Source organism: Gopherus evgoodei, chromosome 22 (assembly GCF_007399415.2).
Source record: "Gopherus evgoodei ecotype Sinaloan lineage chromosome 22, rGopEvg1_v1.p, whole genome shotgun sequence".
Classification (NCBI taxonomy): domain Eukaryota; kingdom Metazoa; phylum Chordata; order Testudines; family Testudinidae; genus Gopherus; species Gopherus evgoodei.
Window position 1 is genome coordinate 4,554,523 of NC_044343.1, and position 70,256 is coordinate 4,624,778.

The following is a 70,256-nucleotide window of genomic DNA, read 5'->3' on the forward strand; positions in this document are numbered from 1 at the left end:
GGACTCGGAAAACGTACTTCGGCCAGAGTGCTGGTGTGACTTTGGGCTTGTCACTTAATCTACCCTGTGCCCCAGTCCCCTACATTTAATGGGGATATGCTTCCATACTTCTTGGAGTGATGCATGGACAAAATCCATGTGTGATTGGGAGGTGCTATGTCATGCTATGGAGATGACAACTAGTAGCTAGACAAACAGCAGCGCTCTCCCCTGCTTTAACACATGGCCACTCACTCTTACACCAACATCCCTGGCCCTTCTTGCTTGCAAGACATCTTTTAACATTAGAGTACCCAAGCAGAGAGTTTGAGAACAGAGCCCCTGGTGGATCAGCACAGCACTGGGCCCGGTGTACTGGGCAGTGTTTCAGAATAACCAAGGTCACAGTCACCATCGCTACAAGGGAGGAATCTGTTGAGATGGAATGTTTTATTTTATTTGTTTTACGATACGATGGGTGGAGAACAGTAGTGACCAAAAGGAAACTGAACGATCAATTCAGGATTGGCTGCTGTTTAAAAATAAACACAATCCAAGCGGGAGGGAAAACACTGTGCACTAGAGTGCTTTTTTATTGACTGCTTAGCAATCTGTGCAGACCACAGGTCCATCTCTCAGCACTTCGATGCTACAGATCACATTCAAATCATGTGCAAATGAAATAAAACAGGAGTACAGCATTAAAAGGAGTACGCTCCAGCCCTGTATCACTTTGAATCAATCTTATTAACCGCAGCAGAAGCCCCAGACGATTTGTCCATTAGTTCAGCGGTGAGTAGTTCGATGCCAGTACTGGATAACTCAATACAAATCCTCAAACAGATCAGAGAGAATTATGTAAACTTTGTTAAATAGCCTTTGGCTTAAACAACCCTAAAAGTTTCAAGCAGACTCCACAGTGGTTAGCTGGAGCACACGGTGGTCAATGTCTGCGTGAACATTATGGAGGATCACACAATCTCGGTCCTGATCATCCTCAACTCACATTGACATCCGTAGTGCTCGGTGTCCTGAGAACTGGGCCCTTTGTCAACAACCAAGTTAGGATCTGAAGCTCAAGGGTCTGGAGGGACCAGAATGGGCAGGCCAATGGCAAGAGGCAGCAGCCAGAGCGAGTGGTCTCTCACATTCACACCCAGAATGGGAAGTAGGACACACATCAGATCAATTTTTCAGAAAAGGAGGTGTTACCACCAGTGGCACTCTAGGAGGGCCCCAAAAGCTTTGCCTGGGGCATACTGAAGAGTAATCTACCAGGGTGTCCGCACGAAACCAAAAACATGCTTTAAAAAAAAAATCAAACAACCGTTGAAGGCGCCTCCCAGCGTGAGCTCCTCTCTTTGGGGGAAATAAAAGCCAGGATTTAAAAGTCACCATTATTAGCAATAGCCCTACCAGGGCTGCACTGGCCTCGCTCCAACTGTCCATTGCCAAGACGGTTCCACCACTCTCAGAAGAGGCTCTCACCACAGTGCTGACTCTCCCATGCTTCTTACGAGTAGGCTGGGGGAGGCACAATGCCACATGGAGCAATAGATCTGCACTGAAAGGAGTCTTACTTTTTTTTATCATCAATTTTACTTCCTCCTGCAAGGTACATGAACAATAATTTAGAGCAACCAAAAGCCAAAGAGCAGGAATGTGAGGACAAAATCTTGGCTTGTGATGTGCAAAGCCAGACTGATGTACTAACTCCAAGACACAGAATGTAAGGTGCATTCCCCATGCTTAAGGGGAAAAATAGCCTACACAAGTCAGCTTTTAATACGGAATCGGCCAGAGGTCAAATCTGTCTCCAGTCAGAACAGACTCAAATCAAAAAATGCTAGAAGGATTTTCCTAGCTAGCAAGCATCCCCTTTACACCCACAGAAATATTGCTTCTATTCTCCAGGGGGCAAAATTAACCCTTGCACAGCTTATTTTGAGAGTTTAAAGTGGGGCACAGGCATCATGCCAGCCCTCTACAATGGGGTAAATTTAGGCACCTACTTCATCTACTTAATTTACTCCACCTACTTAATACCAGCAGAATTGGTACATCACAGCTTACATGCTACAGTGCTATTCCCATGTAGATTTTTAATAATTACTAAGGGGACATCAAACTCCACTTAGAACATTTTAATAATAAGCCTCTAGTATGTACCTGAATAAATTGAAAAAATATATATGTACACACATATACACACAAAAATAAAATAGGTCCCATTTTCTTTCACCAGAATTATTAAACTGTTAACACATTAAAATCAATACTGTCTTAGAACTGTTCATTCCAACAGACCCAAGAAAATCAAAGATTCCAAACTCACTCCGTCCAACAGAGAAGCAGAACTTGAGGGATGAAAAAATAAGTTGCCTCAGCTAATGCAAAGCCGATGAACATTACAGTCGAAGAGCTGAACCAAACAGTTAACTAACTGGACCGCAATGCAGCATTTGACTTAAGTGACCTGTGAATGATGCTTTACAGGAAAAGAGGTGTGATGGGAGCTGAAGGGTTAACGCAAACATTACCAAGTATGTTTATGGAGTACCACCCTAGAAGGGTGGAAGGCAACACCATTCTAATGAATCAAAACGAGCTAACTGTCTGCACCACCCAAGGCCAGGAGTGGCCAAACTCAGCCATTACATCTGTGCTCAGGTAACAGAAAGCACACTGTCATCTCTCCATCAGTTAAACATACAAAGGTGCTAAAATGGACATGAACAGACACAAATTAGATGAAATCCGTGACTATCAAGGTGGTGTTTGATCATACGGAAGTCGTCCTTTCAAAAATATTTCGTTTTTCAATCTTAAACAAGTATGCACCTCTTTCAGCAGGCTGGGGAGCCTATGGCTAAGAGCTAAGGTATCTGGGGTGGTAGAGGAAATCAACACTTCTAATCAGGACACCTTGGTATCGAGAAATACTGCCAGTTGCGTAGATGGCCCCAAGGGACATGATGCTCTCTACGCTGGCTTGGTTCAGGACTTCAAAGCATGGCTCAACTCGCAGAGATCACTTCTACTGCCTGGCTGGTAGCAAACGCATTTAAGCATTGTCAATTTTTATCATTCTCCTTCCTGCTCTTTTTGTAATGGGTCAGTTTCTCCCTCATTAACAAGACAGAATTCATTTCCGAAAGAAAGGAGCTGCTATCCCTTATTTCCCTCCCAAAGATGCTTCACATAGTGTCCAATCTGCATCGAGAACAATACAGTCCCGTAGCCTTAAAGCTGCACCTCTCCAGTAGGGGATTTTCTAGCTTACAGGATGAGTGTGCTGGGATTCTTGTAGCAATGGCACCCTCTCCCTGAAGGAGAGGTGGGATCTTCAGGATTGCAGGGCTGTATGGCCCTTAATTAGCAAATAAACTGCACCCCGCATCTGCACTGTGGCTGAAGCCACATTCTTGCAAGAAGTATGCTTTAATCAGGATTGTTGCTAGCACAGTTTCCACCAGAATACAAGTGGGGTCTGCACCTGATGAGGGTGCAGGGAAGCAGATATTTGCTGCACACTTCTAGTACATTCACACATGGCCCCTTCACCACAGATCACTGACCATCAACACAACCAGGCTACAACAGGACATTTCTGCAGCTCACTGGGCTTATTCCATGGCACAGCCCAGAGCACTAATGCATAGACTGAAACTGCTCTCCCCAAATAAGAAGAGTTATTTTTGAACCAGCACTGCCTCAGCTTAAGATCTGCAGTCGATAGGGATCCGGCTTCAACTCCTCTTCAAGGTTATTCCGCTTTTTCCAGCCAACAGTTGTTCTTGGATGCATTGCACTGGGGACAAGTACTTCCAACTTTTTATGCCTGGCGACCTTGGACAGCAGTGCCATCTGTACTGAATCGAATAGCTTGGTAGATTAATATTAAACACCTCTGTGGCGAAGGGGTCTTTTGCAGATACTTTGGTTTGCAACTATACAACAGAGTAAAATCTGAACATGTGTTGATCCCCCAGTCTAGCCAAACAAGTTGTTACTACTTCAGACTCTCCTCCTGGCCCAGTGACATCTCTTAGCTGTAAACACATTTCTTCATTCTCTAAGTCAGGTAATGACTTGTATTGTCACTGCGTCACTTCCATCTTTAGGTTGCAGCATTAGCACTAATAGCAACTGCAAGAACACTGATGCACTTAACCCGCTCCCTCCCTGCCCCACAGCCGTTCTCCAGCTGGCTGAAGTAATGTAATACAGTACAGATCCATTACCTAACACAAAGGATAGCTCCAGACCTCAGAGACTTGATGTGGAGTCAGTTATAAAGGCAATTAGTAAAAAATAATCCTATACCATCATTGCAAGAGCATTGTGTGGGCTACAAGAGAATCCAACTGCCTGATACCACTTCAGTTTCACTGCAATAGTTGCTAGAGGGTGTGACATACACGTATACAGGGTACTGACTAGATTTCGTAGGGCGACTGACATGGCTGCAATTCTTCAGTCCATCACCAGGAATGTTAGAAACCAAAAGCCCACCTTAGGTAGTCTCATTTTCATTATCAAGAGAGTTACAAAGCTTCCTGCGTGAGCAATACCACCTAGTGCAGTAGGACTTGTCATTTCATCACTCCTCCATCTCCTACATAAGGGAAACAGGTTTAGATCCCTCCCCTATACACCTGTAAAATTGTGTGCTGTTAACTAGCAGTCAGTCTTAAGCAGTTAGAAAAAATAAACCCAAGAACTGGTGAGGCAATTCTGCTGGTGGACTTGCACCTTCTCGGTCAGTCTGTGCAGTTGGAGCCATTGGTCCCACATCACCTGGAAAATAGAAGACATCCAAGCACCAGAATGAGCCTTTATGGTTTGACAGATCTTTAGCATGCCTTGAAATAGGCTGGGGGGAGAGGGAGATCGAGTGAAGGGAAGATGAAGGAGGACCACGTGCATGTGCATGCGATTCTCCTCCTCTTTGAAAATACTTTGAAGGAATCAAACCCACTAAAATTAACATGTGTCCTAATGGGATAAAGACAGCTTTGACTTAGGATACCATTGGTTCCTCCACATAATATTGAGAAAGCTTTTAGAATCTCTAGGGGAAGCAAATATACTGTACACATTTCTGACTCCCCGAAGGAAGTGTGCGTTTGGGCTACCGGACTACTAACTGCTTCCACTCTGTAAGGAGGGAGCATAGTCTAGTGCATGGAGCACTAGACTGGGAACTCAGGAGACCTGGCTTATTCCCGGCTCTGCCACTGCTCTGTTGGGAAAGTCACTTCACCTCTGCGTCCTTATTTCCCCACCTGTAAAATGGGGTTGATGCTGGCTTTCCTTGTAAAGTGCTTAGAGCTACTGATAACAAGCTAGGTATTATTACTGCCCTGTATGGGATCAGAAGAAAACATAGCAAAGAGAAAGCGATATCTGAATGAAGACAGAGCCACTCATGTGCCTCCAAATGTAGAGCTGTGCAGAGCTGAGTTCAGTGTTAAAAGCCAAGTTTGCTTTATTAGCTGTTCAGTCAGCCATATTTTACCCGGCAAAATTCCAAGTACCAGAATAACACTTAACTTCAAAGTGCTTTACAGACATTAGCTGATTAAATGCAAAGGAGTCTGAAATGTTTAATTTAGATGCAGCAAAAAGATTGCTTGGTTCTCAGAACAGGGAAGGTAGGAGCCGAAACGAGGAGCAGATTCTTTGATATGGAAGGAGATTAGAAGACAATGCAGAGCCGCCAGGAGGATACAAAAGATGATTTTAGGACATGCAATGCCAGAGCTGGCAGGGAGAAGCTCACATGCAGTCCGCCCACAATGCTGTTCTCAATCTCCCACTTTCAGGAGCTATAACATTAAACCAGAGAGAGAAAGAACATGCAGCACTCTTTGCCCTCTTACATATTCTTGTACAAGAAACAATACCTGCACTCCAGACACTTCTTACATACCGCCCAAACTTCCGGGAAATCAGTCTCTTCATCTCCTTTACTCTGTGTCTTTCACTGTGTTCCATATGCTTGGAACTGAATCTGAGAAATATGCACACACCAAACTCTCTCCCTTTTCCTTCTTTATAAAGGACGATTCTATGATAAATTCCAGTTCTAAGTGACTTTGGGTCATTGTGTTTGTTCTGAATTGCAACCTCTCTAGGAGAGTGACATAACTATCTGACACAGACCATCTAATGTACTGCACTGTGTCCATTGCAGAAATAACCATAATAAAAATGATTAGAGATGCGACAATTCAGTATTGCAGAGAGGAAGGAGGCAGAATTAGAATAATTATGAGATGCAGAGTAAAGGGAATTACCACGTCAAAAATAATTTGAAAAAGAGTCTTATAAAAAGCCTTTAGTAGAGTCATAAAAGAAAGGATTTAAAATCTGTTTACTATTTGTGTTTCACTCCGTCCCAGGAAGAAAATATCCTAGACATTTTCATTTAGGGAAGGTGTTAGTACGCTTCTATTCAGTTTCACTTGCTGGTTTTCATGCACTAGCACCATGCTACAAAGCTGAGGCAAACAAGAGGATAAACCTTGTTACAAAAACGCATCCCCCTCTCCTCTCCAAATTAAACAAATATTTCTGTTGATTTCAGGTTTTGTAAGAGCTAATTTCTAATACATGTCTCCAATAAATTCACATTTATAAAGGCTCTTTAGTATCCCAAGCAACAACATCTATGCAAGGTTGTTCTCTTGAGACTGTTAGCATTAATGGAACCCAAAGGCCTGACACTGCAATCGGATCCACACAGTTGGACACTTGCACCTGCACAGTTTCACCTGAGTGGATCCAACTGCAGGATCTGTGCCCAAGCACCAAGCATCTTTTGCAAGAGACATTTAGCTACTTGTAAACATCCACATACCGTCTCAGATTTCTTGTTTCAAACACTGTGTCTTCATCACTGTCGAGAGAACCCAACTCCATATTTTCATCATAGTTTGAAAGGAGACCATATTTCTTCCGCTGAGGTTTCTTCAACCTGAAATAAGTTTTGAACTCATTCACAGCTCATCAACCCTCAGTCTCCTCTCAGTTTTTATAGCAGAAATACAGAGTTACTACCTTTACTGCAGGGCCGCCCAGAGGATTCAGGGGACCTGGGGTCTTCGGCAGCGGGTCCCGGAGCGGAAGGACCCCCCCCCCGCTACCGAATTTCCGTGGAAGATGCTCCAGGGGCTTGAGCCTGGGAGAGTTCTCCAGGGCCCCCGGAGCAAGTGAAGGACCTAACTACAGGGGCCCCGAAAAACTCTCATGGGGACCCCTGCGGGGCCCAGGGCAAATTGCCCCACTTGCCCCCCCCCGAGCGGCCCTGCTTCACTGAGCCCACACTCATCAGAAGACAGTGGGGTTTTCGAGAAGCCACTTTCTCATGAATTACAGGATTTCTTAAGCAACAGGAGAAAGATTTCAGAGTTCCCAAGAGAAACAGAAGAACGTAGGCATGTTTAAGGGCATGGCGTAATCTTTCCAGAGACTGCAAAAGCTCCAGCATTTCTGACTAAAGCGTCCAATGGATAACATGACATCCTTTGCGGATTCTCTATGCGTGGGAGACCTATGGCTCTCCCACAAACCTTCCTATGGGTGTGTGTGTTTATTCCAGGGAAAAGTGAGTCTAGGATGTTCCCATGTTTGTTTCCCAGGAACACGGGGTAGGGAGAGGAGCCACAGTTGTTCCCAAGCCCACCTCCTGGGGAGATGGGGGTAACGATCCCACCCCTGTTCACATCCCCCCATAGAGGATCCCTTGGAATATAAGGGGAAAGAAGGGAGGGTCTTGTGACCAGCTTCCGTCCATGGGGATGGGCCCCTAATCTGGGGAGCTCCATGTCTGTCCCCCTCCCCCTGGGTGCGCGCCCCAACTCCCCCGCCTGCCCCGCCCCGCGGGTGCGCGCCCCAGTCCCCCGCCAGCCCCGCCCCGCGGGTGCGCGCCCCAGTCCCCCGGCCAGCCCCGCCCCGCGGGTGCGCGCCCCAACTCCCCCGCCTGCCCCGCCCCGCGGGTGCGCGCCCCACTCACCGCAGCGCCCGCACCAGGAAGTAGAGCGCGGCCAGCGCGCAGAGGCCGGTGAGCACGTAGAAGCCCCGTTGGACCGCAGGGAACCGCCCGCCCAGCAGGTCCAGGCCCCGGATCCCGCTGTCGCTGTGGTTCCCGGCCGGCCCCGTCCCGTTGGCGGCGGTGCCCGGGGGCGGCGAGGTCCCCCCCGGCCCGGGGGAGCTGGACACCGCGCAGGCGCCGAGCAGGAAGAGCAGGAGGAGGAGGCAACCGAGCTCCCGCGGGACCATGGCGGGCGCACGGCAACTACCGGGACACGCGCACCTCAGGCTCAGAGAGAGGCCAACCCACCGGAAATGGCCCGGCCGGCGCAGCGCTGGCTGGGGTCCGGCCGGGGACTACGGAGCCCGCACACGGAGTTCCGGGAACGCAGGGTTCCGGGTAGGGATGTCGGAGCAATGGGGACCCCAAAGGGACTCTGGGGTGCAGAGGGGAGAAGGGTGTGGGGCCATGGGGGAGCAGGGAGTATCAAGAAGCAGAAGGGAGGTGCAGAGTGGAGAAGGGTGTGGGGCCATGGGGGAGCAGGGAGTATCAAGAAGCAGAAGGGAGGTGCAGAGTGGAGAAGGGTGTGGGGCCATCGGGGAGCAGGGAGTATCAAGAAGCAGAAAGGAGGTGCAGAGTGGAGAAAGGTGTGGGGCCATGGGGGAGCAGGGAGTATCAGGAAGCAGAAGGGAGTTGCAAAGGGACTCTGGGGTGCAGAGGGGAGAAGGGTGTGGGGCCATGGGGGAGCAGGGAGTATCAAGAAGCAGAAGGGAGGTGCAAAGGGACTCTGGGGTGCAGAGTGGAGAAGGGTGTGGGGCCATGGGGGAGCAGGGAGTATCAAGAAGCAGAAGGGAGGTGCAGAGTGGAGAAGGGTGTGGGGCCATGGGGGAGCAGGGAGTATCAAGAAGCAGAAGGGAGGTGCAGAGTGGAGAAGGGTGTGGGGCCATGGGGGAGCAGGGAGTATCAAGAAGCAGAAGGGAGGTGCAGAGTGGAGAAGGGTGTGGGGCCATGGGGGAGCAGGGAGTATCAGGAAGCAGAAGGGAGGTGCAAAGGGACTCTGGGGTGCAGAGGGGAGAAGGGTGTGGGGCCATGGGGGAGCAGGGAGTATCAAGAAGCAGAAGGGAGGTGCAAAGGGACTCTGGGGTGCAGAGTGGAGAAGGGTGTGGGGCCATGGGGGAGCAGGGAGTATCAAGAAGCAGAAGGGAGGTGCAAAGGGACTGCAGGGTGGAGAAGGGTGTGGGGCCATGGGGGAGCAGTAGGGTTGCCAGGCGTCCGGTTTTTGACTGAAACGCCCTGTCGGAAAGGGACCCTAGCGGCTCAGGGGGCCGGGGCTAAGGCAGGCTCCCTGCCTTAGCTCTGCTCCCAGAAGCTGCTGCCAGACCCCACGGCTTCCACTGGTCGTGGTTCCTGGCCAATGGGAGCTGTGGAGCTGGCACTTGGAGCAAGGGCAGCACACAGAGCCTCCCTGACCACCCATATGCCTAGGGGCTGCAGGGCGTTTGACAGGATGGACCACGGGTATCTCCTGGGCACTCTGCAGGCGTTCGGCTTGGGGCCCCAATTTGCGGGTTTTCCTCAGGTGCTGTACACCTCCGCGGACTGTTTGGCCAGGCTCAACAGGGCCCTGACCGAGCCTCTCAGCTTTGGGTGATGAGTGCGTCAGGGGTGTCCACCATCAGGCCAGCTGTATACTCTGGCAATCGAGCCCTTCTTCTGTCTTCTCCATCGGAGGTTGACAGGGTTGGTGCTCCGTGAGCTGGAGTTGCAGCTGGTCCTGTCGGTGCATGCCGATGACGTACTTCTCATGGTCCAGGACCTGGGCGATCTGGTGCAGGTGGAGGCCTGCCAGGCAATCTACTCAATGGCCTCCTGGCCCCAGATCAACTACGTCAAGACCTCTGGCCTGATGGTTGGGGATGGGTGGCAGATGAGCTCCCTCCCACCTGTGTTTCAAGCCATTCAGTGGAGTGCGGGTGCACTGCTCTATCTCAGCATTTACCTTTCTGCCACACACCCTTCTCCACTGGAGAACTGGCAGGATTTGGAGGCCAGTGTGGGTGAGCGGCTGCGGAGATCAACTGGGTTCCTCCAGTGTCTCTCCCTGTGGGGGAGAGCGTTGGTGCTGAACCAATTAGTCCTGTCCATGCTCTGGCACCAGCTCAACAGCCTGAGCCCAGCCCCAGGGCTTCCTGCCTGGGTCCAGAGTGTAGCTCTGGAGTTCTGGCCAGGACTGAACTAGGGGTCCTGAGTCTTTCCCCAGACAAGAGAGGACAGGGCTTGGTCTGCGTCCACAGCCAAGTCCATGTCTTCTGCCTCCAGGCCCTGCAGACACTCCTTTATGTTGCAGGTAGTCTGGCATGGAGCATGTTGGCGTACAATTTCCTCCACCACCTCCAAGGGCTCCAATATGCCTGACAGCTTTTTTCATCACCTGAGGGGTCTTCCGCGAGACCTCTCCAAGCTGCCGATCTTCTACCAGGACTTCATCCAGACCTGGAAGCAGTTCTTGGCGACCAGGTCCATTGTAGCCACGGAGGGGACAGAGCTCCTTGTGGAGCCTCTGCTACACAACCCTTACTTTCGTGTGCAGGTGGCGGAGTCCCCCGCAGTGCGCTGGAGGTTATCCTGGCAGAAACAACCAGAATTGGAGACCTCCTAGACTACATGACATTGGAACTTCTCTAGGCTACTGGTCTGAATTTGACCAGGATCGGACTAATTAAAAGTTGTTACCAATGACAATTTAAAGTAGTCAGCAGGCTCAGCTCAGTTTCTGCTGAACAAGCAACCACATCACAAAAGCCACCACTTCAATCTACATGAAGCACCAGCAGATCCCAAGATGGCATGAACTGTTCTAGGTCCATTGTGCGGCTATGTCAGTTTACACTGTCATAGTTCCATTGTGTGACTAGGTCAGTTTACACAAGCTGAGGATCTGCCAGTTGGTTTTCAAAATAGCTCAGCACATGCTGTCAGTGCTAAATTTTGAAAAAGCTCATCAGGTTAAGATGCAGGTGTCTTTTGGACATCTGGGTTTGTCTTGATGGGGAGCTGTTTAGTGCTGAGCTCTTCTGGAAAATCTGGCCCTAATTGTTTTATTGGAAATCTCAGTAAAGTCCATTGAATGAAAAAATATTTCACTTTAGCAGTGTTTTCCCCCAGCAATATTTAAAAGAATTTGCAGGCTGGGGAAGTTTCTGCCACTTTTGTTTCCTTTTGACACTGGCCATTAGGTGTCACTGTAGTTCCACATCTCAAAACCACTTCCTGGGAGTCCTTTGCATAGGGGACTCCTCATTACATCGGTTCAGCCAATTCTATTTCATCCCAAACCGATTCTGGGAATCATTGCGTTAATCCATTCACTGTAACTTGTGAAACCAATAATGCCTTAGATCAAACTTAGTCAGGTCTCCATTTTTGCACCTACAATTATTTGCACAAGTAATTTGGGGCACAAAGGCCTCATCATATCAGGAACTTTTCAGGTTTTTTGTATCAGACTTTGTGTGTGTGCATTTCATTCATTTTAACTTTTGAGAGTGTATTTGCCATTAAGGCTTCCAAGCCATTTAGGATTCATATGCTGCACTGTGCTCAGTGGGCATGCAGAACACCCAGTCCCCAACAGAGAAATTATTAAATACATCAGGCAACATACTGATTGAAGGTTTGTTTTTTTAACTCTTGTTGGGGTTGATGAGTTTGATGGGGTACAAGATAAGTAGACATCAGGATTTGCCACAGCGTATACACAAATCTTTTCATTGTTCCTCAGTTTTCATAGCTGTCCAAGATGCAGACATAGAAAAGGGACTTTCCCAAGGTCAGACAGCAGATCAGTGGTACAGTCAATAGAAACCATAGCTCCTGGCTCCTAGTCTAGTGACCTATTCACTAGCCTATCATATTGCACAAACTCTTGTACGCTTTCTTGGAAAGGCTGATCTTGAATGGGATTTCGTAACTGGCAGTACCTATAAATCTCATGAGAGAGGTAGATGAGGCAGTATGTAAAGAAAGGCTGGGATATGATCAAATGCATTTTGCTTATTAACCTGAGACAGGGAAGGGGGTTCCTTGTTAGCATCTTTGTTTGTAAATCTGGTGTACACAGGTAGGTTCAGGAACCCTCTTCCTTGAAGTATCACCTGCACACAGCATTCTGCCCCCTTTGTCAAGTCTCAGAAATCTACTTTGCAGCTGTAAATGTAGAGAGCTACATGGTTTTTCAGGAGTTAAACAAGGAGCATAGGGCCTGATTTTAAGTGTGGAGCAACCCCAGAACCAACTGAAGCCAATTTAATAGGTGCTCAGTACATCTAAAAAAATCAGTCCCCTGGCTACTAAAAAGGCATCTTAAGTCCATATAGCAGAATTAAATTTTAACTCAGGGATATTTCAAGAGTATGGAAAGTGCACAGCACAAGGGCGCTTCACATCAATATGGGTAAAACTGCTTTTTTTTTTTTTAGTCCCAGCTGTTTGCTCTCAGCTTTACTTCTAGTTCACAACTTTTAAGCACGACATGGCACTGGTGTAACATAGCAATGACAGCCACAAGGGCAGAGACTTAGGAGAGGTTTGGATTACATGGGAATGTATTGGAAACATTCACAGCCAGGTATTGGATATCAAAGTTCTTGAAACCAGATGACATCTTGTTCCAGTGAAATGAGACAATAAAATGAGGTAAGCCAGTATTTGATGGAAAGGAGATTTTGATTGAGGGGTAGAAGCATCTTAGAGCATGAAAAAATAAACTAAGAATTTAACTAAAGGAAGGAATTAAATAAGGCACCTGATTTCATTAAGTTAATTAGCAGGGCTGTATTAATACAGTGGAAAATGAGGAGGGGAACAAAAGAAGAAGCAAGCCATCTATGCCCAGCTTGCTAAGACAAAAGTAAGGGAAACAAAGACAATGTAGCTAAATGACAGGATAATTTTCTTAGCAAAAAAGGTTTCTGAAGCCAGCCTCTGGGACATCACATTGTAAAGGTCAACTTGTCTTTTGTCAAGTTCAAGTTGTTTAGTTCTAGAAGCTGAGCAAGAGAGTTTGGATCCACTTACTTTTGAAAAACAGTATGACTTGATGAGACATCCTATGAAACTAAGGCAATCAAATCTACTTCAAGCAACTTTCATTAAATGGTTGGCACCTAGCTGCAGATTAGGAAGTGTAGTGACAGTCTCTGATCAGAGTGTGCAATATGAGTATGGGACTGAAGATTTCAGATATTGGGGTGTGCAACTCCAGTGCTCTGCACTGTGTTGTCACTCACACCTGTGCAAGGTGGGTGAACACACTACGTAGTCTGAGCTGGTAGCTTTTCACATCCACTTTGCACTGCTGTAAATAACTGCACAAGGCACTGGTAAATTAGGGTATGGCTACACTTGAAACTTCAAAGCACTGCCACAGCAGCCCTTTGAAGTGCAAGTGTGGTTGCAGCGCCAGCGCTGGGAGAATGCACGTACTCCACAGCCTGATAGGGTTTAGCTTGCAGCGCTGGGAGCCACACTCCCAGCGCTGTTTACACTGGTGCTTTACAGCGCTGTATCTTGCAGCGCTCAGAGGGGGTGTTTTTTCACACCCGAGTGAGAAAGTTGCAGCGCTGTAAAGCGCCAGTGTAGCCAAGGCCTCAGAGTCAGAATAAGCACCAGCGTAAGTTCTTCAAGGATGAGGAACACTGTACAGAGCAAGCTACAAACTGAGGATTCACTGAAGTTTCAGTTAGGAAAATGATACTTGAACCCAAGTTCTCAGAGCAGCACCAGCAAGACGAAGCTACAAGGGAGAGAATAAGTTATGTTCATGCAGCAGAAGTAAGTGACTTTAGCATGCAGATCAAATGAAAGCAAGGCTGTTTTTACCCTCACAGGGCTTTAATTTTGACCCTTCTAGGTAAACAAGTACAATGAAACAAAACCAATGAGTGCATAAGGTAGCCATTACATGGAATTTGAGAAAGATGCCTAGGAAACACCTTAATAGAATAGCACAAAGCTGGTAAGATGAGAAGTTGAGTGAACACATTTGAGGAAAGACAGGTAGGTATTGGGTTGGCTGACTTTAGGGACTGGAGTCAAAAAGTCTTCAATATTTTGTTCAAGGTGGTGTTTATTACTGGCTGTAGCCAGTTATTCCTTTTGATCCCATTTTGAAATACTTTTAGACAAATGTTTCTAAAGCACTTCTACGTGCTAAGTATGAAACTGATGCACTTGTACAAGCTTTAAGAGAAATGGATAGTTAAGCCAAACCCTATCTATGTCTTTCTCCCACAAACCTTCAGGCTTTTTGGTGAGCCACATCTTACGTGAGGAATGTCCTCCTGGAATGCTCCTTTAGGAAGTCATTAAAACCCACTTCTATGCCACCTATGGTAAGCTGATAGAAGGCAACTACTAAGGTGGCCACTGGCATCTTTTCATTTATACATTGTAAACAGTTGTAAACCATTTTTCTTCACCCTTCTTCTCTCCTAGCTGGAGCATTTGGTCATCCCTTAAGCTGGTCTGGTTTTTGTACAACTTTATTTAGATAAGGGAATTGCACTGAGTAAAATAAGTTTATCTATACATGGTATGTGTCTTTTTATAACAGTTAACTACGACTGCATTAGGTTGTACTGTTATGTTTCTACATGAATAGTACAAAAACGGTAGATTAGCCCCTATTCTAAACTTTTGTACAGAATTAGGCATTTGTACAGCACCAAAACTAAGGGGCTTCAAAGTAACTGAGGCTTTGAGCACTATTGTAATGAAAGTCTTCCCCAACATTAAAGTATTTCTGAAAAGCTTGTCTCACTGCAGTACTTAATGCAAGTTAATGGGTCAGCATTCCTTCAACATACTAGTTTCCTTATTAAGTCAGGACTCTATAAAGCAGCTAGTTCAGTACTAGGCAATTGCCCCAATAGACAATTTCATATTGTGGACAGAGGCTTGGGAGAAAAGGTTTTGCTAGTGCTGAGTCACCTTCAGTAGCCTAACTGCTAAATCATGATTTACACAATAGGATTAGCAGAGATCTCAGGGCATAAACTCAAATTAGAATTATATAATCAAACCCAAATGTGAATGTTTTTTCTCCTAACAGTATGAGAAGTCTCAAACAGCCATTTACGGTAAGCTGCAAAGAAACAGATTTCTCAACTGGAAAAAGGAGTAAGTAATAGCAGTACTTAGGTAGAATTTTTTTTGGTGCTGAGAACTGGTAAATGGCAAAAATTAGTTGCAGAATAGTGAGCTCTGATTTGCCACCCAATATGGAGGTTTTCTAGAAAAGCTTTTAGAAAACTATTTAGTGTAATTTTGACACTTTCCCCTAGAATTATTTTAACATTCATCAGCAGAGGGTGCAAACCAATTATACCTGTAGACTAATGTACATGAACCTTAATCTAGAAGGCAAAAACTTCAATATGTAAATTTTATTTCTAAAATGTCAAGGTTTATTAGTCTAATAGGTTTGAAACAGACACTAATATTGACCACTAGTATTTATGTAGTTGCTTAAATGATCATAGTGCCCCATCAAACTTGGTTATCAGAAGGTAGTAATATTTGTGAATGCAAAACAGGTAGAATACATGTCACTAGAACACCCAAATACAAGCTTCCAATGGTGTTTCAGTGACTTTAGGTTGTATTTTTTTGAACTTGGACTTGGTCATGAAGGGGTAAAACCACCAAATCGTTACCTGCTCAACAGCCATTAAAATGGCAAGATTCTAAATTATTTTTGAAAAACAGCCTTCATTCCCCCCCGCCATAATCAAACCTCTTAGAATCCTACACAGGGATTCACTCAATGATCTTTAACCCTTTACTGATCAACTGGACCTTCACAAGTAGGGACAGATTTCCACAATGCCAACGCTTTAAATTATATTGGGTTATGCACATAACCCAAAATCTATCAAATTGTGCCTCGACTACATCTTTCTTGCATTTATTTATAGAATTTATTAAAAATCATTGCTTTTTCCAATCCAATTTATTCTATCAGTTATAATTGTTACAAGTCAGATTGTTCACTTGATCTATATCAGATATTATACACTGCTCAAAGCTCTTGAACTCCATTGCTCAGTCAACAGCTGTATCAATCCTCTTCAATGCAGCTCACTGCTGAAATAAAACAAGACAATGAGTTCTACAAATAGCAGATCCATATGCACATTAAATTATCTAAAACTGCAACTACTAACCAAGAGTTTGTCAAGTTATCAACATACATTTATTTCTCTCAGGATATTAGCACAAGGCAAAACGTTAATTCTGGTACATGTACATATACATATACCAAACCTAAAATCAAACTTCTCCAGAAAAAGCTCTCCCCTAGTCCAGTAATTTCTTACAAGGGAATGCACTGTAGATGGTACCTGCTTAGGAAGTTGATTGTTGGTACTGCTTTCATGAAATGCTCAGGAATGCTGTTTCAGGCTCAAATGTCCATCTTCTCTTCAACCTGGTAAAGCAAATGTGTGTTACTAGCCATATCCAACCACGGTGTTTACACTGCCACCCACCTCCCCAAACACAAGTCACATCATATACAAGGGTTTCACAAGCCATTCGCTGAACCCTATCACATCACAGAAGCACAGTCTGGGAAATTCCAGGGCTGGCTGATGCCTTGATATGCCAGCCAATATATATCATTTGATCCTTAAGCAGAGACAGTTAACCACTTTGACATGGCTGCTTAGGAACAGTGTGGGCTATGGGAGAAAGTTAATGGCAACAAGTAAGATGGTAAAGAAAGCTACAATTAAGTGACTTAATGAGTCTAGGAAGAGTCTCAATAGATGAACACAAATCAAGTTAGGGAATTCTGTTTCCCATCTTGCTTCCATACCTACTAGGCAAGACATGACTGTATGCCCAACTCTGACCTGTGGAACTGAAGTTGTGCCACAAACCAAAGATGGCATGGATTTAAAATTTTTCCATTAGTTGACCAAAACTGTCAGAGGAATATTTCACAGGTACATTAGACTTTCAAATGAGCTCTCAACAAGAGGAAGGATGCGGACATGAGCAAAAGGAGTTACCTCGAATTACAGGACTATTTCCACATATGAACTAGCCCAGAAAGCAGCTTTCGTCTCAGAGGTTTCTGTTGGAGGCACAACACTTCTTTTCTCCAAGGACACTGCAGTTTCCATACGCTAGCAGAGAATTCTTAGAACTTGTAAGGCAATGACAAAGCTAGCTAATTAAGTCAATTTGTCTACCTTGGAACACTGTGTCAAACCAGTAACTACTTGTTCTCAAAAGACTGATTCAGACTACAAATTTTAATGTCTGCTTATTTTATGAAAATCCTGAACTGTCCTCTGACTAAACTGGCCAGCTGTTTTTTCCCTCCACTTTTGCTGATTTAAGTATAACAAGATAGTCATTACAATACTTTTGGTAGTCTGTCACTAGACAATTTGACTATTCGTATGTGAAAACATCTTGACAGTGTTCACATGTCAAGACCACTTAAGATTACATTCTCTCCAATGGTCAGTAAGTCTAGCTTGCTTTAATACTCCTATCACTAGGCTCTCTTCTCTAGAGTCCTCCTCCTTATTACTTGGTTTGTTCACCAGATCTTCAAGGACTGTGTTGTGCAATGAAATGTAAATGTCAGGAGCAGAGTTCATTTCAGACGGTCTTTTAATAGGCTTCGTAAAGCCAAAGAAAACTGTATACAAGAATCCTTTACCACTTCAAATACAATATCAATGGAATATGCATATTTCTTCCAGTAAAAAAAGGACAATATAAATAAACATTTTCAAGAACCTCTTTTATGGTAAGTTTGCGAGAGTCTATTTCTGGGTAATTTACATCATACAGTAAAAATACCGTTATGCAGGTTGAACATACAAGCAAGTTTCTCTTTAAGTATATCAAGGTGGTTTGCCTTCCAATTTACACCCAGGCTGCATGCCTACCTTGCTACACTAAAGGAATGTTACAAGAGACGAAGGTAATGCACTTTCAAAAAAAAAAAAATATAAAGTCCACAGCTTGTTCAGCTTCCAGTGAACATTGAATTAAAGGTCCTTTTCTATCTCAAAAAACTGAATTAGGGCCCCAACATCACAACTTTTAAAAAAAACACCTTGGCTTATCACAGAGGATAAAATAAAATCCGTAGTGCTTTCAAAAAAGATTAAAAACACTTGGAAACAGAGCTTTCTTAAAGAAAAGTCTAATCAGACCATCTTATATCAGAAGCTGTCAGGCTGTGTTTGACAAGATCAGAACTGATAATACTACAAAAGTGAAAATACAAGTAGATGTACTACACAATAACGATTTCAGCGAAGCTCCAAAAATCTTTATAAATACAGCCATTGGAAGGACGATCTTGAGTCAGGAAGGATTTTTACTCGTTGTGTGTAGCTGAGGACAAGAAGCAGGCACAATTGTAAAGGCACCGAAGCATAGACAAGTTCCAGCATTTTACTCCCTGTATTATTTCAGAGGCTAGTGCTAGTTCACTAGAGCTTAAGAGAATGTCCCCCACCCTTGATTAAAGTTTGTTAGAGGGCATCTGGAGTTTTGCTTAATTCTCGAACTTCAGGTATGTGAGTATTTACTACACTTGCTTTGCCTTAGATCCAGGCAAGTCCTACACATGCATTAAAATTAAGAATTTAAGTGGCAAACATCTCCAAGGCCTGGTTGCAAACAGACTGGTTCTTATGGGCAAGAACAAAGAGTGTGGTATGGTCCAACTGAGCCTTACAGTATTTTCAGACATCAACAGGTCAATCGATATAGAGAGCTCCCAAGGCAGTATATTCTTCGTTCCCTTTTGAACTAAAACTTACCGTAACTGTCATAGTTGTCTCTGTAGGACCCTCCTGAAGACCTGTCACCATAGCCACCTTGATTCCTGCTAGTAAAAAGTAACAAATGTTTGTTTTATGAAACATGCTGTCATCTATACACACATTACATTTTTGCTGTACTATTGGGACTGAACCAATTTACATCCCAGTCAAGTTAAGTGAGTTATTTCAGGGCAGTTGTGACAAAAACCTCAAGAGTCAGCAGTTTGAACCTCTTACAGTCTACTTTCATTGTGTTTACCTGCTGCTATAGTAGTCTCTAGATCCATTATATCCACCACTTCTGGAATCAAATCTGCTTCCTCCATAGCCTCTGTCTCCACCTCCTTGAATGGACACAATAAAGAACCAATTAACACATTTGAAACAGAAGTTTTTCCAGTCAGTTATTGAAAATCAGTTACGCTAACTTACCTCTAGAGAAGCCACGGCCCCCTCGACCTCTGCCTCCACGGAAAAAGCCTCTGCCACCTGATGAACCCCCTCTATATCCACGGGATCTGTTTTCGGATGATTTACCTGCCTGGTCAACTCTAATTTGACGCCCATCAACAGACTAAAAACAAAACAGAAAAAAAAAATGAATAGTATCACTATTTACATGCTTTTAAAACTTAACAGGACAGCAGCTGCCAAATAAGCTGTCCAAACTTACGGTAGAAACTGGAAAAAGTTTTAGTCATTTGTGTCCATAATGGTTTGCCCCCATATCCAAAATCAGAATCAAGTCACGACCATTAAATAATATTTACAGAGCACTCAAAAATAAAAATATTGCTTGAAATAAGAGAGCATGTCTGCCTATCTAGGTTTCCTTTATATTTTTAGACTTGCCCATTACTTTAGCTGCTTCTAGAAATTTTAATATTCCATTGCGTTGTCAAAATATTTTAATTCCTGAATCATTTATGATTTTGCCATTCTAAACCCTCAATGGTTAATTCTACTTAATTAGAAACAGACTACTCCTCCTCTGGATATCATGATTCTGCAGCTCTGCACACAGTCTCTGAAAAAATGGAACACAAAATCTTACCTTTCCATTCATGGCCATCATTGCATCTTTAGCATCATCTATGTTCTCAAAAGTGACAAATCCAAAGCCTCTGGATCGCTGGGTCTCTCGGTCTTTCACCACGACCACTGAAAAACAAAGACACCATTGGCACATATCCACTATCATAAAAAGATAAAACTCATCACACCCACTTATTTTGTTCTTACCTTCAGATATCTGTCCGTATTTGGAAAAGACTTGCTCCAGTGACTGTTCATTGGTATCAAAACTCAGTCCACCAACAAAGAGCTTTCCCTCATCTGATGCCATTTTGTTCTGTAAACAAAAACATGACATCAACGGTTAAATCTCACATGAAAAGTTATTTTTGTTGCTTCAGTATATAGTAATCACACAGAACCAAGGGATTAATTCAGTAGACTGGTGTCACCAGGACCATAATACTTGTATCAATACTACAGCTGGTAGTACTAAGCTGCCATGTGCAATTCACAGACGAGAACCACAGCTTTGTATCTAGAGATACCTATTTGATAGTCAGCCTCCATGTAAACATAAATCAATTAGAAGTGTTTATTTCAAAAAATTAGCCAGATTACAGAAATGAGAAGACCACAGTGGCAGTAATTTATCCAGCAGCATGACTTATCCCTGCAGCCAAGCAATAATCCCCCCAAGACCAGAACCTGTGTGTGGGGTCCATTTCCTAAGTCCCCATCCACAGAGAACAAGCCCCAGTGGGTCCATATCAGGAAGAGCCCTTCCCACCCCGTTCAGGCGGATATCTAACATCAGGCCAGACAGCAACCGACTGCCGTAGTGTCGGGTAACATCGCCGGGCCACGTAAGAAACGAAGCTGCCTTCGAAGCGGCTGTGGCTGGAGTGCGTGTGTCTACCGGCTCCCCGCACCTCAGGAGCACGCGGCCGGAGCAGGAACCAAGATGCCCTGCAGCACGACGCCTACTTCGTTCCCTCGCACGCATGCGCGATGTGGAAGAGCGGTCCAGCTTCACGGCATTCCAGGCACCCGGGAAGGCGCATGCGCAAACGATCCACTGTCTGAGTCAGGCGCACAGACGACCTGCGGCAAGACTCCAACCCTTAGCACCTCCCACCTTGCCCCGCCCATTGGGCGCATGCGCGCTAATATGGAGACGCCATTTTGCGCCGGCCGAGAGCGGGCGCCATTTTGTTTCCGAAGGGGCGTCGTCGTTAATTGCGCGCCCTTCCCCCTAACAACAGCCCAAGCGGTGCGTTTCGCCCTGCTGGGGACTCCTGCAGCCGACAACGGTGAATGTGAAACTGGACGCGGACAGACCGACCCTACCCGCTTCTCCCTCTATGGAAAGCGGCCGCTCCTGTGGGGCACCGCCTTGCAGCGGGCGCCTCCGCCTCAGGCGATACTGCCTCCCCAGGCCCTTCCCCGCCTCTGCCCGGGTTCCTTACCGGTCCTCTATGAGTATAAAGACAACACGACGCTTCAAAGTCCCAGCACGATGTACGCTGCAAGCTGCAGGCGCAGCTGTTTATATAGTCCCTTGTCGGGCCCCGCCCTATTCATGAATATGCAAATATCCACTGGCCGGAATGAGATCTCCGCGACTGTTCTAGCACCGCCTCGCCTCCTGATTGGTCACAGCCTGGTTAATATTCATAAGACGCTGAGAGAGAAGCGATGCGCGCTTCGTATTCCCCACGTGGGGGTGGAGTGCGGCGGAAAGTGCTGATTGGATGGTAGAGGGAGAAAGTTTGCAGACGCGTTCCTGTGGGATGAGAGAGTGGAAGGTGTTGATTGGCTACGGCCGCCCCAGCTGCAGCCCTTCCTCGTTCCCCTGCGCACGCACAGACTCACCCTGGGCCGGGAAGGGGGCGGGGCTGTGATGCCCTAGTTTCGCGCCCTTCGCAGCATTGCGGCGCTCGCTGCCGCTGTGGGAACAAAGCGGCCGCCTGAGGCGGCGGCGCCATTTTGGGTGGGGGAGGGCCGCTTCGTGCGTTGCCATCACCCGCCATGCCGCGCGGGCAGAGCCTTGTTTTGCTGGGCTCGCCGCGCAAGGGCTCCCGCGGCCCCTGTGACGTTCGGTCCTCCGCAGCGTGGCCCCGCAGCCTGGGTGCCCCCCACGGCCCGCAGTACTGCCCGACCAGCCCTGTCTCCCCTAGGGAACGCCACAGCACCGCCTTGTCCGTCAGCGCCCTGCATAGCCCGTGCCGTGTCCACCATAGCGCAGCCCAGGAGAACCCTATGTGTCCCCCCAGCACAGACCGCCATAACCCCCACAGCCCCCCAAACCATCCCATGTGCCCCCCAGCACAGCCCCCACATAACCCCCACAGCCCCCCAAAACATCCCATGTGCCCCCCAGCACAGCCCCCACATAACCCCCACAGCCCCCCAAAACATCCCATGTGCCCCCCAGCACAGCCCCCACATAACCCCCACAGCCCCCCAAAACATCCCATATGCCCCCCAGCACAGCCCCCACATAACCCCCACAGCCCCCCAAAACATCCCATGTGCCCCCAAGCACAGCCCCTGCACACAGCCCATGTGCCCCTAAGCACAGCCCCCACATAACCCCCACAGCCCCCCAAAACATCCCATGTGCCCCCCAGCACAGCCCCCACATAACCCCCACAGCCCCCCAAAACATCCCATGTGCCCCCAAGCACAGCCCCTGCACACAGCCCATGTGCCCCTAAGCACAGCCCCCACATAACCCCCACAGTCCCCCAAAACATCCCATGTGCCCCCAAGCACAGCCCCCGCAAACCCCAGCCCCTGCACACAGCCCATGTGCCCCTAAGCACAGCCCCCACATAACCCCCACAGCCCCCCAAAACATCCCATGTGCCCCCAAGCAAAGCCCCCACATAACCCCGTATAACCCCCACAGCCCCCCAAAACATCCCATGTGCCCCCAAAGCACAGCCCCCGCAAACCCCAGCCCCTGCACACAGCCCATGTGCCCCTAAGCACAGCCCCCGTATAACCCCCACAGCCCCCCAAAACATCCCATGTGCCCCCAAGCAAAGCCCCCACATAACCCCCACAGCCCCCCAAAACATCCCATGTGCCCCAAAGCACAGCCGCCGCATAACCCCAGCCCCTGCACACAGCCCATGTGCCCCTAAGCACAGCCCCCGTATAACCCCCACAGCCCCCCAAAACATCCCATGTGCCCCCAAAGCACAGCCCCCGCAAACCCCAGCCCCTGCACACAGCCCATGTGCCCCCCAGCACAGCCCCCACATAACCCCCTTGTGCACCCAAAACAGCCCCTGCACACAGCCCATGTGCCCCAAAGCACAGCCCCCGCATAACCCCAGCCCCTGCACACAACCCATCCGCCCCAAAGCACAGCCCCCGCATAACCCCCTTGTGCACCCAAAACAGCCCCTGCACACCGCCCATGTGCCCCCCAGCACAGCCCCCATCTACTTCCCATATGCCCCCCATAATTCCTTCTGCCCCCAGATACCCCTGTACCCCCAAACTGCAGCCTACCGAACACGCCTACACTGTTCATATCTCACTTGTCTGTTTAGATGGTAAGGAACCCTGCGGGGGCTGGGTACGCAGGGTGCAACACAGTGGGGCCGGATCCTGATTGGGGCCTCTAGGCAGTACCCTATAAATAATTATAACTGACTAGACTACAGCTAGGACAGGGAGGGTGGCTGAGAAGAATCACTAACAGGGTAGGTAGGGTAAGAAGATGAGCTCCTAAGTGCCCTGCCCTGGCTGTCATTTTAAATCACCACAGAAAGTGGGTGTTTTTATGGGGATGCCTGCAGAAGGGAGACATAATTGCTTTGGGTTCACTTTAAACATCATGCATCTCCCACACTGAAGCATGGCACAGGGAGCTGATTTATAAAGCAGTCCTGTGTCTTGTTGGTGTCCCTCCCTCACAAACACGCACACATTCTGGTGACCATCCATGTCTGAAAACTAGGAGTGACCCTATTTTCAGGGCATGTCCTTGTGTCCCTGTCTAAACACTATAAAGTAATTCCATCTCCCCAGTCTCATCATGGCAGTGCCTAGGTAGATGATTTATAAAGCAAGTCATCCCCCTATACAAAGGGGTTATGCTGATTCATAAAGTGATCCTGGGCCACTTAAAAACAGAGCAGAGGCAGAGACATACAAGCACAAGGAAAAAAGAGAAGGTATTCAGATGAGCTTTAAATGAGATGGAGATTGTTATTGCAAAAGAAAGACTCAAAATCATTTTACTTTGCGGTTCAGCTCAAGACATACAAACTGAAGTTCTCCCCCCATCCCCTAACCACCTTCTGTTTATAATGTTAATAGCATTCCCAGTCACAAAGAAAGAAGAAAAATACCTGAGAGGCTTTCTATTTTACATTTAGATCAGGTCTGCTGTAATTTGGGTGATTTCCTAATGGATGTGGAAACAAAAGCAGCAATAGGAACCACAATCAAACCCAAAGGAGTCATCTGCCTGCCGTTGTTATGTAAAAGTATTGTGTTATTCCTACCCATTTTGGGATCTGTGGACTGAGGAAAAGGGAACTCATCGGACAACCGCTTTGATGTCCCATATCCTAAACAGATTTTCCATGTTGGTACGGTAATAATAAAATACAGTAGAATCTCAAGTATCAGGGGGTAGCCGTGCTAGTCTGTATCCACAAGAACAACAAGGAGTCTGGTGGCACCTTAAAGACTAACATTTATTTGGGCATAAGCTTTCATGGGTAAAAAAAATCACTTCTTCAGATGTATGGAGAATCTCATAACTGTCACTTCCCTAATCTATACACAAAAATATGGTGGTTTCACTACTTTTCAACAAAGCTTTCACAGTGAACCACTGTCTATAGGTCTCATATGACAGTACTAAAACATCATTGCTTCTGCAAAATATACACCACATAGTATATTGTGCTATGAAGTATTCAATAAAATAAGTACAGCTAATCAAAAATGTTTAGTGATTCATCAACCTTGCTTTATTGTGTTTTGTTTGTTTACTCATTAATTTGCAAAATGTTTTAATCTCCAAGTAATTCATGCAAATTAATAAAAATAATAATATATTTTATATAAACTGTCTTAGTGCTTAAATGTATCCTAGATGCTTTGCAATAAAGCAGATAATAATACCAACAAATAAATAAATACAATTAAAGCAACAATTAAAAAATGATGAGATATAATTATAACATATAATAAAAACTAAATAGTAACAAGGGGTGCAGTATTGCAGACCAAGAACTCATTCATTTGTTGTTGATTTTAAATGTCATGTACTTCCTTTTTCATACAGTGATGTCAAATCTTGGCTTAAAATATGGAACAATCATGGATTGCTTTTAATTCTACCTAATATTGCATAAGATTTTGCATTCATCAAAATCAATGATAATTTAAAAAGTTGCCAGGGTTGGGCAGGGTTGACTTGTGTGGGTTTGGGATTGCAAATCCATTTTTGCCCTTGGAGGGGAAGAGAAAAAACAATCAAGCTGGCCCTGAGCTTGAATTCCTAGCATGGCTGCTTTGATTAAATCAGAGACATATTAACATCTGCATTCCTGGTTTGTGATGAGAGCGGATAAAGTGACCTTGAAGTGTGGAGCCATTTTATAAGTGGAGATATAAAACATTTTACTGCATGTAGGACACTGGTGCTCTGGCCGTGGGGTCAGGGAGGGAAAAGAGCAAAGCTGTATCTTTATCCTTGTTCCTAGGGCCTCTGATATGGGGAATATTAAATGGGAACAAACACTTTTATTTTGAAAAGCATTTTTTGTTCCCGACACAAAACTGAGACAAGTTAAATGTTCCTCAGGTAACAAAGCTGATTTTTCATTTGTAATTTCAGTCAATTTTTTTGCTTTAAAATCCTGCTACCCAAGCTCCAAGGGATAGATCCTCAGTTGCTGTAAATCAGTGTTGCTCTGTCAAAAGCTGAGGATCTGGACCCTAAGGTCTGATTCAGCTTCTTTTAAAGTCAATGGAAAGACTGCCACTGACTTGGGACTGGGGCCAAAGGCAGAGGGCCTGATTCTGATCTGATTTATATCGGCGTAAGTTAAGATTAATTCTGTGGAAACGAGTGGGGTTTTACACCAGTCAGTGAGATCAGAATCAGGCTGGTTCTCATAGCCCCTCACCGTTTCCTTGTCCCAAATCTTGCACTCCCAAGAGGCTTAATTTGCTCCACAGCCACTTATTCCCACCCAGTTTATCTCCAGGGCATTAGTAACAGCATATGTCACGTTGGCTCATAAACAAGGAAGATGCACCAGAGGCTCCCTGGAGTAATATTCTGTAGGCAAAGCTTTCACCTGCTTGGCACTGTAACAAGTTTGTTTGTTCCACACAATTGGCACCTTGAGCTGTTATTCGTATCAGGAAATTCTCTTAATGTGTATCAGGGATGCATCCCAACAAGCTGATCAATTTTTATCACATGACTGCTGATATCAGGATGAGGAGTGTATCTCAGTAATTGACAGGGTCACCCAGAAGAGGGGGCAAGAGGGGCAATTTGCCTCGGGCCCCACAGGGGCCCCCACAAGAGTTTTTCAGGGGCCCTGGGGCAGGGTCCTTCACTCGCTCCGGGGGCCCTGGAAAACTCACAGGGTCCAGGTCCCTGGAGCTTCTTCCGCTCCGGGTAGTTGTTGGCAATTTGGTGGCAGGAGGTCCTTTCACTCTGGGACCTGCCGCCGAAGTGCCCCGAAGACCTGCGGCGGGGCGTCCTTCTGGCACTTCAGCGGCGGATCCCGGGGCAGGTCTTCGGCGGCAATTCAGTGGCAGGAGGACCCCAGGCCCCCTGAATCCTCTGGGCGGCCCTAGTAATTGACTGGCCGGTGGCCCAGTAAACTTCCCATGTTGTCATAGAATTAATTAGGCAATGAAACATAACATGTGTGCTGATAATATGTAATAGATATGGTTCTATAACAATGGCTGAGATTTACAGCACTTCTCATTCCAGGTTCCCAACACACTGTACAAACTGAATTGAAGGTACGCTACGCAAAAATAACTACCCACCATTGCAGTGTGCCCATCTGCTGGGTGAGCAGCCTGTGAGTAGCACCAGCACACGGGTTAGAACAGACATGAAGCATATTTACCTTACCCTGTTGAACAAATTGTAAATAGTAGTTTGTTTTCCCTATGAGAAATTACTGAAGTCACAACAACCCTAAAATGATGAAAAGTGCCATATAATGACTGCAAGTGGTCTTCTTAGACTATGAACTCTTTGAAGCAGGGACTGTATTTTCATCTGTGTTCTTACAGTGCTTAGCACAATGACTTCCTGATCCAGGCTGTCTTTGGTACATTATTAATGTTAAGTATCAGAGGGGTCGCCGTGTTAGTCTGGATCTGTAAAAGCAGCAAAGAATCCTGTGGCACCTTATAGACTAACAGACGTTTTGGAGCATGAGCTTTCGTGGGTGAATATCCACTTCGTCAGATGCATGTAGCCACTACATGCATCTGAAGAAGTGGGTATTCACCCATGAAAGCTCATGCTCCAAAACGTCTGTTAGTCTATAAGGTGCCACAGGACTCTTTGCTGCTTTTATTAATGTTAAATAATCAGTCCAATTATAATACTAAAATAATTAAAATTTCATCAGAAACACACATCCTCCAGAAGCTCATCAACCATTAATGTCATGATGGAACATGTATAAAGGGTGTTGGCGCAAAGCCATGCTAGTAAAAGACTTATCTGTATTTCCTAGCCTTAGTTAGTAGGGTCACAGTTACTAAAGATTAATACAACAGTAGCCACTGGCTACTTGGCATTGATTCTGTATGAGCTCAGAAGGAAGAGCATTACCTACTGAAGCAAAAACACCACTTCCTGTCAGGGGCGGCTCTAGGTATTTTGCAGCCCCAAGCACGGTAGGCAGGCTGCCTTCGGCCGGCAGAGCGCCCCCCATGGCTTGCCACCCCAGGCACACGCTTGGCGTGCTGGTGCCTGGAGCAGCCCCTGCTTCCTGTAGCACTGAAGTTCTCCCTGGAGGCAGTGGGGGATCTCTTAGTGAAGCCATTTACCACTTTAATCTCAAGATACCAAGGCCTTTAAGACTTGCAACAGCCCTGATATGTCCAGTTTGATGGAGGACCTGACCAAGTTTAGCCACGCCCAGACTCACACAGTGGTCGAGTCATACCTTGCTCAGGAGTCATGGCATCCCTTCCATTGCTCTTCCCAGTAGACTGCACTGCAGCCGCTAGTGACTGCTGAGTTAATTGTTTTAATTCAGGCCAGCGTTGTGACAGCAGGATGCTTCCACAGTTGGAGAGAGAGGGAAAACATAGTCCACTACTTAGCGTGGATTTCCCCCATATTGACCTCCCCTACACACTAGTAAAGTGCTCAGAACCTGTCCTACTGCAGATACTAGTGCAGGGTCATTCTTGGAGCGGAAGGCCAGGGAATGTGAACAAAATATGCCCTGATCTGGTGTGTCTATTAAATACATGGACAGATTAGCCCGGTTGTTTTTCTTTATTGCTTGGGCCCTAGGGACATAGGAAATGCTGGACTGGATCAGACCAATGATCCATCTAGTTCAATATTCCATCTCCGACAATGACAAGTTCCAACCCCTGCTCCTCCCCGATGAAATATTCCCCTTCCCATCAGGGACATTTCTTCCTGATCTCCACCTGGTAAAGGCTGGCTTATACCCTGCTGCATGAGGGCTTCCCCCTTCATAGCAGTGAGCGTTCACAGCTCCAGCTTTGGATTCAGAATCTAAAGCACCATTGGTTAAATATTCAGTCAGTTCTGCATTCTGCCAGGCACTAAGCACACTGACAGAAACAGTCTTATCTTTCCCCATTTCTCATAGGGGAGCTGTTCACCCAGCCCTACTAGATGAAAATCCCTGACGCAGTCACATTGTTGCTGTAGCAGGAGAGGTTGCTACGGCTGCATTTCCTCTGTGATTTACCCAGGAGCGTTGCTTTGTACGTTACAGCACAAAGCTACAGTTCAATGAAGGACACAGACCCACGGCACCGCTCAGAAGAAGCTGCAATAGATCTGGGCCATCTGTCTTTTCATCAGAAACGCCATACTTGCAACTTTCTCCATAACGACAGGAAAACAAAGAGTATAGAGAATATTCACTGGTATCTGGAGCAATTCAGGCTCTGTTTTTTACAGAAGCCTGAGAACGTTAGGCATCCAACATCTCAGCCTTAGCAAATAAGTACATTTTCCAATCAACACAAAGGCCCATTGGCTTTGGCCAGCTTGGGTTTTATTTCTGTTCTGCTCTTCATCCATCCTTGCCTGTTTAATACATCGTTCCATTGCTCCTGTTAGGGTCCCATGTTACCACCAAAATCAGTTTCAGGACCCCCCTCCTATGTAGCTAGGAATTTTGGTTGCACTCCATCCCTCAAACCTTGGGTCATCACCCCCATACTGAGAAGCCATTGTCCTGCATTATGCAGATCATAGAGTGTCACCCCGTGACTCCTGCATTTAGTCCAAGAAACAGGGCCAAGGCTTCCAAACGCCCCAAAGTACTGGGGTGATCTGACTTTGGATTCTGAACCCCTGTGTTGAGCAGAGATTGAGTTTGAGCTCAACTTGATTTTCATTTCAGCACTACATGCAGCACTGGTCAGGAAGGGCTGGTATAGGTCCACTACCGTTACTCGCTTCAGTAATTCTATGCATAGCAACACAAATCCTGCCTCAAACCAGCACCGATCTTGGGGGCTTGAAAAGAGCACAAGTCAATAATCTTCCCTGGTTGTGTCCGAGGACTTTCTGAAGGGTGAGGTGCAATAACTGTTGTTCTTTCCTAATGCGCTAAGTGCAGGCGTCAAATCCCCTTGGGAACCCTGGAAACATCTGGCAGGTTCCAGGCTTCCTGCAGAGTCAGACGTCATCTTATTTTATCTTGGTAAACATCCCACGCTTTCTTTCTCCCAGCCTCTTTGTGTAGTTAGAGCACAGATGCCTTGCGGCATAGTGAAGTTCTGGCATTAGGGCCTCCCAGGAAGGCGACGCAGGTTATTGTCTGTAGCCTGCATCTGGGCGTGTGTCAATATCTCTTTTAGAAGTGCCAGGTTGCATCATCACAAGCATCAGCCACCACTCTTCCCAACCTTGCGCCACCATCTAACCATTTATCACATTTATTTATATATCACCTTTTATCTGAAAAGGCTTTTGCAACTATGCACAGCACTGTGACATTACAGCCTATATGATTTTATAAAAATATGCTAATGAGTGAATATAATGCAAAAGGTCTCTTGTAAGGTATCGTTACAAAGCTTATAATCTACTGAGTGTGGTCATCCTATTTGTATAAATGTGTCACTCTTGTATCTGAAACTAGAAATATGAAATATAACTCTGAGGGCCTATTGTCATTATGCAAAGTGTGGGCCATTAATGGTGGTTTGGAATCTTGATGACTCCCATTAATCAGGGCAATTGACTGGCTGGCTCTGTTTGCAGGCAGGCCTTCCTGTGAGTCAGGCTGGGAGGAATGAAGGCTTGGAGTCTTGCAGTGACATGTGATCATGTCACCTGAACTGGAATCCACCTTTAACCTGGTGTCTTTCCATTGAGAAGGAGGAGGTGGGAACCCAAAGAGGGACAAAAGGGTTCCCGCCTTATGCAAAAGATATATAAAGGGGTGGAATAGAACAAAGGGAGGAGAGGAGCCATCATGAGGAACCCCCTAGCTCCCACCTAGCTGGAACAAGAGCTATACTAAGGGAAAGAATTGTGCCCAGTCCTGGAAGGTGTCCAGTCTGAGAAAAAACTTACTGAAGCATCTCTGAGGGTGAGATTATCTGTACTCAGCTTGATTAGACATAGATTTGCACATTTTATTTTATTTTGCTTAGTGACTTACTTTGTTCTGTCTGTTACTACTTGGAACCACTTAAATCCTACTTTCTGTAATTAATAAAATCACTTCTTACTTATTAATGAACCCAGAGTATGTATTAATGCCCGGGGGAGCAAACAACTGTGCATATCTCTCTACCAGTGTTATAGAGGGCGAACAATTTATGAGTTTACCCTGCATACGCTTTATACAGGGTAAAATTTATTTATTTGGGTTTAGACCCCATTGGGAGTTGGGCATCTGGGTGTTAAGACAAGCACACTTTGGTGAGCTGCTTTCAGGTAAACCTGCAGTTTTGGGGCAAGTAAGTCAGATCCTGGGTCTTTATTGGAGCAGACAGGAGTGTCTGGGTCAGCAAGACAGGGTGCTGGAGTCTTAAGCTGGCAGGGAAAGCAAGGGTAGAAGTAGTCCTGGCACATCAGGTGGCAGCTCCCAAGGGGGTTTCTGTGATCCAATCCATCACAAGCACATCATCTGAAATGCAGCCACCTCTGGTGTGGAGGTCAGCAATCAACCAGTGTACAGCATAACAAATGTTAGGGCAAGGAAATTTTGACCAAGGACACCAGAAGCAAACTTCAATTGTTCCAAAGACCACCACAGGGTTGTTAGTGTCCATGCAGTGGAAAGAGGATCTCAGGTTAAGAGGGTGCTGTCTGAAATTCTTACACAGTAAACTGCGAGGAACACAGTTTATCTGCGGTGGAAGAATGAAAGGCTAAGCGGATGCTGCTGTGAGTTGAATCTGGCATCTTGGTAAATGTAGGGTCCCAATTCTCCAATGGCTTGCATCTTGTGCAGTCACTTACACCTGTGCAAAATGAATGAAGCCTTGCACTGGTTTCACAGCGCAGTGGAGAATCAGGCCCACTGCAGTGCACTCTGGTATCGAAAGCACCCGAATGGGATTCAGGACACTGCAGTTCAGTTCCTAGCTCCGTCACTGGGCTGTTGGGGGACCTTGGACAAAAGTCACTTCCCTTTTCTGTGCTTTGGCCTCCCCATGTGTAAATATGTAACATTGCCTCCTTTATAAAGTGCTTTGAGATCCACAGATGATAATGGCTAGGTATCATTATTAAGGTTTATAAATTATGACTAATTACACAAATGCAAATGACTATACAAGGAGCAGAGCAATTACCTGAGCCCTGAGGTTCTGCAGATAGCAGCCACAACTGCAGAGAACCTCAAAGTGCAGAGAATGCCCAGAGTGTTCTAGTGCCCCTTGCTAGTCCCATAAATGTTATCTCAGCCTGCATCATCCCCATTCCTACACCTCCGCCCTTCTCCAGGAAGCAAGGTCCCATTGTAACTCACATTCTTTTGTTTATCTCTGGGTGTTCTCCTCATTACAGAGAGGGAATTAAAAAATAGCAACAAAGGATCAGATTTTTGGCTGCACCGATGTGCCTCTGCACTAACACCATTGATTGCCCTGTGTCCCTGCAGGAAACTTTCTGATGCAAGTGCCTTTGTTCTCCTAAAGCGGGGGGGAAACAGGCGGCTCGTGTTTGCCTGAAATGCCCCACCCTGTGCCCAGGTGCTGATCCTGAGCAAAGCGGGTGGTAAAACTGTCTGAGCCCGTCACGGTTGCTGGCAGTGGAGATGCGCCCATAGGAAATGAAAGGCTAGATTCTGATGTCAGTTTCTCCATTGTAAATCCAGGCTAGCCATGCTGGCTGACATGCAGTAACTCTGGACATGCAGCAATGGAGCTGAGATCAGAATCTTGCCCTACAAGTTTGGACAGTGCTTCTGGCTGCTGGTTGTCCAGGGCCTGGGGGTAGTGGTGCTGTGTGCGTGCATGTGTGTTTAGAAAGCTGAATGGCAGGACTGGAATCCCTTTATCTTTCCAATGGAAAGACCTTGGACCTCATTCCCCACTCCCCAGTGCCTTGTGCAGACATTCACAGTAGATCCACTCCTAGATCCAACTCATGGTATCCTGCACTGGCTTCGCCCTGGTGTGAATGATCCTGCAAGGTGCAATTCAGGGGAAAATCAAGCCCCTTCAGTGAGCCAACACCTGAATTTCAATGGCTTCCTTTGCCCACGTGTGCCTCCTAACCTTGTATGAAAGCCTCTGCATTGTGACACTATTACGGACACCCCTTTCACTGCAGATTGTGCCTGCCAGGCCCCTAACCCTAATGTTACCCGAAATTGGGCCAGCTAGTAAGCTTAGGGAGGACCCACCAGAGTTTAGCAGAAAGCATCACGTTTATTATACTGACACCTAAGCTCAAAAGAAGGGGTGGGAGGGGGTCACACACACTGACGCTCCCAATGTGTGGACAATGCATGGACACTATCTAAGGTGGAATGTGACCAACAAGACATGTAGGGTAACCAGATGTCCTGATTTTATAGGGACAGTCTTCATTTTTGGGTCTTTTTCTTATATAGGCTCCTATTACCCCCCACCCCGTCCCAATTTTTCGCACTTGCTGTCTGTCACCCTACAGACGTGGCCAAGTCATCTCTAGTCACAGGCCATGAGGAGCAGGTCCTTAAAAGGGGAAGGGGCCATGTGCTCGGCCGTGCACTCTCAAGATGGTACCTCCCATGAAGACCTTTCGCCAGGACCGCCTGGCCATTGGCTCGCCACATTGCGGTCCATTGGGAAGACTTACCTTCATTGCTCCGTCCATCGCTGTGCTGTGGGACACTTACCCTGAAGGATCCTGACATCTCCAGTGCCGTGCCTGTCCAGGGAGCGTGAGTATGCGAGTGTGTGTGTGACACACACACTTCCACCCTGTTCTTTTGAGTTTAACTGTCAGTATAATAAACGTGCTGCTTTCTGCCAAACTCTAGTGGGTCATTGTTCTCCCTAAGCTCACTAGCTGGCCCAATTTCGGGTAACAATTCAATTGATAGCACCTCAGATCTCTGTGCTCCCTGCCTCTGGGGTGACGGTCCTTTCACATACAAACCCAATAATGGAATCAGTCCATTCAATGTCACTAGTAAAACCCACATGGCAAATGGCAGGCCTGGCCTGCAGTCGTAATACAGGACCCCCTGCAACGCATGTTTGGGAACTCCACCCCCAACCCCACTTGGAGCTGTATGTCAGGCTGTTTGTAGGCCCTGTTTGTAGGCTTGGAGTAATGCAGGATCTGATATCTGTGAAGAATCTCCACTACCCCGAACCTGGGATACCCAGAGGAGACCAGTGGCCTGATTCTGTTATCTTGCTCCTTGTGTGGTTATCTGCACCAGTGCAAAGCAGGAGTGACGCACTCCCATCCACTTTGCAGGTGTGACCGACTGCACAAGACCGGAGACTTGGGCTCACGTTATCCCCACCATGGCTGCCACTCCCATTAGAAACAAACAAACTCTCCCCCTTTGCAAACGCAGAGGGCTCTCCCAGGGGCAGCCTCCCTTTGCCCCCGGCTTCCAGTGGTTGCTCTCCCCCTTCCCTAGCTGCCGCCCTCCATCCCAAACCTTTGGCCTCCTGTCATTATCCCTCATGTCACAGGATCTGTCTGGCTTACGAGCTCCTTCCCCTGCAGGGCGAGTCGAGTCATAAATAATAACGAGGCTCCGCGCCCTTGGGGGGGCCGAGTCCCGGCTGCTGTTTCCATGGAAGTCACACATGCACCTAATTTGGCACGATGGAAATGCAACCCCTCCCCTACCCCCACAACTGGGGCACTTTTGTCAGGGCTTCCTAAACCCCCAAAACCCCGGGCTGGCCTGCTAATGACACAGGCCAAGGACGCTGAGTTCTCCCTCTGTCTCGCTGCCATGCAGAGAGGCCCTGGCTCCGCGCTCTACGTGACCCGCTTCACAATCGCCTTGGAATAGTGCAGAGGGTAGCCGCAGTCAGAGCATCCCCATTGGCTAGCTCACCCCAGAGCGTAACGCGCTACCTCTGCCTGGATACAGGGACCAGCCATTTACACGCCTCATGGGTTGGCAGGGCAGGCGTGGTTTGGGTAGGGGTGCGGGGGAGCAGAAAATTGAACCTTTTGGTGGCTACAAATCCCCTCCTCCCATCCCCGCACTGCTGTGCTGAAGAGCAAGGCAAAAACCAAAGCCGCCGAGTCTGGTATATTTCCTTCCAGCTGCAAAGGTGACCAGGGATGGGTCGGGGGTGCATTGGATTTTAATAGGGATTTTTGCAGCCATTCCTTCCTCCCCCTCGTGCAGTCCCGTGGCAGTTTGCGTGGATTAGGCTTGGCCATATATGGCACTAAGTAGGTCAAGCGGGAGGCAGGCCTGGAGCTGGGCGGATAGGCGTGCTCTCACAGTGTTTGCTTTCACTTGAGATGGCGTTTGGCAGGAGCTCAGGAGCGAGGCGGAGGGAGAGAGCTGGGTTTGTTTGGGCCTCGAAGCTCTGTAGACAAAGAGAGGGTTTGTAATCCTGGTGGTGGTTTGCACAGAAACTCTATGTGAGGGGAATGGCAGTGGAACTGGGATAAAGGGGTAAATCTGTGCTAGGAGATATGAAAAAATTAAACAGGGCACTGCCTCTTTCACACACATACACAGGCGAGTGTCTCTTCCAGCTGTATTCCACCCTCTGTAAAAATAAATGAATCCATACAAATCCCTCCCCTGCAAAAGCAAGCTGAGGGTGTAGGGCGACACAGAAAAGGATCGTTTTATGGGTTCTGTTGAGTGCCAAGAATTTTTCAGTGATAGAAAAGCTCTGGTGCTAAATGCTTTTGAAAGCTCAAATGTCATGGATTTTTTTTTGTTGGGAGGGTAGCTAAGGAGGTTTTATAACCCCCGGGAACTGCTGGATGAAATGGCAAGTGAAACAAATGCGCAATTAGCTTGTGGAACTCATTGCCACAAGTTCTCGCTGAGGTTGAAGGCTTAACAGGATTCTAAAAAGGATTATACATTTTTATGGCTAATGAGAAAATCCACAGCTATGTTAGACAGGATCAAAGAAATTAGAACGGATATAAACCTTCATGCTTCAGGTCTTGAGCCAACCACAAAATATCTGGGGTTAGGAAGAAATGTCCTGTTACTCCATCATTGGCTCCTTTCAGGTCTCTTGCACTGAAGCAGTTGGCACTGGCCATGGTCAGCAGTGGGATACTGGACTCACTGGACCCTGCTCTGCTCCAGTCTGGCAGTTGCTATGTTCCACAGGCCCTGGTCATTCCTGTGGAGCAGTGTTAATGGGCCTGCAGAAAAAAAAATGTCCAAGGAGGGGCCCTGGCAATGAACTAGCCAGGAGAGTCAGCATCAGGGCAAGTTTCGACTTTAGGGTTGGTCTCTGGAGCAGGGTGCTGCTGCTGAGCTGCCAGAGGCCAAGGATGGTGAGTTTCGGTGTGATGCTGGTTACACATTGCAGCAGGAGACGGTGTGTGTACCGCATGTCTTAACTGCTGAGAGGGACCCAGATCCCAAGGTGATGGGCATCCATAGGGAGAGAAATACATTGCCCCACACCTATCTCTGCTTCACTCCGTCTTTGCTATATTCTGGGCCGTGATCCCCAGAGGCAAGACTCAAAGATGGTCCAGCTGCCCAGCAGGGATGCAGACAAGGTTAGAAACACCCTTGAACTGGCCCCATCCAATCTGGGCTTGCTGGAACCACAATGGAATGCAGACAGCTCTGGGGTGGAGGGCAACACCTTACACAGCAACGTGGGAAAGAGGGAAAGAAATGGTATGAAGGGGAAAGCATTGAGTGGCACCCACGGGAAAATAGACATATATTCTATGTGAGACTGTAGAGCCAGCCCAGAGAGAAGACACATCAAGCAACATTGGGACAATGAATCACGTATGGCTTAGCGGAGAGTGAATAACACGGCCCCTTGTCTTCCCTTCCTTTCAGAGGGCAGCTGCCTCACCATGGCTCCATTGGGGCTTGGTGCCTCCCTACTGCGGCAGCCCTGGCTTGGATGCAGCGATGCCAGGGGTGAATGTGAGCTGGTACCTTGACACTGGAACGGGCAACCTTTTCCCTCTCTTATCTCCCCATGGGGAGAGCTCAGAGCTTAATCATGAAACTCGTGAGCTCCAGGCTGCTATTAACCCTGCTGCTGCTGGACGGCTCCCTGGAGCAGGGTGCAGATGTTCAACCTGCTCCTCTCCTGCTCTCCCCTTCTCTCAGCAACACTGGCATTGCCTGGCCACTGCATCGAAGGGACAGAGATCTGCTCTGGGGGGAGCAATGGCTGGATGGTTTTACTACAGCACCGGCACGGTAAATCAGTAGCCCACTAAGATGCCACCACCCTAATATAGGGTACAGCCAAATTCCCTGGGGCCCCACTGACAGGCCCTGCCTGGAGATAACTCACGTGGCCTGATCAGGTATGAAACTGGGTCCTAGGATCCCAGTCCCAGAAAGACAATCTGCACTTACCCCGCAGAGCTGCCCCCGATGTTCCCGCAGCTCATGTACATATGTGGGTCACTCACCCATGTCTGAGCCAATCCCTTTTTATGGGCGAGAACTATCACTACCAGGGCAATGGGGAGACAAAGGGCAAAGCTCCCCACTGGAGATGGGCTAAGGCCTCGTGGGCACGGCTGTGGAAGCTGATATGCTCCTGGATCTGGGTCTGGGACCCAGCAATTGTTAGGGGTGGATTTGGCACTGGCCCAATTCTGCTTTGGAAATTCTCAAGGCTGTTCTTTGCTGGCAAGCAGGCTCAGTTCTCCATCGCCTGGCAGCACAAGGGGGCGTGAACGTGACCATATCAGAGTGCGGGGTGGGGTGGGGGTGGGAGGTGTTTCACATGTGACAACTCCAGATGCAGGGCGAGGACGAATCAGGCCCGAGGGGTATTTAGCAGGGTTGCTGTGCCTCCCTGACGCATCACTTCATTTGGTAGTTCTTCCTCCGGTCACACCTTCGTGCTCTGTCCTTGGCGCCAATGTGGAACCAATGCGAGCTGAGGCCTTTACTCTGCCCACCCAGTGCGAAACCAAAGGGGCTGCATGGTTTACTGCTGCGGCTCTACATTGCTCAGTGAAGCCCCCGGCTGTGACCTGACCTTTTCTTGCTGTAGCTGCATCATCCAGGCTTCCTGGGGCTTTCTCCCACCTGATCTGTGCAGTCCTCCAAAATACTGCAAAAGGCCCAGGGAGATGGTCACTCCCAGCTGGCCTCTAGCCCAGCTGAAGCACAGCTCCAATGTGCCGTGCAGACAGGGTCTTGCTCATGCCCAAAGCTTTTGCTTGGCCCATCTGCACTAGACCCCAGGACCAGGATGTCACCTGCCTCCCTGCCTCCATCTCTAACTGTGTCACAAACAGATCCTTAAGTGACCTTCTGTCTGCCCTAGAGAACCACGAGGACCTGACCCAACTGCCTCTGCTCAAGCCTTGCTCCAGCCACCTGAAAACCCCTCCCGCTTCCCCTCAGTCTGGAGCTCGGTCTGTGCTGGAACCGTTGTGTGTGTATATGGACCAGTCCACAATGCAGAGCCTGCTTCTCCTCTTCCTCCAGCATGAATCAGGAGCAACTCCATTGAACCTCACAGCGAGTGTTACATCAGTGTCAAACCAATGCAAGCAAGGAGAGAGGTGGGCTCTAGAAACCTGATTCTATGTCACTCTGTACCTTGTAGCATCTGTCATACCAGTGGAAAGTTAAATCCAGGTCTTGGCTCCCCTGGGGAACTCTATGGCAACTGGACATCTGGTGAAATAGGGATCAGCTAGAAGGGGGAGGGATTTTTAGACAAACTATTTTAAATTATTTGGGGCTATTTTCTGTTATTGTAACTCTGATGTCTAATAAACATCTGGGAGAAAGATGATTTTTGCTGAAGTGTCAATACCCCAGACTCCTTGGCATCAGAACTCACATCTCCAGGGCCGGCTGGAAGACCCTATTTCTATTGCTGAAGAAAAAAATACAGAAACAAACACCCATCTTTAAAAAAATAATCTGTCATTCCTTTACCCACCATAAAGCAGCAATCAGCTCTTTGGGACAGGGACTATGTCTGTGCAGCACCTTGCACAAGGGGCTCTGGTCTGCGCCGGGGGCGCTGCCGCAGTACAAATAATAAATCACAAACAGTCCTCATAATCATGAGGAAAGACCACACACTCCATTGTCTGACCCATGTTGCAGGGCCCCTTTAAGGGCCTGCTGTCTAGTTCTGATGTTTCTCTGGGCCAGAGCAGGCTTCCTTAACATGGTGATGATGGCACAGTTCCTTCCTCACCGCCAAGGCAAGGTGAAACCGTGTTAGCCCTCCTGGCCTGAGCCTAGCTTTGGCAGCAGAGACCCCGCACTTGGACGGAGAGAGAAGCAAAGGCAGTTGCCAAGCACCACCTGTCGGACAAACCCTGCTTTTTGCAGTGACTGGGAATTTGGGTTTGGTTCCCTGGGAGGGCAGATGCTCAGCTGGTGTCATTTGTCACAACTCTGGGCTTGCTCCCTGGGCCAGCAGGGGAGGGGCGGCCTGTCAGGATAATAGGACTAGCCACGGAGCCGCGTGGGCTGAGTATGGAGCCCCAGCCAGTGCTCCTCTCCAGAAGGGTATCTACCCTTTCTCAGGCCCATCCATCTGTCTGTCCTCACCCCCTTCCTCTCTTCCCGCCCACCCCCGTCTATCGCCCTGCCCACTCCAGCTAACCGTTTAGCACGGAAGGCGCAGTGGAGATGGGAACTCTCAGAATTCCCACCGGCCCGTGGGACCCCCTCCCGTAGCAGTAGCTGGGAGCAGATGAACACTTGGGAGCAGCTGACGCTTCGCCCTGATATACCCGCTGGGCCTCTTGTCTTTCCCCCAGAGAGCTGGACGTTCCCCAGGGGCAGCAGGCGTGGGCCGCGCCACGCCCAGGGCAGTCAGGAGCCCCTTCCCTCTGCCCTCTGGGGCCTTTCCCAAATCTCTCCCCCGGAGCACAGCCCTGAGCTGGCATAGGGGCCCTGGTAGGGACCACTCGAGGGGTAGTTTACTCAGGAGGCTCAGAGTTGGTACGGTGAGGGGATGAGGGCTAGACAGCAGCAGCCTGGGACCCATCTTCAGTGGGGAGGGATCAGACCAGTCCTTCCCACCCATGGGCTGAGCGCTTGTGAAAACTCACCCCTAAGCGACTCGCCCGAGGTCCCACGACAGTCCCGTGAGCACTAGTCTCCAGAGGAACGTTGTCTGGTCACTGTGAGACACAGGGCTTCACCACAACACAATAGTTGTTACAGGCAGTTGTTCCTTCCCTCCCCGTGCTAGGGTGACCAGACAGCAAATGTGAAAAATTGGGATGGGGGGGTAATAGGAGCCTATATAAGAAAAAGACCCCAAAATCAGGACTGTCCCTATAAAATCGGGACATTGGTCACCCTACCCTGTTCCAGCATTCCCAGCCAGGAGCCCGGCGGTGGCAGCCATACTCGGGGCCAGCCCTGGGTGTGATATCACTCAGAAAATGTGTCCCCTCCACCTTCCCAAATGGTGTGAACAAAAAAGACCCTCAAATCTCCCCAGGGATTTGGCATCCTGAACGTTGGCACCCGATTGCCCGCCCCGCAGGCCGGCCTTCCCTGGCCACGCTGGACAGGGACTGTGCCTGTGCGAGGATCCCACTGGCACTGACCAGGATGGTGGAGACCGCTGCCACCCTCAGCTCAGTTTCTGCCCAGCTGGAATTTCAGCCCAGCCTCCTGCTGTCACTCAGCTGTTCAGAGAGGTCTGCTCTCTCCATCCCCTTTGCTCCCCTCCTGCACCCATCCCCTACCCCGTTTTGTTCTGGAGCAGGCAGGAGGTGGGGGGGGAGGACCAGAGAGGTGACCCCCCGCTGGAATGCCTGCTGCTGCCCCTCCCGCTCCTTCTCCTCCGGCACAGTGTGTGTTTCGGAAAAAAAATAGAGTTCAAGGGAAGTGGTGCGGCAGTTCCTGTTCTAACGCCCACGGCCCCACGAGCACCCATCCCCTTGCCTTCTGCCCTGCACAGAGACAGCCGCAGGGTCGGGGCAGGGGACAGCTGCACAGGCAATGGCAGAGCTTGCAGCAGCGGGGGAACCAGCTCAGCCCCTGCTCAGCAGGGGGGTTTGTACAGCTCGGGTGTTGTGGGTGCAGGCCGTCAGCCCCTCCGCTGACTGTAGCAACTCTGTGTCCCTGTGAGTGTGCACAGGGGAGTGCGTGCCCACAGCGACATGTGAGACGGGTATGGGTCACTGCATGCACACGGATGCTGCATGTTTTGAGATGTGCTTGAATATATATTTGTGATGCACGTACGTGCGTGCATGTAGTGCAGGTGCTGTGTGTTTGTGTGTGATGTGCACGTGTGTCTATGTGGTGTGTGTGTGAGTGTGTTGCAGGAGAGAGTTGTGCAAACCAGATCACCCTCTTGAGACACCAAGTCCAGTAAGCTCACCCCAGCAATGCTCAGTTCCCCATGCTCAAGAGGAAACCAGCGATCCCCTGGCCAGTGGCCCAGAGCTGCGTGGGGCGGTGAGAACGCCTTTCCTGACTCCACAATGTGCCAGCCACTGATGCCCTGAAGCATGAGAGCTCGTCTCTCAGCACATCTCGTCCAAATACCCGGCCCCTTTCCTAATGCCTGTCCCAGGGTGTGACTGGTCGGGGCCAGGGATCCCGCAGGCTGTGTGCAGCTGTAGATTTAACTGCCATAGGGAGGTTGCCCGGATAAACCCTGCAGAGGGGATTTCAGGTTTGGGGCAGGTGGTGCTATTTGTCTTCCAGCTCATCCCCCTACCAAGGCTGGAGAAGAGGATGCCGTCCGTCTGTGCCCAGCCCTAGTGGCTAGATTGCAAGGGGTATTGCGCATCAGCGCAGGAGAAGCAGGAGGAGAGGGTTCTGCTACCAGAGGTGCATATAAAAAGTGGTACCTGCGGGTGTGTGCAGGCAGCTCTAGTGCCTGCAACACTCCCCGTTTAGTGGGACAATAGCCTCTGTTGCAGGACAGTCCCTGTTCGCACGGAGTCAGTTGCAGGAACAGGGCAGGGGATCTGGCCCGGGAAACTCGGGCACTTTGGCCCTTTCTCCAGCCTGGATCCCCCCCCGTGTCTACTTCATGCGAGCTCCCACCCTGTGGCTGCTGCATCTTTTGGATGCTGCATTGAGTACCCACCCTGCCACAGGGAGGAAACCCCCACGGCCCTTGTGCCCAGCCTGCTGCTCAGAGGGGAGCAGCGTGAAGGGGCAAAGAGCTGGTGTTCTGTGCCGAGGATGCCACTGAAAGTAGCTGGGGCTGGCGGATGGGGCTCAGCTCAGGCACAGACCATAGCATGGTGGGAGGCTGAGAACAGACTGAAGCAGGGAACGGGCACCAAACCCTCCATCCTGACCCCCACTGGGCATGAGGCCTGTAGGGAGGAGGATGGGCCAAAGGCAACTCTCCCCAGCCCCCGCTTCTCCCAGCCCCTTCAAGTTTGGCGGCTGGAGGATGAATTGTAGCCGGGGACGGGGTCCTGCTGCCCTGGCGTGTGGATGCACTGGCCACAGGCTGGGCACAGCTGGAGCCCACGTACCTCAGGCCTCTAATGAGGAGATCCAGCTTCGTTATCCAGCAGCCAGCGGCCTGCAGGGCTGAGCTACGTCCGGCTGAGCTGCAGTAATCGCCGCCTGCCATCGCTGCTCCGGGAACACACGCGCCTTGACCTGCTTTCCAACGCCCACGCTTCCCTCAGCCCCTTTCCTCCCGCTCCGCTTCGCTGTGAGGCCCTCGGCTGCCTGGCAGCCCCCACACGCCGCCCCCCTGCCTGCAGAATGTGCATGGCCTGCCTGAAAACCTCAGCTGCAGACCGAGCAGCTCAGAGCGGAGTGGGGAGTGTGGGTTAGTAGTTAGAGCAGGGGGCTTGGGAGCCAGAGCTCCTAGGCTCTGTTCTGAGCTCTGGAGTTGGAGAACTAACTGTGGGTTAGTGGGTAAAGCAGGAGGCCAAGAGGCAGGACTCCTGGGTTCTTTTCCCAGCCCTGGGGTGGGGGAGTGTCACGTAGTGAGAGCAGGGGGCTGGGAGTTAGGAATCCTACATTCTGTTCCCAAGCTCTGCCACCAACCGGCTGCTTGACCCTGGATGGGTCGCTTAAGTGCTCCGTGTTTCTCCATCTGCAGAGTGGGGATAAGCTGGACCTACCTTGCAGGTGTCTTTAAAGCGCTTTGCAGAAGCAAGGTGCTAAGTAATATTAATTGCTCTTAAAACATCCTGTCTTACCAGCGAACTCTCTCTCACCACACACACACCTCATCCTCCGACCAGCCCCTCAGTCACCCTACCCGCTCTCCGTCACCCTCCACTCTGTCTGTCTAGCTCCAGACTCCCCCTCTCCCAGTTCATCTGCAGCACCGGCTCGGAGGTTGCTTAGGAGTCTAAATCCACGACACTGGTGGGTATGGGCAGCAGAGGGCAGCCTTGTGTCACTCAAATATTTGGCTCTGTTTCTCCACCGCAGGGTGTGCGGTGCCCTGGGATGCTATTGAACAGAAACTGCCTGGGGTTAAAATTCACTGGCTAATTCTGCCCTAGTCTGGGGGCCAGCTGCATGAGCAGCAACGCTCCCTTGTTCTATCCGGGGATCCCACTAGGCTGGCCGCTGTGTGTCCTATACCGATGGAGCTCTACCGGGGACTGGGGCCCCTTGGGGGGCTGCAAACAGGATTCGGGGGGGCCGCTAAGTAGGGCCAGCATTAAACTCACTGGTGCCCGGGGCAGAAAGCCAAAGCCCTGCCACATGGGGTTCATGCCTGGGCCCAGAGCCTCGTCACCCGAGGCCGAAGGCTGAGCGATGTAGCTTTGTGGGGGCCCCTGTTGTGTGGGGCCCCAGGCAATCGCCCTGCTTGCTACCCCCTGACGCCAGCCCTGGCTTTTATATGCAGAAAGCCCCTTACTGTGACACAGGTGGGCCGTGGAGAAAAAGGTTGAGAACCCCTGTCCTATACCACAGGCGTTTCAATCCCTTGGCCCCGTGACCCAGCAGGCAGAGCTGCTGAGAGTCAAGTTATTTATCTGGGCAGAGCCAGAGGGCATGGGGCACACTCTCATATCTGCTGGCCCCATGCCCCTGGGGCAGCAGGGTCATAGAACGGGCTGCAAGGAATGCCACTGAACTGGCTGCCTTTGGCAGCCCAGGATGGAAGCATGGGGAGAGTTTCGTGGTGACCTCCCGGGGCCCCCCGCATGCATCGTGATGCATTGTGCACAAGCTGGACTGCATCTGGTGAAGGGGACACATGGGATCTTTTCCCCACTCGCCCTCTCGCTAAGATGGGAGGCTCAGGGAAGCTCAGCAGCCAAACGGATTTGAAGGCTAGCTGCACTCATCTTTGGAGGCCTGTGCACATTTGTATGCATATATGTGTATGTGCATGTGTACATGCATGTGCTTTGTGTGCATATGTGAAGGGGTGCATATATGTGCAAATGCTTGTGTGTGCATGCATGTATGTGCATGTTCACAGCTGTGTTCACACGCATGAGGCTGAGTACAAGCATGCACATTCACACGTGTTCACACAGACAAGACCAAATGTATGTGTGTGCGTGTGTGCGTGTGTGTGCGTGCATGTTGCACATTCACACAATCCCACGCACGAGCCTCAGTGTGTGCACGTGCAGGCTGCTGGCACGTGCACGCGCTGGGTTACTGGGGTGATGTGCTACAGCTGTGGGCCAGGTGGGCGTGGGCGTGAGCACAGCGTGTAGGTGTCAGTGCAGATTCAGGAACCAAAGCGCAGTTGTAAATCATTCCAGACTCAACTCGGCCTCCCCCTCTCACGGGGAGCTGGGTCCCGGCTGCCTGGTGCCCACCCAGCAGCTCCAACCTGCCCAGCCTGAGCCCAATCCTGGAGCAGAGCCTTTCATACCCATGGGGGTCTCCAAACCAGGAGAAGTAGTTCAGCCAGGGGCTGGTGCTGGAGCTGCCTGGAGGTCGGTAACAGCTCACAGGCTGCCGTGCAAGGTGGCCTGGATGCAGGGGCTGCCCCATACTGTCCAGGATCTTTGTCCCTGTCCCAGATCAGGCCCCCCACTCTGAGCCCAACCCCCAGCCTAGAGCACTGCCCACCCAATCAGACCCACAGATCTGTCCCAGCAGCCAGAGGGTTAATTGGAACTGGTTCTTGAGGCAGCCTGCAGCAAGCAGGGGAGAAGGGTGGGTGGAAGCCCCCCACCTCGCTGAATCACTCATCATCATTCATAGAAACAGGTCAGCGCCTGTGAAAGGTGGCTGGGCTCCAGGGACTGTGATTAGCTGGGAACCAGCCCCCAGGGGCCCAGGGGGCACCACCTGCCAGAGGAGGCTCCTTTCCGGGTGGAGGGTGGGAGTTAATCCCAGCTCAGTGCTCAGGGAGCAGGAGGTTGCAATATTGAACTGAGCTGGGTCTCCGGACTCCTGCGTTCTGTTCTTACCTCTAGGCGGGAGTGGAGTCCAGTGGTTAGAGCAGGGCGCTGTCCCACAGGACTCCTGGGTTCTGTTCTCAGGTGGGGGGGTGGAGTGCAGCCTAGAGGTTAGAACAGCAAAGGTGAACAGAAGACAGGACTGTTTCCAGCTCTGCCCTGAGTCACTTCTGCCCCTGCACAAGTGGCCCCCCCATCCGTGCCTCAGTTTCCCAATCTGCACAGTGGGGCTGACAACACTGACTCATCTTTGTAAAGTGCTTTGAGGCCAAGGGCTAGAGAAGAGCCGGGCTAGGGGAGGGGGTTACTCGGCAGCCTTTATTTAAACCACAGCCAGGGCTGAGGTCTGTGGGGCCCAGATCCTCCGCTCCTCCCCTGCCCTGGCCTCTGGAAGGACAGTGGCTTTGGCCCAGCCAGGGAGGCCCGCCCACGCCTGGGTTTGCCCTTTGCAGCAGGGCCGGGCCTGGCCAGTGGCAGGCAGCAGGAGGGGCACTCTCTGATCCGCCCAACCACAAACAGAGCGGTGAGGTTGAGGGAGTGAGGCAGAGCCCAGGCTCCCTCCAGGCCCCTCACCCCGTCTGCCCCCAGGGCCCTGAGGCTGTCAGCTGCCCCTGAAGGGGCCTTGCTGATCATGTTCTGTAGCCGTACACTAGAGTCAGGGCTCCTGGGTTCTATCCCCAGCTCTGGCAGAGGCCTCCTGTGTGCTCTCTGCCTCAGTTTCCCCATCTGTAGAACTGGGAGGCTCTGGTGGTTAAACTTCTCTGCTGGACCCTCGTCTCTTGCTGCAGAGAGTTCGTGTCATCTCAGATTGGCCTCTTCTCTCAGCTTCTGGCAGCCCTTTCTCTGCCGCCTGACCCCTAGGCCTCGAACGGAGACACCCCCCCGAGCAACGGGCCACCCTGAATGCAGAGGGGAGGGAGCTTGATGCTCGAGCCCCTACTCCTGGGGCATCCCCTCAGCCTATCCTTGCACCATTCAAAATGATCCTCAGCTTCCCTGCTCAGGAGAGGGCTGAAGCCAGGGCAGGGGCTGTGTGTCCGGATTGAGCAGAGCTGGGGGCTATAGGAAGGGACTGAGATGCATTTGAAGTGCTGGTGGTGGGTAGGGTTGGAATAGCAGGGGTGCTGCCAGCTAGTGGGGTGCTCTGGCAGAGCCGGGGCACGGGAGACATGTCTGTGCTTTGAAGCCAGCACACTTGGTTTCTCCCTTTCTGACAGACCTGCAGCCAGATAGATCCAGGTTTCAAAGACTGAGCCTCCCTCCCAGCCCCCACCCTGTGATCCCCTTCAATCCACATCCCTCTCTGCCCCCCAGAACCTGCCAGCCGCCGGGGCTCCCATGCTAGCCTTGACGAGCAGCTGCGCTGGGGTGACAGTGCCCGTGGGCGAGCTGCAGGGCACTGGGGCCCTGCTCTCTCTGAACCCCATCTGGGGTTACCCAGTGCTCCAGTCCCATCTGCTTGCTTGTAACCCCAGACGACTGAGCCGCCAACCCCCATCCTAGCCCAGCAAGCCCCTCTCCTGTGTCAGCCCCTAGGTCAGGTGATCCAACGGGAAGAGGCTGCCCCAGAGAGAGCCCCCTGGTTTGGCCAGGGCTTTACTCCATCCCAGGGAAAGGCCGAGGCAGAGAAGACGTGAGCTATGAAGCTCAGAGGTATGAGGTTCCCTGTGACGGGTCAAGGCCTTGGTTTAAGGAGCTCCCAGGCCCCAGGGACAAACACTAGGGTGACCAGATGTCCCAATTTTATAGGGACCGTCCTGATATTTGGGGCTTTGTCTTATATAGGTGCCTATTACCCACCCCGCACTCCATGTCCCGATTTTTCAGTTGCTGTCTGGTAACCCTAACACACACACCCCCATGTGGACACACACATGCATGGACAGACACACGCATGCATGCATGCATGGCGGGGCCCCTCTGCCATCCCCGAGGCTGCAATCCAGCCTGAGTTGCTCCGTCCCCTCTCTGCTCGCTTTGCATTTGGAGCCAGCACCAGCGGATGAACCGTTCTGCTCCAGAGAGAGCCTGACGTCAGCAGGGGATCTCAAGGGTGTCAGCAGTGCAGCAGCCTCAGAAACACACCCACATCTGCTGTCACCCGCAGCAAACCGGCTGTGTCTGCCTTGGTTTGGCCATAGCAACCGAAAAGGTGACGAAGGGTACGCACTCACCCACACCCACACCTGTGCACCCTCACTCAACTCTGCATGCAATGTCACACCAGTGCATGCTCTCGTACACACTTATGTGCACAACCTCACACACAGGTGCACGGTCACACAGCTCTGCACATAAATGCATGCACATCTTGGCATGCACACCTGTATGCACAAACACACACCTCTGCATGCCCACATGCACCCATGTGCACAAACTCACACACCTGTGCACTCTCACACATCATCAGACCTGTGCACACACTTGGCGTGCTCACACACACCTGTGCACACTCACACCCCTTCCCTGAGGTCTTGCCTCTTCTCTTTCCTCTCCCCTTTGCACAGTGCCTCTCAATGGGGAGCTCTGCACTCATCCGTTCTCCTAATTCCTCATTTTACTCTTCTGGCCAGGCCCGCGGGCTCCAAGCCAGGACCGCTTGTCTCGCCACCTGTTGTTACAGTGATAGTTTATTCCTCTTTTCTTTCCACTCTGGTTGCCAAGGAAGGTGTGGTCGCCATGGAAACAGCTCAGATTTATCAATGGGAGATACTGAAGGAAAAGCTTCAAGGAGCAAGAGGAGGCATTTGGGTGGATAGCCAGATCTGGAGCCAGGGGATCTCCCGCTTGGGTCTGCCCGGCTTCAGGAAGTCGAGCCAGGGTCTGACCCAGCGAGGGGATGATAGAGAGGAAGAACGATCTGACTGCAGCCTGGACATGTGCATGGGGTGTGTGTGTGTGTGCACGGGGTGTATGTGTGCACAGGGTGTGTGTGCGCACAGGGTGTGTGTGTGTGTGTGTGTGTGTGTGTGTGTGTGTGTGTGTGTGTGTGTGTGCATGGGGTTTATATGTGCACGGGGTGTGTGCGTACATGAGGTGTATGCATGTGTGCACAGGGTGTATGTGTGCACAGAATGTGTGTGCGCACAGGGCGTGTGTGTGCACAGGGTGTATGTGTGCACAGGGTGTGTGTGCGCGCAGGGTGTGTGTGTGCATGGGGTGTATGTGTGCATGGAATGTGTGTGTGCACAGGGCGTGTGTGTGCACGGGGTGTATGTGCACAGTGTGTGTGTGTGTGCGTGTGTATGGAGTATATGTGTGCACGACGTGTGTGCGTGCATGAGGTTCATGCGAGTGCATGGGGTGATAGGTGTGTGAGTGGGTGTGCATGGTGTATGTACTTGGGGAGGTGTATCGTGGATGCCTGTGTCTGCAGGGCGACGAATCTACACACACCCAGCCCAGGCACTCTTTGCAAACGGGCCCCAAGGCAAAGGTGCCCATCGCATGGCCCCAGGAGGACCACTCCCAACCTGAAAGCCTCCCCCCTCCTCCCATAACCATAGGCCGAGCTCAGAGTTGTCTGGCTGCAGGGAACTGAAAGCAGCGGGCACCTGTTTATCCAGCAAAGAACAGTGGGGCAGAGGCTTTGTAGGCAGTGACAACGGTGCCTAGATACTACAATGAGGGGCACATTAGAGACAATGACAGATGGGTGACTTTGAACGATCGAAGAGCGGCCTTAAGGCCTGGTCTGAGCTTCCCCCCCGGTGCCCAGCGCTGGGCACTGGGGTTAGTGTGTTCCCTAAAGTGCTGCTTCTGTGGTGTTCGCCGTGCCAGCCTACCCGGCGCTCCCCCCGCCCCCCAAACTGCAGAGCCAGAGGGAAAGGCTGGGGCAGACTGACTCTATCATCCCCCCTGCCAGACGGGAGCCTCCCCAGCAGCAGCAGCAGTAGGGTGTTGGTGGTGGAGCAGATCGTCTCTCTAGCCCAGGGCCTGGCTGGCTACCAGCCCTGGTCAGCCAGGGGTGCTGCCACAGCTGACTCATCCCCTATCCCACCCACAGGCTGGGCGGGGGCGGGCAGGGGTGTTTACCATAGAGACGAGGTTAGGCAGAGTTAAAAGCTTCCCGCCTGCACTTTGCCAAAGGGAGACCCGCCCTGCCCAGGCTTCCTGGAAACCGGATTTCAGTGCCAGGGCAGCATGTAAACAGAGGGGTCAGTGGAGGACAATGGGCAGCCTCGTGCAGGGCACATCCTGCCAGGGGTTAGTGGCCCAGCACCTCAGGATTGGGCCATCCAACCCCGCCTGTCCTGTGCCCTGGGTGCCCCCGGGCCAGCTGCTTCTCAGGCCCCTAGATCCATCGCAGCTCCTATTGCCCAGAGATGTGTCCTTCAGCTTTCACCTGGTGGGGGTCAGTCCCATATCCCCCCTGCCCCGAGCTGCCTTTGAGCACCACACCTCAGTCAGCCCCCACGCGCCACTTGGTTTGGAGCTGAAGCCGCAAAGCTGGCGCCAGGTCGACTCGGTCCCAAACCATCTGAGAGCCACCAAACCAGTGCATCTCCTGTGCCCAGTGGCCTCCCCAAGCACCTCCCCACTGTCCAGGGTGCGGAGTCACATAGTCTGTCCTCATTAGTGCAGCCTAGTGAGTAGGGCACTGGCCTGACTTGGGAGACTCTGTTCTAGTGCCAGCTCTGCCACTGCCCTGCTGGCTGCCCTGCAACAAGCATCTATGCCTCAGTTTTCCCATCTGTAAAATGGGGATCACGATACGACCTCCTTTGTAAAGTGCTTGGAGACCCACAGGAGAAAAGAGCTAAGAATTATTATTATAATTGAGGGGTCCTCAAGAGGATCACAAGGGGGGGCTGGGATCCCCATTCCAAAGCAGTCCTGGATTTTGCAGACTCTGTCTCTGCAATAAGACAACTCCCACCCCTGGTGAGGAGTGAACACCGTGAGCTGGGGCTAAATGCCTATTTTTAGCTATTAGCAACACTCAGTCTTTCATCCAAGGCTGACAAAGCTGGCTGCAGACATCAGCAGAGTCTCACAACCCAGTCCTGGGAGGCAGGGCAGTGTTATTAGCCCAGCGCTAGAGTTAGGCAAACTGAGGCATGCAGCAGAGAAGTGACCCAAGGAGCCGGGCTGAGCTGAAGCAGCGGGTGTGAACAGGAAGTGGGTATTGCCCCACTCGCATGCCCTGGCTAGCACCTGCCTGCCCCCAAAACAGATCTGAACCATGAACACCCCTGAGAGACACGCTGACACACATACACACTCCCTCCGATCCTATGCGTCCTGGCACGCTTCCGCCCAAGAGACATTCACATAGTGAGCCACCGCCGCCCAGGCACACACAGACACACTCACAGCACAACACACTCGCTGACACAGATACGCACCTTGACACACCCGCCCTGACTCAGCTGGTGACACACAGACCCAGGCTGTGATACACTCACGCCTGCGCACACTGATTCACGCACACATTCACACCCAGACACACTCACACACTTGCCCACCTCTCCCTGGAGAGCTCGTGCAGGCTCCAGCCCTGATGAGGCACGTTCATGCACAGGCAGACACATGCTATCCATTTCCCAGTCCCCTTTGGCCTCATCTGTCTCCATTATCGCTGGCTGCCCCCACCCCCTCCCTCTGCTGAGCAGAACTTCCTATCTGCTCCGAGCCCAGCATCCCCTGGGGGCTTGGGGCTGTGAGTCAGATCCCAGCTTGGCCCTGTGTCTGTGCAGCCAGAGGCGGGCCTCCCTCCCAGCCCCAGATGCCCACAGCCGGGCGCTGCTCTGGGTGCAAGGAATAGAAGTGGTCCCCACAGACTCTCCTTTCACCTTTCAGGTTCCTATAAGCACCAAGACCCACCTCAAGGGCCGAGAAGGCGCCTGGAACCAGCTGGGCCCAGAAAAATCCCTTGGCCTCACACTAACAGCTGGTTCTGATTCTGCTCCAAGCAGCCGTTTTCCAGGCTTTTCTGGTTTTCCCAGCCCCCACCTTGGGTACTCCAGGGGCACCGCGCACCATCGCCCGTCGTCATGGAGCGTGAGCGGAGCGATCCAGACGGGCAGGCCGGGGCCACAGGGAGCCTGGCTGGGCTGAAATGTGCAGCGGGTCTGTCACAAGCACCGGAGCTCTGTGTAGTGCAGGGCTCGCTGCTGGGAGGGTGATTGACGTAAGAGCTGGCAAAGGACACCTGCGTCCTCTGCTCCCCGGCAGTCACCCCCTTTCCGTTCTGCTGCAGAGGACAGTGCCCAGCGCTGCCTTTTGGCTACGATCCAGCGGGAGGCAGAGGCTGACTGGGTATTGTCGCACTCCTGCTTTGCACCAGTGGAAATGATTCCCCAGGGTGCAGGGCAGCAGGGAACGGGGCCTGCCGTGTTAGGGGGGAGCCACTGTTGCAACTGGTGTTCTAGTCGGCACCTGCAGTTCAAGCAAGCAGAGTGGCATAGGGGGTGGGCGTCGGGGGAGCCGTGGCCTCGCTAAAAGGGGAAAGCCCAGGGAGTCTTGCTTCTTTCGCACTCAGCAGCCTCCTGTTTAGCTGCTGGCCCATGGCACTCCCAGCAGCCCTTTGTACAGGCAGGGCCCAGCTGCAGCTAGGGTGATCAGACAGCAAACGTGAAAAATCGGGACTGGGGTGGGGGGTAATAGGAGCCTATATAAGAAAAAGACCCAACAATCGGGACTGTCAATATAAAATTGGGACATCTGGTCACCCTAGCTGCAGCTCCTCTGGCTGCTCTGCTGCAGCTGGGTAGATTAACCTAACCAGGCTCTGCCTGTGGCTCTGGGTGAGTTACTTTCAGGGTCCTTCACTAGCTTGGTGTCCCATTACTTCCCCTTGCCAGGGGAGCAAGGGGGACCGAGCAGGTGCTGTGCTGCCTTAGGATGAAGGGTGTTTGCTTAGCTCCAAAGAGCGGGGAGTCGCCCGGGATGCCAAGGTAGCTAGGGAGGGGCTGCAGAGCTCAAGGGAAGGGGTGTGTTTCTGTTGCTGTGTCTATATGCCCAGACGGCTGTGTACACCCAGGGTGTGGGGCTGTGTCCCTGCCCCATTCACAACAGCAGCCCTTTGACTTTCCATCCTGATGACGTGGTAGCCAAGGTGACATGACTTATTCAGGGGAAAGGGTTGAACCCAAGCCCGGTGGAAAGCCAGCGTCTCCCATGAGGGATTTACCCAAGGTCTGGGCTTGGCCTCAGGAGCTCCATTTTAATCCCACAAGGTGTTCAGATACCCCAGTGATGGCACAGGGTGAACACTTGAATTAGAGGGGACCTGAGCCTGTGTCTGTCCTGGTGTGAGGCAGAAACAGCCTGTTTGGGTTGGATAACAGACTCAGGAGGGCCGTGCACTGTCCACACGGCTCCACCAGGGGCGGCTCCAGGCCTCAGCACGCCAAGCGCATGCTTGGGGTGGCATGCCGCTGGGGGCGCTCTGCCGATCTCCGGGAGGGCGGCAGGCGGCTCCAGTGGACCTCCCGCAGGTGGTGGACCTCCACCAAAGCCACGGGACCAGCGGACCCTCCACAGGCACGCCTGCAGGAGGTCCACCGGAGCCGCCTGCCGCCCTCCCGGAGACCAGCAGAGCGCCCCTCCCGGCATGCCGCCATGCTTGGGGCAGCGAAATGTCTAGAGCTGCCCCTGGGCTCCATAGATGTCAGCTCACTTCCCCCTCACTGACTGATTAAACTGCAGGTGCAGTCTAGAGCACCAGGTGCAACAGTGCCTCTGAGTATCTTTCTCCCTGGGGAGAGAGGGATTGCTCAGGTTGGGTAGGGCTCTAGGGCCCATTTGATGCCTAGTCACCAGCAGCCAAGAAATGAGCCCTGCAAGAAACCATTTCCTAACCGCCACCTGTTAGTATTTTGCAAATAAACACTTGTCTGGCTTCTCTTCACCTCGCTGGTCGCCTGCCATGCCCAGTGTTCCATGGATCTGTTCACTCTTGTCCCTAGTGACAGCCAGCTTGGGTCAGTCATTAGAAACCAGCTTCCCCTCCCACTGCGTGATGGTGCTGGGGTTCCAGACCTGCCTGGCAATGTGAGACTGAGAGTCAGGGTGAACTGTGCCCGATGGAAACCTCTGAGCAGCACCATATTCCATGGGGAAGTTGGAGTGCAATGCTTTTTCCTGGCGTTTCATGGGCGAGGATGTTGTTGCTTTGGGGGAAGCCACTCGCTTGCGTAGTGGCATGAACCTTTCTTGACCAAAGCCTGTTGTTATCTCTCCCCTGACCCCCCTCTGTTCCCTTCAATGCTGTGCCTCCAGGTGCACTGGGCCTCCCTGGGCAGCGGGGTGGGGAGGGGGTGTACATCAGCCCAACAGAGCACACCCAGCCCCTGCTGCTGCTGCTGCTGCTGCTGAAGCAGAGAGGGATCCGGAGCTCCTGGGCTGAGTCCCCTGGCAGAGGGGGTCCTGGGGCAATGCCAGGACAGAAGGAGTTGTCTAGAAGTGGAATAGGCAGGGTGAGACTGAGCTCCCTGTTTGTGCGGGTTGCTTGGAGATAGCTGTGGGGGGCTGTGGGTTGAATCTGGAGGGCATCAGCGGGGTTGTGGGGGGAGGAGGGAGGCCTGGGCTGGCTGCAGGTCAGGAGTGAGGGGCACCGCATGTGGGCAGGACCCGAGGGGGCTCTGCTGACCAGCATACCTGGCCTTGACACTTAAAGTGCAAATGAACCCCTGAGGGGGCCAAACTGCTCCCTGCTGTAAACCCAGTGTAGTTACCCCCGGGATGAAACCAGCCCCCTGTGCTGATTGGCAGAGGTGCCAGGCATCCACACTTCCAGCAAGTGCCAATGGGAGCTACAGGCTCAGTCTCTCCGCCAGCCAGGCCTGTGGTGTCCCGAGCGTTCCTGGCTGCTGGGCTCTGGGCTGGGATGTGACAGGCGCCAGGCTGGCCTGGAAAGTACCTGCCATCCCTGCGCACCGTGATAGGGCCTGTAGGCGGCTCATTCCCTTGCCGCACAGGGTCCCTGCTGCTGGAGCTGGGGGATTCCACTACAGAGAGGAAGCTGTTTTCCCTTCCCCCTCTGTGGCTTGTGAGCTCACTGGCAAGGGAATTGTGGTCTAATGGTTAATGGACAGGCTGGATTCTGTCCCTGGCCCTGGAAGTGGAGTGTGGTCAAGTGGCTAATTCACAGGATTGGGTGTCAGGACTCCAGGGTTCTTTCTCGGGGAGGAAGTGTTGCCTAGTGGTCAGTGCACGGGTGGATGAGTCAGGACTCCTGGGTTCTATTCCTGGCTCTGTCACTGACTCACTGGGTGGCCTCAGGCAAGTCATTCCCCTTCTTGGGTTTGAGCTGCCCCAACCACTGAACGGGGGGGAGGGGGGACACAGAGACTTTGTGTCCGATTACCAGGTGGGGGGCAGATGGAAGACCCCCTCCCCAGGCTCTGGTAAGGGCAAATCACCACGGGCCATCCTGGTGCTCTGCCTGCCCTTGGCACGGGCTGCCTGGGCTCAGGGCGCTGGGGGGACTGGCTTGCCCTTTGCAGCACGGCCAGCCAGGGTCCTGGCGGTGTGGAATGCCAGGGCCGCCCAGAGGATTCAGGGGGCCTGGGGTCTTCGGTGGCGGGTCCCGGAGCGAAAGGACCCCCCGCTGCCAAATTGCCGCAGAAGATGCTCTGGGGGCCCAGGCCCTGAGACAGTTCTCCGGAGCCCCTGGAGCGAGTGAAGGACCCTGCTTCAGGGGCCCCAAAAAACTCTCATGGAGGCTCTGCGGGGCCTGGGGCACTTGCCCCCCTCTCTGGGCGGCCCTGTGAAATGCTGCTGAGTTGCCACCTTCTGTGGGGGAAGTGACAGCCCCAGGCGCCGATCCCCGGGGGCCTCTGACCCTGCAGACTGCAGTGTGGGCACATTGCTGAGCTGGCGGGGGCGGGGGGGGGGATTTCCACAGGAGAGAGACAGACTGAACTCTGCCTCCTGCAACAAGGAAAATCCTGTCATCCCTCCCCTTCCCTTTCTGTATCCCTCTTTCACCCGCCCCTCTGCCAGGCTCACTTCCCTTCTCAGCTTGTGCTGCATTCTCCCCTGCTGTGGCCTGGCCCAGGTCCCACGAGGGGGCGCCACTCCTTCAGGAAAAAAAAGCACATGGGAAATTTATTTTGGTGGAGGGGGGCGGGAGGGGAAGAGTCTGAACCCAGAAGGCCCCAAATCCCTGATTTAAATACCCAGCAAAGCGACCGGACAGACACTGGTTCCCGCCAGGGAGCCCGTCAGCCCCCGAAAATGGAGCCACCACTCCTGGCAAAGTCCAGGCCCTGTTTCCTTTGTCTGGAATCTCTGCTTTTGTCCAGATACCAGCCCAACCTGCTGTATTATTCATTCAGCCCGTGTCCCCTGTGCTGCTGCCTCGGACCGGGAGATCAGGCCCCTTTCTCTTGTCGTAGCTGCAGGTTTTTCCCTCTGGCCGGCTTTGTCGTTGTTTTCTGCCCTAATTCTGTTCCAGGGACTGATGGCTAATAATAATTATTATCGCTAACGATTAACAATAGCCATAGATGTGCCTGAGCCCACGATGGCTAATTAGGGTTAATAATATAAAGAACTGTGAACAACAGGCGGAGATGAGCTTGACCCAATAATTAATGGCTAATAAAGTAACTAACTACTAATATTAGCTAGAGATGAATCTGATTTCCCCCCACCCCACCCCCAAGCTGAATTCCCCCAGAACTGGGGCATCTCAGGATGTCTCTCAGTCAGGATGCAAAGATCTGCAGTTTAAAATTTTGCACGAATCCTTAATGAATAACTTCCTTCTGTTCACACGGAATCTTCTCTCCAGCTGGGACCCCCAGATCCTGGATGGATTCTCACCTCCTGGGCTCCAGTGGAAGCCACAAGTGACCCTGCTGACCTCGCTGGCGTTGCTCTGGGTTTCTGAATCCCTGTGCCACCAAACATCGCTTGGGGCACCACCAGGGCTCCGTTGTCCCAGTCCATCCTGGGCCGCTCTTTGCATGGCCCCGTGTTATGGCTCATAAATTCTCTCTAAATGTTGTTGGATGTGTGTGTGTAGGGGGAGATTCTCTCTGTGACCCCCATTTGCATGTTCCTCCAGCTGCCCAGTGGCATGCCTGCTCCAGATTTACACTGGTGTAAATGGGGGGTTCGGGCCCTCTCACATAGCTGCAGCAACTGGAGCATGTGGGGTCAGAAGGGAATTCTCCAGGTGAAACTCCGAGGAGGAACTTAGGGAAGCAGGCTGCCCTGGCCTGAGTTGAGGTCTGCCCAGGGGAAAAGCACCTGGAGAAGTTAGTATAATCTTTATAGCTCAGGACTTTGGTTTTTAACACCCTGTCACTCCCCGGACCCACCCAGCCCACAAAGCAGCTGGATTTGAAAAGGTGCAAAGATTGTGGCCAGCTGATAAAGCCAAGGTCCCGATGAGGCTGAGAAGGGCCGTGTCCTCATAGGGTGGGGAGTGTGCCAGTGTGTGCCCGGGCTTGCCCCACTGTGGACCTTTGTGCTTGGGGTATTCTTAGGGTGGAGGGGATCTTGATTACCCCTCTGTACCACTCCAGCTGAAGTAAAGGGCATTTCAGGGCAATTATGAATCAGGCCCCTGGTAACTATATTCTGCCAAGCTCAAAGACCCCCTCCCCCAAGGATGGTATTGCAATGAGCTGGCTAAGGGGTGAGGGTGTGTGCACATCCTCTGCTGCTTGGAATGAGAATGACAGTGTTGTGTGTCATTAGCCCTATACTGCACACTGTTGATGGGGATTCTCCTTTAGCTCGGATGTCAAGGCAGGGGCTCTGGGAGCAGGAGGGTCTGAGCTCTTTTCCTGCTGTTGCTGTGAAGTGATGAGTGGCCTCCATGGCAGTGCCCCCCCGCAATTCATTACAGTCTTGTATCCTTTCTCACATGCTACCTGGAGCTATTGCCTTGCGTTCTTGTGAGGTTCTTAAACAGCTGTTGGGTCCTAGCCCAGAGGGAGCTGCATTGTGATGCAGGTGGGATGGAAATTGCCCAAGTGGACTTGCTGCAACATGCCAAGAGCTCAGGCTGTTGGGCTGGGCAGCTTCCTGGGGGCCCTTTCTAGCACTGAGGCAGTAAGAGGAGCAGCCTGGCACAGCTGAATTCCTGCTCACCCTTCCCCCTCCCTGGCACAGCTGGATCACTGCTACCCCTCCCCCAGCACAGCTGGAGTGCCCCTCCTGAAGATGCATAAAACAGGACCGTTTCCATGACTCAGCCCAAACAGTTTGCCCAATCTCTATAGCAACCAGCACTTTAATTTAAAAGGCGTGAACCCTCCTTCCTTCCCCTTCGCCAGCCCGAGCCCCACATTAGCTGCACAAAAGGGGCTCTGGAGCGTGTGGGGATCTCTGACCCCTCAGGTTCGCTCTACCACAACAGGCTGAGAGTCCCGGCAGCCTCTGGCCCATGAGAGCAGGGGTGTGCTTGGAAAAGCACCACATAGGAGATAACAGCCTACTACCACCACCGGTCAATGGAGCTGCTCCTTTAGCTCAGCCAGGAGAGAGCCGGATTGTGGAGTGCGGCATGCATGGGGAGAGGGACGCAGGTTTGCAGGGTGCTTGCTATTCTAACGTCAATTTTCCCCACAGCAACACTTGCTATTTAAAGGCCCCGGAAGGAAACTGCCTGGAGAGATGACAGCTGCTCAGATGAGTCAGAGCATCCCTGGCCAGCCCAGGTGTTTGATGGGTGAGTGAACCCTTCCAGGCAGGGCATCCGCCTGCCTCTGGCCTGCTGCACAGCTCTGAGGTTACGTGCTCAGTGGCAGGGAAGTCTGAGCTGCCGAGATCCAAGCCTTGAGTCTGTCCCAGTCACTGCACAGGTGTCAGTGGAAGCCGAATTGCATGTCATCATATAGATAGGGCACTGCCCTGGGAGACCTGGGCTCTCTCTGGCTCTGCCACTACCTATTGTATAACCTGGCCCCGCTCTGTGCCTCAGTTTCCCCTCCCACCCTTTGGCTATTCAGACTGTAGGTGCTAATGTAACAAACATCCTTCATCATTTTATTAGCCTAAGTGACTTCCCCACCCCCACCCTCCAACTGTTATAGCATCATCTCGCTGGCCATATTTCCCACTTCCCTCCCCAAAAAAAACCCACCATGCCCCTTCTCTGGCATTTCTTATCAGCTTATCTCAAAATACTTCACCGATATTAACCAATGGAGCTTCCCGGCCCCCTGTGAGGTATCTCAGTGTCATTGTCCTTGTTTGACAGATGGAGAAACTGAGTCACTGAGAGACATGACTCATCGAAGGTCACTCAGCCATTTGATGGCAGCTCTGCAAATAGAACCCAGGAGTCCTGGCTCCCTGCTCTAACCATCAGACCTCAGTCCCTTGGAGAGCTGGGAATAGAACCCAGGAGTCCTGGCCATCGCTCCAACCACTAAGCCACACTCCCTCTTCTCTAGAAATATCTGACAGAATGCCATTTCTAATGCATTCCCCAGTGCTGCAGCCATTAACCTCCCACGTCCCATGCAGCCTGCTCCCTGTTGCTTAACAGAATCCAGGGCAAGACTTTGCCCCACTCCCTGTACTTATCTGTTAACCGCCACTGACTCCTACTGTGGAGGTGGGAAGGGTCCTTATCAGGTGTTTATCGGAAAACCTCAGCAGTGGTGTCCCGATATCCAGGGTTTGATCAAGGACTCTCCCAAGGTGGGGAAGGTGAGAACATGCTGGCTTTGTGTTAAAACACAGGCCTGGGCCTTCAGGCAATTGAGGGGGTCTATTCCTGGCTCTCTCCTTGGGCAAGGCAGTTCACTGCTTTGTGCCTCGGTTTCCCCATCTGTAAAATGCTTTAATTGGAAGCTCTTTGGGGCAGGGACTGTCTTGACACGCCAGTGTCCCACTCAGGGCAGAGATAACGGCTCTGTGAATGACAGGCCAGCCCATTGGAGAGATGATCTGGAATGGACAGCATTTGAGCTGCCGTGAAAGGTCAGGAGTGAATCTGGATCCACTCCGCTGGAGAGGAGGAAAGACATTTGGGGAGTGTGTGTTTTTCTTTAGCAGAAAGGGAGAGACAGACGTGATTTCTTAGCCTGGCTGGCTTCCCTCCATCTTCTCCCATAGTTCCCCATTCTCTTCTCCCCATCCAAGGGAACGTCAGTACCAGGAAGGAGCAAATGGGTTTGGGTCAGATCCCTCCCCTCTCCCCAGAAGGATCAGGCAGGTTTTCCTCATTTTTTTCCCTTTTTCCTCGCTCTATCGATCCCCCTGGGAAAGCGGCAGGAAAGGGGGGATGGGACTCCAGTCCTTTGTTGGGCAGAAGCAATGTGGTCCTCTATGCTGCTGCGTGGATGCTCTGGTGATGGGCACCCCTTTGGAAGGCCTGGGGATTTTCCCAGCAGCCTCTCTGGTGCCTGGCTCCTGGAAGGGCTGTACCATGCTCCGCTCCCCGTTAGCCATTTTTACATCCTTCCCAAGCACGCCCAGCCATACACTCAGACACCACATGCTCCCTCGCACACACCCAGTCCCACGCACACACCCTGCTCAGTCACTTGGATCCGGTGACCCCTCAGAACTGCAGCCAAGCCACAAACCAAAACAGACTGAAAAAAAAAAGAAAAAAGGACCGACCCTTCTTCCCAGCACCGCCACAAACTATTTCTGACATTCTGGTTTGGGCCAGGGGTGGGGACAACCACAGACACTCACGTGCTCAGTAACACACACGAGCGCCGGCTCAGCGGCCTGTGTCCAGACAGCACCCGAGTTCTCCTTCCCAAGGCCAGAAAGGACAACTGAGGTCATCAAGTCTGACCCCCCCCCACACACACACACATGCCCTGTTTAACACAGGGCATGGAGCTTCCCTCAGCTAAAATCTCCAATTTTGATTTTAAAATGGCCAGTGATGGCGAATCCACTGCAGCCCCTGGGAAGTCGTCCCAATGGTTAATTTTCTCAGTGTTAGAAATATGCCCCTTCTTTCCAGTCCATCCAGCCGTTGGTTCTCGCTAGATCTTTGGATGCCAGACTGAAGACCCCCCTGCTAGCTGTCCCCTCACCCCCCTCCCGGACAAATCCCATGGGATGGACAAACCCTGCCCCAGACAGGAGGGGGTTAAGGGAGGTCCATGGGCTCATTGCACCTGACCCTGCTAATTACAGCTGCTGGAGGGGAGCTCTCAGGGCTCAGCTTAGTTCAGGGGTCGGCAGCCTTTCAGCAGTATGTGCCGAGTCTTCATGCATACACTCTAATTCAAGGCGTCGCGTGCCAGTCATACATTTTAATGTTTTGTAGAAGGTCTCTCTATAAGTCTATAATACATAACCAAACCACTGTTATAAGGAAAGTAAACAAGGTTTTCAAAATGATTCAGAAGCTTTATTTAAAATTAAATTAAGATGCAGATCTTATCAGTTTTAGTGTGATCCTTGCCCTGGCTTTTCCTCGCGGAGTTTTCCAATGTCTGGCACGTATTTGGATACTTTAAGCTGCACACAGGCTTCTGAGTGATCAGGTGTTAACTGGCTGGAACCCCAGATCGGCAGCTGAAGTGAGTGGAGCTGGCAGCTGGTAGGGCTGAGCAGGGCCGGAGACCTGGACCCTGTCTGGCAGGGGGCCTGACCTGGAACTCCAACCTGAAGCAAGGTGATTGGGGCTGCGGCAGGGACCTTGGCAAGGGGCCAGCAGCCAGAACCCCAGCGCTGTGTCTGAGCGGCTCAGCCCGCCCCGCTTTGGGGTTTCGGCCACCGGCTCCTGCCAGCCGGGGTCTCAGCCCGCTGCCAGCCTGGGGTTCCTTCACCCAGGCCGGCAGCAGGTGCTGAGTGGGACTGGCGGCAGGACCCCAGCTGGCAGAGCCAGCGGTGGAAACCCCAGAGCAGCGGCAGGCTGAGCGGCTCAGCCCACGCCGTGTGCCATCAAAAATCGGCTTGTGTGCCACCTTTGGCACACGTGCCATAGGTTGCTGACCCCTGGCTTAGCTGGTGGCCAACGAGGGAGGAGCCTTTCCTGTGCTTTCTGTGAGGGAAGCTTGGGGGACAACCGGGACACCAAAGACTGACTGGATGTGGGAAGATGGTTCCTGAAGGGAAGGGAAGGGAAGGGAACGGAGGGGAGGGTCCCACCGGAGACTGGCTGGGGGATCCCCTTTTGCCTTGGCACTTCCTTGTCCCCTGGGAAGGGGTGTAACTGGAGATCGTCTTAGCTGCACAGCCTGGGACCCTGTGTGAGGTGCACCTGAGCACCAGAGACCCTGTGGCAGGGCAAGTCAGGCCATGTTGGGCTATCAGGTGGCACCATGGGGGAGAACTTTGCCACCTCACCCCTTTGTTCAGCTCCTGGAGTCTCTCATTGGGCGGCAGGTTTTCTAACCCTGTAGTCCCTCTTGTGGCCTTTTCTGAACCAGCTCCATCGGATCCACCTCCCGCTTGCACTGTGGGCACCAGAACTGGACCCAGTGGTCCAGCCTCGGTGCTAGATCCAGCAGTAATCCTCTTCCTGCCCGAGACTCCCACTGGTCCCTCCCAGGGTGACATTAGCTCTCTTTGCCGTAGCATCGCATTGGGAGCTCCTGTTCAGTGGATTCCCCTGCCATGACCTCAGGTCTCTTTCGGATTCGCTGGGTCCCAGGATGGAGTCCCCCATCCTGTAAGTATGGCCTGCATTCTTTGTTCCTAGACATGTAACTTGACATGCGGCTGTACTGAAATGCCCATTGTTTGCTTGGTCCCAGCTTACCAAGCGATCCAGATCTCTGCGTGTCATCTGCAAACGTGATCAGTGATGACTTTATGTTTTCTTCTGGGGTTATTGATAAAAATGGTAAACAGCCCAGAGCCAAGAACCAATCCCTGCAGGAAACACACCAGCTCGGCGATAACTCCCTGTTTACAATTACACTTTGAGACTTATCAGTTGGCCAGTTTTTAATCCAGTTAACGTGTGCCAGTTCTGAAGCCTTTTCAGCTGTACCTTGTTGACTGTGTAGCTTCTTAATCAAAATGTCTTGCAGTACGGACGCAAATGTCTTACAGACGTCTAAGCCGGTTACACTGACGCTCTGACCTTTATCAATCAGACTTGTAATCTTATTTAAAAAGCAATCAAGTTAGTTTGACAAGATCTATTTTCCATAAACCCGTGTTGATTGATATTAATTGTATTTGCCTCCTTTTAATATCTTTATTAATTGAATCCACTATCAGTCATTCCCTGGGATCGAAGCCAAGTCTATAATTACCCAGTTGTCCCATTTACCCTTTTTAAACAGTGGCACAAGGTTAGCTTTCTCCCAGTCCTCTGGAATGTCCCAAGTGTTCCAAGACTTAGAGTGCAGAGAGCACCTCGGCCTGCTCTTTTAAAACTCTTAGATGCAAATGCTCTGGACCCGCTGATTTAAAAATGTGTAACTTTAGCAGCTGGTGTTTAGCATCCTCCTGAGTTACTGTTGGAATGGAAAGTATTTCATCTTCTTTGTGATAGAACTATATAGTTTTCCCAAATACAGAACAGAAATATTTACCGAGCCCTCCTGCCTCGTCTGCCTGATTATTGACAATTCCACTACTGCCATCTAGTAATGGACCATGGCCACAGGCAGGATTCCTTTTCTTCCTTGTCAGGGTTAAAAAGCCAGAGATGGGTAGGATTCTGTTCCTTTACCCCTTCAGGAAGGAACGACTGGGGGAGGGGGGTGTCCCAGGGCTGAGCTGGAGGGGTGGAGTTTGCAGCTGTTCCTGTTTGAAGCAAAATCTTGGAGCAGAAAATCCAATCGTTCTTCCAGTGGTTGCAGCTCAGAGTCCAGCGCCCACTCCCCCTCCCTCCAACTCTCGAAGGGTGGCAAAGCCTGCTTAGCAATGCCAGGTTATAGGGTGATCAGATGTCCCGATTTTATAGGGACAGTCACAATTTTTGGGTCTTTTTCTTATATAGGCTCCTATTACCCCCCCATCCCATCCTGATTTTTCACATTTGCTGTCTGGTCACCCTATTAGGGGAGTGGGTCCCAGATCTGGGCTCAGGGGTCTGTCTTCTCCCAGATGGGCTCATCCACCAGACCAGGCAAAGTGCTGGACTCCAGGGAATAACACTCACGTCCCTTCCTTTGGAAACTGCCACCTCTCCCAGACATCTCAGTCCAGACTCAGCTGCTGGCCTCCCAACAAGCCCCTGCCTGCACCCTGCTGCCCTCCCTCTCTGTAACAGCCTGGTCTTTTTTGGGGAAGAAGGGTGGTCATCTCCTCGCTGCCTCCTTTAGGGGGTGCTGGCTCCACTCAGGCCCCAGGGCAGGGCAACTGGCTGGCTCAGGGGGGCAGGGAATGGGATACAGAGCCTTTCCCTTCTCTGGATGCGTCTACACTGCTCTAGGAGGGGTGTTTGCAGCCCATGTAGATGTAATCAAGCTAGCTTTGATCTAGTGGGCTCTGACAGCAGGGAAGCAGCGGAGGCATGGACGGCAGTGCAAGCTAGCTGCCAGAGCAAGGACTAGGATCCGGAGAGGGAGGGAGGAGTCCCTGCCGTCTGTACCCAAGCTAGCTAGATGACAGTTCACTGGATAGGTCTACATGGTAGCCCCTCTTGTCCGTATGGCCTCTGGGAGCGGGATGGTTGCAGGCTGTGCTCCCAGCCGTGTGCCCTCCAGCTGTGGGGCTGTATCTGGGGGCAGCTTGCTGTCTGCTCCGCTGACTGGGGGGGGGCTGGAATCCAGGGGTTCCCCCTGCTCCAGGGGTGTCAACACCCTGTACTCAGAGCCCCGCAGCCTCATGTACTGAGCTTGGCATTTCCACAGCTGGGATAGGGCCTTCCCCACCCCATCCCTCACCCCCATCCCGGCCTGGAGCCCCTTTCTGCGCCTCCCGCCCCCCCTGTGCCATACGCATGCACAGCTCGGTTCAGCCTCTCCACAGCAGGGCCCGGGATGAGTCAAGCTTTCATCCCCGCAGTGTGCGAGTGGGTTCAGAATGACGCTCGGCGCCCGTGTCCCTAGCGTGGCGCATGCGGGGGAGCCAGGCTGCACAGAACACGGTGCATTTCCTCCCTGCAGGGCTGGCCAGCTGTGTGCATGGCCAGTTGCCCGGGTGCATGACGCGATAGCCCTGTACCTGCCCAGCAGGGCGAGGGTTCAGGGACCCGGGCAGTGTAGCGAGGGAACGTGTTTGCAAATCTGCACAGCTGCAACTGAACCCCCTGAAGTAGGGCTTCCTGGGGGGGGCAGTATTCTCCATTTGATCAGTGTCCAGGGAGGTGCAGGGCCCTGGGATTTGGGCTGCAGGGTCCAACCAGCGCAAACAGCAGGGCAGGAGCAAGCCGAGAGTGGAGAGGGCAATCACAGCGGGCACTTTGGGGCTCCATCTATCACAGCGGGAGGCCCTGAGGGGCAGCAAGGCAGAGCCAGCTAGAGAATCAGATGCCAGCAGTGCCCAGCCAGGTTGGAGTCGTGGCCAGTAAGGGTGCATCTGCGTTGGATGGGCTGGAGGGACCCACCCTCTTGCCTCTAGAAGGGGCTGCAGTCAGGATGCATGGGGCTGGGTGGGGTGCTGCAACACCCTGGTGCTCTACTCGCTTGTGGGTGGCATTAAGACATCTGGGGACACATCCCCCCAGCAGCCGCCACTGTAGGGTTGCTTGTGCAGTGCATTGTGGGAGAACATGTCTGTCCCTTTGGGGGATCCTGGCTGGCAATGGTCTGAAGCCGGCAGACCAGTAGATTAGCAAACGCTCAGGGTCTCTGCCTGCAGCCGTCGTTCTAAGGCATAGGTGTGGCCCTACCAGGTCTCTGGGTTGATGGATGTCTCCAGCTAGCTGGGTGTTTCTGTGTACATGGGGATGATGTGTGCCTGAGTGCTTGTGTGTCTCCTTGTACATGCATGTGCCTCTGTTCATGTGTGTGCATGCACAGATGTTTGCATGTGTCTCCATGCACCTCGGAGCAGCTGCAGAAAGAGCCAAAGCAGGGAGTGCTGCACTAGGGAGGAGGGGGGTACATTGGGGCCCAGCTAGGCCACCCCTTGTCCCAGCAGCCCCCCAGACACAGCCCCCCTGGCCTGCCAAAGCTGGGACCTCTGGCCATGCAAACTCAGCAGTTTTTCCCTGAGTTTCTTTGCCCTGCAGGCTGGCTGTGTGCTCCAACCCTCTCTCTCCCCATCCCTCAGTCGCTTCACCTCAGCGTCACTCCACCCTGTCCTTCTTCCCCGTGCCCCCTCCCCATCCCCTCCAAAAAATTCATTTGCTGCTATCACATGGTTCATTGGGGTGCGTTCTACCTCTTCCCCACCTGGTGTCTGTCTGGGCTGGAAACTCTTTGGGGCAGAGACTCCGCTATTTTGTGTTTGTCGAGCTCCTAGCGTGCCAGGGCCCTGTTGTGGGTTGGTCCTTAGCCCTGCAGTAATCAACATGATGATTATTATATTATAGGAATAATGTATGTCTGTGTCTGTACACACATGTGCATGCATGTATGTCTCTGTACCCATGGTCGTGCATGTGTGTCTCCATGTGAATGCATCTCTTTATGCACACACGTGTGTTTCCAAGCTCACATGTGTGTGCAGAGTGTTCACTCCTCTCTGGCTAACGCGTCAGTTCCCCTGGCGGGGGGGGAGGGGGGAGCAGGAGATGAAGCTTCCGATGAGATCAAATGTTTGTTTATTTTACAGATGACTCATTCCTGGATTCCCCCCCCACCCCACCTGTGTGTGCGTTGACTCACCCTGCCTGTCACTGCAGGTCTCAAACCAGCCCCTGCTGCTCACAGCGGCTTGTCATTAACGCTCCCCTCTCACCGCAGCCTGTTATCCCAGCCAGGGAACGGGATGCTCAGCCTCACCTTTGCAGGAGAATTTCAGGGGGAGGTGCTGAAGGTTGGGACCGAGGGGCAGCATCACTCAGAGACGAGGGCCCCCAGGCATGGAATAGCAGGGGGTCTGCGGGTCAGGTAGAGCTCTGGGTCTGCATGTGTTGTTCCTTTGGGCTGAAATCGTCCTCCAGTCCCCTGCGTCTGCTGGCACGTGCTTTGCCCCACTCCCATGGGCAGATCCAGGGGCTGGGACAGGCCGGAGAGCACCAAATCTAACCTGCCTCTATGCCAGCCAGGGAGCGGGCCTCAGGCTCGGGGCTGGAGCAGCTGGCCGAGCACAGCAGGGCCGTGCGGTAGCAGCCCTCCACGGGAGTGGTGCCCATGTAACCTGCTGAGGGGTTTGGTCCCCTGGACTTCAGTAGCAACCCACCAGGTCCATGCTGGATCAGGGCCCGTTAGGCCAGGTGCTGCACACATACACAGAGCGTCCCAGGCAGAGAAGCCGGACAAAGGGCAGCAGGGGACGTGACTGGTCCATGCTCACACAGGGAGTCGGTGACAGAGCTGGGAACAGTCACCACTGAGCCATGCTGCCCTTGGCTACTGCAAACCGATCTGTTGGGTTTTGATGTCCAGAGGATGGGAGCCATTGGCCTGCAGGGCTGGAGACCTGGTGGGGGAACTTGAAGCCCTCAGGGGATGTCCACACTGCAGAGTAAACCTGGGCTTGCAGTGGCTGGACCCGGGTCTCACATCCACACTGCACTGCGCAGCCCTTCTGACTTTGGGTCCACAGCTCGAGCTGCATCCACACTGCAAATTAGCAGGGCTTGGCCCTAACGCTCAATGGCACTCAGGCTCTGACCCACCCCTCCCCACTGCAGCAGGCTCGCTGACACGAGTCAGACTGATTTGTGTGTGGACGAGAGGGAGCTTGGCCTCACACCTGAGTCAAAGCCTGGGCGCTGTACACAGTGTAGCACCACAGGCTGGTGTTTCCCTCCCCAGGTCCCAGGGTGAAGCTGTGGACAGTGTGGCCAGCGGGAGGGGATGGTGCCCGGGTGAGTGCAGGGCCATGCAGACAGAAAGAGCAAGAGCAGCAGAAAGAAGTGGCAGGAGGAAGGCCGCCGTGACTGTCCCAGTCATTGTGAAAGTGACTCCGGCAAGCAGGGCCTGGGAACAGTGGCCACCGTGCTCTGAGTCAGAATAGCCTCCAGTTCTTCAAAACACCGTCAACACCTCGGCGAGTTGCGCAGAGCAGCTGCTGGCCGGCTGTGGTGGCAGGGCTGAGTTCGGGGAAGTAGGAGCTGCTGGGCGAGAGCCGGCTGTTTGCAGAACCCCGGCTGCCCTCTGCGTGCGTCATTCAGGCGTGTGCACCTGGCTGATTCCGGGTGAGCGAGACCACCTCTTGCTGCAGGGAGTGGTGCTGGAGGCTTCAGCAGGTGTCCTTCTCTCTCTGAGTCAGCATCCCAGGGCAGGGCTCGGAGTCCGCGCTGAGGGACGTGGCCCCTTCTAGGTGAGGGGTGCCAGCGACTTGGCACTTTCCTGGGGGGCCGTGCACTGAGCAGATTCCAACCTTGGTACCCACCTTTGCCTAAAATTCCCCTTCCACTTTCAACTGGATGCAGCGTTTTTCTTGACTACTTTCCTAAAACCATTGCATGGCGTTGCTGGGGGGGATTGGTAAAACAGCTGCTGCCTCCCACCCCAGAGGTGGCTGCATTCCAGGGGCAGGTGGAGTGATTTCTGTATAAACAGCTGCTGCGTTCCAGCAGCAGGTGGAGTTAAACAGCTGCTGCCTCCCAACCCCGAGGTGGCTGCATTCCCGCGGCAGGGAGAACGATTCTTGGGTCTGTCCCTCCCTGGGGAGGATGGAGGCAATGCTTCTTCGCAAAGTGCGCCGAGAGTTGCAGGCTGTGACATGCCTTCTGAGACACCCCCATGGCACCTGGGCCTCCTCCGGCCTTGGGAATTTAAGCAGATAAACCCTTGAAAAGCACTGTGTGAGCATAGTCACAGTCAAGAGGCAGCAAAAGGGTTAACCTGTCAAAGGTATGCTCACCTTTTGGGGGCGCTGATTATACTAAAAGAACTAGCCATCACCTGGGTGCCAGCAGGCCCCAACTGGTCATTTCACGCATTACCCTCCATCCGACAGATGGGGAAACTGAGGTACAGGAAGGGGCGGGATTCATAGAATGTTTCAGAGCTGGGCCAGAGGACCCACGTGTCCTGAGTGCTAATGAAATGACTTCTCCACCCGAAACACTGCTTACCATTCTGCACTGTCTGGGGCTGGGACTCGTGTGTGTGTGTGTGTGTGTGTGCGCACAACCCCCAGCACAATGGGGCCTGACCCAGATTGGCACTACCCTAAGATACATATTTAATCTGGCTCAATGCTGCGTGGAAGGGTCTGTCTCCTGGTTCTGGAAATGCCCTTTGTCTGGATCTGGCTAACAAGTAGGCTGTGAGAACCCTGCAGCCGGCAGCCAGAGTGCCTGAGGCTTGGGCAGAGGGCAGGTGCCCTGCCCCTCTGACAGCGGCAGAGTTCCCATGGCTCAGCGAGTTTCCAGGAAACAAACGCACTCTGAGTCCGCCCCAAACACACAACCCACAGCGAGAGGGTGAACCCGGTGCTCAGGCTGCGGTGAGTCATTGTGTGTTCACTGTGCCACCAGCAGTACCCGGCACGACGAGGGGCTCGGAGCCTCACGTGCTCCTGACTCAGCAGCCAGGCGAGAGGCAGCGTGGCACGGGGGCTAGGCTGACAATAATGACCCACAGCTCCCGACCTGCCAGTTTGGTTTCTGATCCATCCCATCCCGTTCTGCGCCCCACATCGGCCAGGCCAGCTCTGTAGGTGCGCGGCAGGCACCGGGAAGTGGGGATGGCACCCTCCTTATGCCCGCAGTTGTAAATGGTAACATATCCCCCAGCGCTAACTCCAGGCCAGGAAGGGGTCCAGGCCTGTCCTGGCGGGGTTCTCGCCTGGCAGACGCTGCAGCAATTCCTGGCCGGATGCATGTCGCAACCTGGAGCTCAGGGCCCGCAGCCTCCATGTGGCTGAGTAATGCTCATGCTCGTGAGGGGCTGATGCGCAGAGAGGGTCTGGGTGGCAGGTAGGGGGAGGCAGGAATCCGGGACTGAGTCATCGCTTCCTCTGCTAGCCCATGAGTCATGTCCCAGCACTGTAGAGACGCAGGAGTACATGTGAGGCTGGTACATGTGAGGGCAACCCTGTGACACGCACACATGACAGCACACACATGCATGTGAGTGCATGCGTGGACACCGCCCCCAGGAGCACACACAAGCACGTGCAGACACATACACATGGCTGCATGCTTGAGTACATAAATAGCATGCACACATGTGAGTGCATACATACAAGTTATCACATGCACATACTCACATGCATGAAAACAGGCATGTGCACCAATGCCTGTTTTAGTCAGGAAGGTTTTGTGGGGAAGGTGTTAGTCTGTATTCCTGAGGTTAGCCACTGCTGCCCAGGTCACGTTGCAGGTTACATCCTGCCTCTCTCAATTCCCACTAGTGATTATAGAGGGATACAGGATCCTACTTCCTGATGGCATAGCTTCGCTGTGCAGTTGTTAAACGGCAGCTGCGTCCCACCCCAGAGTTAGCCACATTTCAGGAGTGGATGCAGTGGTACCAAACTGTATGTGGGATCCATTGGGATGAGACGTGATGGTTAGGCATAGTCTATCCGTGATCAGCACCATGTGCACACACACACATACGCAGAGACGTACCCTTGTACTAAACCAGGTTTGCTCCCTTGCTTGTACAGATATATACATCCATGCACGTTTAACGCCTGGCCCCATCCTACCAAGCGCCGGTTGCTGAGCAGGATGGGGTCGGGGTGCCCAGGAGAACCTGATCCAGTGAGACGCTGTTGCCCGGCTGCCTAAGGGGCTTGTGGAGGCAAATGTCGCATCACCCCAAAGAGGCTGACACTTGAGTCCAGGCCCCAGACACACCCACTCTCTGACCCTCGCCCCGTTCTAGAGGGGGAAGGAGCAGCCAGCTGGGGGCTGGAGCAGTCATGTTGCGCAGTGTAGGGCTCTGCCCAGCCCCACACTCGCCTCATGACCACTCCCAGGCTCCGCTCACACCCACACTGCAAACCACATGAACACTCAGGGGCTCAAGGCCTTCCCGACGCCTCCAGACACTGTCCTCCCACTTCAGAGAGCCTCATATGCAGCTGGCAACGCTCTAGGGCCACTGGGGTTGATGGGAGTCATGTGCAGGCTGGGGAAGGCAGAATTTGGCTCATGCATGGACTACCCCATCGACACTGTGATATGCAGCCACATGTGCATGACCTGCTGGAATACAGGATCTGGACTATCCCTATACATACACCCCCCCCTGGAGCAGGCAGCCATGCAGACACTCCCGTCTAATGCTCACATGCAAACTCACAGGCT

General features: G+C 51.8%; 2 protein-coding genes and 1 long non-coding RNA gene across 8 annotated transcripts; 1 reads left to right on the plus strand and 2 right to left on the minus strand.

Moving 5' to 3' along the window:
• Positions 1–544: 544 nt before the first annotated feature.
• FAM174C (family with sequence similarity 174 member C) lies at positions 545–8,316 on the minus strand. The gene is made up of 3 exons (XM_030540533.1): positions 8,000–8,316; positions 6,845–6,961; positions 545–4,779 (listed from the first exon to the last, which is right to left on the minus strand). The coding sequence occupies exons 1-3, from the start codon at positions 8,263–8,265 to the stop codon at positions 4,776–4,778; spliced, it is 387 nt and encodes a 128-aa protein (XP_030396393.1). The 5' UTR covers positions 8,266–8,316; the 3' UTR covers positions 545–4,775.
• Positions 8,317–14,545: 6,229 nt separating this feature from the next.
• On the minus strand, positions 14,546–21,463 carry CIRBP (cold inducible RNA binding protein). 5 transcript variants are annotated; one of them, XM_030540532.1, is made up of 8 exons: positions 21,357–21,463; positions 20,116–20,224; positions 19,928–20,034; positions 19,306–19,447; positions 19,133–19,217; positions 18,871–18,935; positions 16,420–16,505; positions 14,546–16,162 (listed from the first exon to the last, which is right to left on the minus strand). In XM_030540532.1, exons 2-7 carry the CDS (start codon positions 20,216–20,218, stop codon positions 16,501–16,503), a joined length of 507 nt encoding a protein of 168 aa, XP_030396392.1. In that variant the 5' UTR covers positions 20,219–20,224; positions 21,357–21,463; the 3' UTR covers positions 14,546–16,162; positions 16,420–16,500. The 5 variants fall into 5 exon arrangements, with proteins under 5 accessions (XP_030396392.1, XP_030396390.1, XP_030396389.1 ...); XM_030540530.1 differs by having other exon boundaries at positions 18,871–18,938; XM_030540529.1 differs by having other exon boundaries at positions 16,010–16,162; positions 16,420–18,439.
• Positions 21,464–34,701: 13,238 nt separating this feature from the next.
• LOC115638661 lies at positions 34,702–38,544 on the plus strand. 2 transcript variants are annotated; one of them, XR_003997495.1, is made up of 3 exons: positions 34,702–34,878; positions 36,609–36,980; positions 38,068–38,544. It is a non-coding gene; the product is annotated as an uncharacterized LOC115638661 (long non-coding RNA). The 2 variants fall into 2 exon arrangements; XR_003997494.1 differs by having other exon boundaries at positions 36,609–38,544.
• The last annotated feature ends 31,712 nt before the right edge of the window (positions 38,545–70,256 follow it).

What these genes read in the sequence shown, in the direction of transcription:
- FAM174C (XM_030540533.1), bottom strand. Translation starts at nt 8,265, where the DNA reads ATGGTCCCGCGGGAGCTCGGTTGCCTCCTCCTCCTGCTCTTCCTGCTC. An exon ending in TTCCTGGTGCGGGCGCTGCG is followed by an intron (nt 6,962 to 7,999) that starts GTGAGTGGGGCG and finishes AACTTATTTCAG; the next exon opens with GTTGAAGAAACCTCAGCGGA.
- CIRBP (XM_030540528.1), bottom strand. Translation starts at nt 20,218, where the DNA reads ATGGCATCAGATGAGGGAAAGCTCTTTGTTGGTGGACTGAGTTTTGAT. An exon ending in ATACGGACAGATATCTGAAG is followed by an intron (nt 20,035 to 20,115) that starts GTAAGAACAAAA and finishes TTTGTTTTTCAG; the next exon opens with TGGTCGTGGTGAAAGACCGA. An exon ending in TGATGGCCATGAATGGAAAG is followed by an intron (nt 19,448 to 19,927) that starts GTAAGATTTTGT and finishes TTTTGTTTTTAG; the next exon opens with TCTGTTGATGGGCGTCAAAT.